This window comes from Electrona antarctica (genome assembly GCF_951216825.1).
Source record: "Electrona antarctica genome assembly, chromosome: 2".
NCBI classification, from domain to species: domain Eukaryota; kingdom Metazoa; phylum Chordata; class Actinopteri; order Myctophiformes; family Myctophidae; genus Electrona; species Electrona antarctica.
In genome coordinates, this window is record NC_136807.1 from 20,083,314 (window position 1) to 20,140,273 (window position 56,960).

Genomic DNA, 56,960 nt, shown 5'->3' on the forward strand with positions numbered 1-56,960 from the left:
TTTATAAATAAGTTAAGAAGTTCATAATGTTTTTTGTTTCATGTCAATTTCATGTTTCTATGTTTCTCTACTTTGTTTCAATGTGTATTGAGGTGATTTTATGTTGATTGATTGATTAAGGTCACAGTAACCTCTGAACAGCTGAAGCCTGATCTGTTGATGAGCAAGGGTGGTTTCGATCACTGTTAATTAGCAGAGCAGGGCAGAGCCAGTTCATTCTGAGAAGAGAGCTTCAGCGTGCAACAGCTAAAGTGCATTGCTGCTGCCTGTAGATCGGCTGTTTTAAGAGTCCAGCTCAAATTATATCAGTTAAAAGTCAAGATACTGATACTGAGAAGATTTCCCCCGTTTATTCCCCCAAAGTGGATGCGGCCAATGAGGTATATATTGTTACATTTGTTTGTTTATTGTAACTTGTGTTTGTTCATCATTATTGTTCTCTATGAGAATATTGTACTGAATGTATATTGTCTTTTATGTTTATTCAGTTCTCACGGCATTTGACGTGGCATTTGGCATACGCTAATAAATGTCTGTACAACAAAAGAACGCCTTGTGATCGTATCTATCTACCGGAGGGGGCTACACAAATAATATTTGCATTTTGAACAGCTTGAACTGCTCTGACTGATTAGGAGCAGTGATGGTGGACAGAAGGTCAGGGAATGGTACAGCAGGAACCATAGAGTAGTAATTTCAAGCTTGTCGTGGAATAAACCTATTTTAATTTATATAAAAACTTTGGAAAAGGAGGGGCATGGTGGCACAGTCGCCTCACAGCTAGAAGGTCCCGGGTTCGATTCCCGCTGTGGGCCCCGGTGGGCGTGTTCTCTCCTCCGCGTCATCAGTGCCCATACCCGAGGCGGGGTTGGCGAAAGGGCCTTTCTGTGTGGAGTTTGCATGTTCTCCCCGTGTCCCCTATGGTAGGTAGTCCCTCACAAAAAACATGCAGTAATCCTGGTCTCTAAACTACCTCCCCCTGGCCCGCCGGGGCGCCTGATGGAGGGGAAAGGAATAACGTGTTTCTTCCACGCACTACATCCGGCTGGAGAAACTCCCCTGTCGGGTGAAAAGAAGCAGCTTGGACTCCTCATGCATAGAAAGAAGCATGAGGTCAGTCCGCTGCCCCCCCAGGTTGGCAGAGGAAGCATAGCGCTCCAAAAAAACAAAAACAGTAACTTTGGAACAAGTTACTTTACGAAAAAATAAAGGCTACAGATGTTTTCACTACGCTCATCTGTGTTCATTTTTATATTTGCCTTTACAGGGGTTGACACTAACGGTTGCCCGATTGCCCAAGCAACACTATGTGGCGATGCTCCGTCGTACGGCGGTGTCGCGCCTCGAATGTTGCGAGGCGCGACGCTTGGGATGCGATGCGCCGTGAGCTTGTGTGTGGATCAGCTGTTTTCGGCACACCACACCGTTGTACCACAAAGTAAATCTCGCAGAACGTGCACCATCAGAGGGTTCTGAAAAGGATTGATCTCGCAGCATAAAACATTATTGATAAATTCAAGGATGTGGCTATTTATTCTTGCTATTTGTTTTATCAGAAGATGATAAATGTGTTTTATCACTGCAGTTATGCTCTTCTAATAAGGGGTGCTTCAATTGCAGTTGATTTAGGATTTTTTTATTTAATTTTTTACAAGCATTTACTGTAGGCCTACTTGTACTTATTCTGTAAAAGGCCTCCTCAATTACGTTGTCCCTGGCACATTAATGCTGTGTGGCAGCCATGGGGGCTTGTATTCAACAGTCAGGTTAATTGCCTGATAAGACCAGATGCTGATACAGGTCTATTGTAGCCAATGGCATCCTCCTGGGAGCCTAACCGTTGCCTTGTGAATGACCAGAAAATTAAGGTGCAATTAACCACCTGAACCTAGGTTCGCAGTAGCTCTGGTCCATAGGTTCGCAGTATAACAAAATCTATTGACTTTGATAATTAGATTAATTTGTTTTACTTTAATGGGTAGTTGTTTATGTAGCAGAGTAGCGCTGCCTCAAAGGTAATTGAAGTGTGTAAGAGAGAAACAGGAGAATGCATTTTGATTAAAGGATGCAATAAAGCTCTCTGAGTTTCTCTTGGATCGACGTATTGAACATGAGTGTTTGTGCATTGTGTAAAGCATTAACAAGCTGAACTTATTATACCTTGCAAGACACTGAGATTATCAGTTGGAGAGAGACATGCTGATATAAAACTTACTTACTTTAAAGGTATATTCAGTGATTTCACTTCATTCAAATATCTTTTTTTTTCCTTTTTTTTTTTTTTGTTGATAATCCTCCCTACTATAGAGTGTGCTGACCATATAAGGAGTTCCTCCCTGTCCCCAGTGAGCCCCTGGGGTAAAAAACCCCTAGTTTCAGTTTAGGTGGCGGGTGGCAAAGCCTTCATCCAATCAGGATGAGAGGAGCCTTCCTCCAATCATGATCGAGTGGGGGCGGGCCTTGGTGCACATGCTGTTGGCCTGTTGCACTTCCCCCCCACTGTAGAGCATGTGCATGTGCACATTTTGTTACCGTGGCGGACTGGGTGGTTTTCCAAATCGCCCAAATCACTGAATGCTCCTTTAACTAAAATGTCCAAAAATCTCACCCATATGGTTCGAGATGACTTAGTATGAGGCATTGGTGAAGCTTGTGCACAACAAACAAATTTCACCCACTCTTTTACTTCTAAAACTGTGATGTGACAATAAAGTTGATTCTGATTCGTGTATGCATGATAGCTAAAGGCCAATCACACAGTAAGAACTGACTCAGAGTGGGATATTTAGAAACTTATGTAATATGACTGCAGTTCCCTTTAACAGGTTGAATGCAGACAATGTACGGCCGTCTTTCAGGCTAGAATGTTTAAAGTTACCTTTGAACAGCCAGTGCACCGACCGCTGAGTTGCTTGTCATGAAAATCCACTTTATAACGGTGTAATTGCTTGTTGTAGTGTTGAAAAATATTCTAAAGTGCCGACCACAACAACAGACCGGACGGGGCAGCCACGCACTGCTAGGCAGGTTTCCCATTGTAAACAATGGGGGACTCAATTTCCCATAACCCTTTGCACACCGGAGCGAAGGACCTTTTTGCGATGACGTCATCAAAACGCGTATCATATCCCCCATTCTGTCCACTGGATTGCCCGTATGACTTAAAACTGATTAAAAACGTGGATTAAACAATGAAAACATAACTCGGGCAACTCTCGAATCGCAGGAAAGTGTTCTACAATAATGAACTCGAGCAACTCGTGAATAGAAGTTAAAGTGTTAAAAATAACCCACTCTATTAGGCAGTGGCAATAATGAAGTTGGAAATGATCTGTCTTTTATATCTGTCGTCTAACATTAAAAAGGGAATCTCTCAGTCAATTAGGTTACTCAATCACCTAACCTAACCAATGATAATTCATATTCTTTGCATGTATAAGTGCTTTTGGTGTGTGAAATATGTGGGTCTAGTACAAGGTGGGGCCCGGGTAACTTAGGAGTAGCCTGGCGCGGCCAGACTCATAGCGAGGGTTCACTGATGTTTCCTCCCCGCATATGAGTCTGGACTCGGGCTCATTGACAGAGTGTATGCGGAAGCTGGAGAAATCAGAAAATGACCGGGGCCAATCGGGCCAATCAGTGACTGCGTTTCAACGGCTGTCCGTACAACAGTGAAAAGCAGCCTCTGATTGGTTCATGTGTATATGGTGACGTAACATTCATGCTGCAGGACTTTCAAAACAACAATGGCTGCCCTCAACGCAACAAGTTTAAAAGTTTACACAGAAACGATAAGAACAGCAGTTATTTCAGATATAGACTCTGACATATATCCGACATATCTCGCTCACGTATAAAGTAGAAACTATTAAACAGACCTTGTTGTTTTTAGCGTGGTTGCCGTGGTATGAGGAGCGGACCAGCGCACTGTGTGGTGACGTCAGCTTTTTGTTACGCTGATTGGCTAGATGGATCTGTCTGTCAAGGCAACTACTAACGCCCACTTTTCAAGCTGCCTATGGCCGAAGTCCAGACTCATATGCGGGGAAGAATCTTCAGTGAATCTCCGCTATGAGGCTGGCCAAGCCAGGCTAACTTAGGAGTCCCTTGCATACACTAGAAATTTTAATTGAGCTGCTGTGACAATTTTTTTCGAAAAACACATTTTTTGATCTTACTCCTCCAGATCCTGTCAAAAAATCGTTACACACTATCGCTATATCATGTGTTCATAACGGATCTGTCCGATTATTTCATATTCCATCCTAATTGGCTAACATTGGCTTTCAAAGTTTGCAGGATTGGCCCGTTTTGAACAAAAAGCCTCAAATCATGAACGCAGTGTGCAATTTACAGTACTAGGCTGAGGAATATATCCCACCCTTTTCACATTGGCCTGTTATAGTGCCACCATCAGGTGGATTTTTGCAAAACACATTTTTGGAACAAAATGCCTCAAATCATCCAATTGCCATCCAAGGCGTAAGAAGAAATGGCACCCTTTTCACATTGGCCTATTATAGCGCCACCAGGAGGCCACAACCTGACCTGCCCTGCATGGTGGAGATCTGTGCGGGGGGCACTTTTTCTAGTTGGGTACTGTACATTAAAGGGCAGTTTTTAAATTTTCAATATTTATGAAAGGCTCAAACGATGAGATATACAGCATAGGAAACATCTATAGAGTCCACAAGTTTGGATCAGCCAATGTTGTGTGAATATCCAGTAGCTTTTAACACTAAATGCTGTTAGAGCACTAGCCATGGAGGCTACAGTAGATGAAACGATATATTATGGAACCTTGCAAAGTTGGCTCGCAACACTTTACCACATACGCATATGACATTTGCTATTTTAAGCCTTGAATTGGCGGCAGTGTGTAATAAACGAAGAAATGGGTATCACTGAGGATAATTATTATGACATGCTTTAGTGGCCATAATCACACTTACTGCATGAAGTAAGCGCAAAATGGCTCCTATGTGCATATGGTCAATAAGTGGAAATTATCTCTTAATCATCAAAGACGTTCATCCTTCTTCCATCCTGTGGGATGTGAACATGGAGGCTATACGTTTCCCATGAGCAGAAAGTCCTCTTCACACCTCTGGTTCATCTGTAGGGGTCTAAACTCCTCTTCCTGGCATGCAGAGGGGATTTGTGGATCTGTAGGATTATAGGGATTTACAGAATGCTCTGAGAAAGAAGCCATGGGATACAGCAATCTAAAAATGGCTGAGGTGCCCACATCAAGATTAGAGAACATTCATCCCCTCCCCTAAAGAAGGTGGAAAAGCTATTATATTGACAGCCCACTTTAGTGTCTGAAAAACATTACACAAGGAGGTTGCATGCAGTGGATGGCAAAGCCTATGTTTGGTTAAAGATGTTTGTAGCATATAGTTTATATGTATAGTGTCATTATATGTTCTAGTTACGTTCTCAGCTTACGCATGTTTCGCGATAAATGCATTTTACATATGTGATGTATTCCCATGCTTTTTGTTCTTGCTTAATGTAAATCGCTCTGGATTAAGAGCGTCTGCTAAATGCCTACATTGTAAATTGTAAATTGTAAATTGGAGCATAGACACAATTTCACAGATAATTGAATATTGGGTCTTATGTAAGAATTTAAAGCATGAGTTGTAAGATCAGTGTGCCATTGGTAAAGTTATTTACCTTTTTTAAAGCCTCCAATAATGCTGTTCTAAAACCTCCAATAATGTTTTTAAAGCCTCCAATAATACTGTTATGTATGTTATACTTGTACTTGTATAATATACGCTGGAGTACAGTACAGTGTAGCATTTGTATAGGCTAGTGTTGCATTTGCAATACAAATTTCACATGAAATTCAAAGTGTTATAACACACGGATGGAAAAACATCACAGGATCAAATCCATGTCTTCTAACTTCCTGAGCAGAGAGGGATAAGATGCCATGGATACAGTATGCCATGGAGATACAAACCAAATGGACCCAGGGGTCACACATTTGGAGTTAACCCATTAAAACCGGGAAAGCATCTGTGCCATTTTACATTTTAGCTTTGGCTATTCAAAAATAGCAGATATTCAAGCTAACAGCGGGTCACTTTGTGCTGCACTTTCAAGCTTGTACATCTGCTATTTCTAAACATTTTTGAAAAATCTTGAAAGTTTGAGAACCACTGGTTTGGCCACAGGTCGTAATGGATTATATTAAAGCTCAGGATTTGACTGTGTGTCTCATAACGACAGGGATTCAACCCCTACCCTCTGTGGCAACATGACTTTTGGCCACTTGACTCTAGTGCCACGCCTCACATGCTGCTCCCCCAGAGATACCAGCTGTCAAGACAATGTGCTAGAGGCACAGAAGCTGAGTAATTGTGCGGCACAGGACAAAGATAGCACCAACACTCTCCACCATCTGAGGAGAATGCCCTTTGGGTAAATGAGGCTAGCAATACCAGTCAATCACCATTATGATCACTTTGTGCAATTATAAGGCACTTTAAAGATGTAAATCAGTGGCTTGAATTTAGTCTGCCATTGTACTCTCACGCGTGTTCCATCGTCATCCAATAACATGGGCACAGGTGGCTTTTGTTCAGCAAGTGTAACATGTGCATTGTGTGCATCTTCAGTGGTAAAGGTGGTCTTTGTTTTCGCCGCTGGAGATGACGTGATTCATGACACCAAAATCCGAGTCCATATTCCTTCTAATGGTATAGGTTTCTATGGGAACCAGGTTTCCTCAGGCATCACTTTGCGCTCTGACTCAGCTTCAAAACAATCCTTAATTAAATTTTGGTGCCCTCTCAAATACCTTATATTCCCCAGCCAAGACCCATTTGGGCACGTCTTACCGTCGGATTGAAATTGAATGGAGAGCTCAGACACTCCCATTCGCCTTGCCTCTATGACTGAATCAAAGACGGTTATGAAACAGGGAGAAATGACCAGTTATCTCATGTAGTGCTGTGGTGATTTTGCATGCAGCTTTCTGAGTACGATGGAGTTCTTATGGCACTCACTATAAGTCCCCAGTCCCCAAGCTGAAAGCTGATGTCTGCTGTCTCAAGTTTCCATTTTTCTTGTACAGCAGTTTGTCCCACCCTGCTGTTTCTGACCTTCTTTCATCTGCCCTCATGCTTAATCCTCACCTAAGAGAGATTTACAATTGGACTGAGGCTTCCAAGATATTGATTGAGTAAGCTGTTTCTGCACTGAAAAGACATGAAAAGCCCTTTTGATTGACTGCAGGGCTGTGACTGTCCACTCCCCTGTCTTTTGGGTGTGATCATTAGTTGCGTGCTAAAACCAGAGGTCAACCCCAGTCTCACACTGTCGGCATGAGTGGTTGTATCAAGAGAGTAACAGCTTCTCACCCACACTCGCCTGTCTCTCACTTTCACATGTCACACATCTGTCTCACTAGTTTCACTAGACAATTACTGCATTAGCCTATGTCGTTTTTGAAAGCAATAAGAAGCCCTAAACCAGTGGTTTCCAAATGGTGTGCCATGGCACTCTGGTGTGCTGTGCAACAAGTCCAGGTGTGGCTTTTGTGACAGCCACACATTATTGTTGCAATAATACAACTATACAAGTCAATACTATACGACTATACATGAATTATCTTTGAATTTACTCTAATATAGTAAAATAAAGTCCAATACATAGGCAAATTATATACCGTAAAAAGGTAAATTCAAATAAATTCAACCTGGCAACATGTCCTTATGCAGAAATAATACATCTAGATTGAGATAACTGTAGACTAGATACCAACCTACTGTATAACTGCTCTGATACAGGTAGGAACAACGTTTCCATATAATCGAAATAAGGTTGCCATTGCCAAATATTCAAAACTTTCGTCAAACCCATTTATCAGAAGATAAGTAATCTTCTCAAGAGGAACACAACTATTCATTTCTGAGAATCATCTCGCAATGAGGAGGGGGGAGTCAGACCTCCATGTTATTGCAATACATTTCAGCAACTGTCAGCATGTGCCAGCTCTATAAATGTAATTTAGTTTTTTCTTAAATTTGTACTGATAGTAGTGAAATTGGCTGAGAGGCAAACGTCATGGTCTAATGGATTGTAATTTTAGCAGTAAATCACAGATATCATACCAGAATGTTTTAACTTTTATACATTGCTATGTACAACGCAAAAAGGAGCCTTTGTCTGTACCACACCTAAAACATAAGTCTGATATCTCAGATTTGTATCTATGCACCTTTTGAGTTGTATAATAAAGTTGGTGGAGAAAATGATAATGAGTCTGTCTATATCTGGAAGTATTAGTAGCAGAGAGGCTATCTCAACACGAAGTATCTGTCCTTTTTCTAAGGAAATATTGTAAAAAAATATAGTAGATTATCACATACTGCCTTTATTTGGCAGAGGGGGAAAGGGACAGAGAGGGTGATTACCTTGTGCAGATTGGTATCTTTGCTGGGGATAGCATAGCAGTAGACTAATCAGCGCATGAAGCTAAGGCTGTATATTGCCCGCTCAGCTTCCCTCCCATGAGCACGGGGCAATTGTGTTTGTATAGACGCTCGGTAAAGCCGGATGCACCATGGTGGATTCAAACCGACAATCTCTGTGATGGTGGGCAGATACTTTACCACTGTACCACCCGAGCGCCCTTTTTGGAAGTATACTAATCCTACTACTTTTGGAATCATGTTGCTCTACGCGGGTAAATGCACTGTGGCTGTTGCACGTCCCAATATGGACAATGGTGCGAGGGCCCAAGTTTTGTTTTGAATCGTTAACCGTTTGTTACTTACCATGTTATGCAGCGAGGAGCAGTGCAGTAAAGTGCCTTTTTGTGTAGTTATATGTTTGGATGACTGAGTCGTTATGCTTTATATTGCTTCACTGGACACACATGGCCATTTGCAATGTTTCAGTGGTTATTGTTGCGACCATACTGTAGGTCGCATTCACTATGAAAACCTGCATTACCGTGTGTCACGTCACACCTCCATATATGGTCACGCCTCGTAACATCATGCCTCCATATATGGTCATGCCTTGTGACATCTCCATATATGAAGCTGCACCTGTTCTGTTCTCTACCCCACCCATCCTCTTTGTTGTCTCCCTTTTGACTGATACAGTACGTGTCCAAACTCTAGACGGGCCCGCCCCAAAGTTATTAATTAGTGCAGCCGCACCCGGCAGCCGGCGAAAACAAGAGTTCTCAACGGGCACGAAACTTAAGCCCCAGCCCTACCTGGGCCCTCCTCAAACCCTGTGCACTCAAGAAACTGCCCCCGCTGCCACCCTTAGATCTCCATATATGGAGCTGACCTGTTCTGACATTCCTTATGTTGATCTGACCTCATCAAACCCTGTGCACTCAAGACACGCTCCATATATGTCCAGTACAGAATTCATTCCATATGTTGATGTGACCCCTCATGCCAAAGCGCCAGCGCTTTCAGCAGTCTGCCGTCACCCAGGCGGATGCATGCACGCAACCTCGCCCTTTAGGGTGAAGTCGCTTCTCGCCCTCAGGGCGTCTTACTAGTATATTCTTTACTTTGTGATGCGTGCTGGATTAAATGAAGAGTGTCTGATATAGAGTGTCTGCATTCTCTAAATCTCTTAAAGGACCACTTCATCACTTTTCAACAAATCTTCATATAATAGGTCCTCACTAATAATCATGATAAAACGGCACCATTTTTTTCCTACTCAGTCTGTGCCTCATAGGAGGGCTGTGGGCAGTTCAGAAACAACATTTTTATTATCATGCGAACGATGGCTTCCATTTTTGCATTGCAACTTTTTAGCACTAGAAAGCCTGCAGTTTCTATTAGCTTGGATTCCCCATCGTCACTGGTGGACGGGTTTCTGAACTGCCCACAGCCCTCCTATGAGACACAGACTCAAAAAATGGTGCCATTTTATCATGATTATTAGTGAGGACCTATGAAGATAAGTTGAAAAGTGGTGAAGTGGTCCTTTAACAAACTCTTGACCTTGACATTTGTTGACAGTATTTCAATGTGCAACGGAAGGTCTACTTGAATCTACTATGACGGTGGGTGAAGACTGTGCCAGTGACAGGTCAGTCACATTTGTGCTTTGTAGAGAACTGTGCAAAATTCCAGATGACACAGAGTAGCAATGGCTGGATAAAAAAATCCCCCATGTGGCACAAATCCTCCAGACCTGGAAATCCTGTCCACAGCAAATTCGTCTCAGTGGACTCTCAATTTACACTCCACTCTTTGGTGAGGAGTTTTAGGAACACAAAATCTCTTAATTTAAAATGTGGAGAAAGACGCTCAAAGTCTCTGAGGGTATTCATTGTGTTACATCAGGACTGCATGGTGAACCCATGGTCAGGGGCTCAGGAGTTAGAGCGGCTGTCTGGGAACCAGAAGGTTTCCAGACACCCAGATACCAAGCTCCTACTGGCTTTGCGTCAAAGTGTCCTTGAGCAAGACGCTGAACCGCTAACTTTGTTTTGCCTTAGTAATCCCTCAGTGGCTCCTCCAACAGTTAAGAAGGGTCAAATGCAGAGAATGTCCTTGTGGGGATCGTTACAAGTTACCAAAGAAATAAGTGCAGAACAGGGACAGGATTTGAATTATAAAAGGGTATTAACAAGGGAGACGGGAAAAGAGAATGACAGGGCAGGAGGGCAAGCAGGGGAGGCCAGACTGGGCAGGTAGACACAGGGGAGGCAGGTAGGGCAGTTAGACACAGGGGAGGCAGGTAGGGCAGGTAGACACAGGGGAGGCAGGTAGGGCAGGTAGACACAGGGGAGGCAGGTAGGGCAGGTAGACACAGGGGCAGCAGGTAGGGCAGGTAGACACAGGGGAGGCAGGTAGGGCAGGTAGACACAGGGGAGGCAGGTAGGGCAGGTAGACACAGGGGAGGCAGGTAGGGCAGGTAGACACAGGGGAGGCAGGTAGGGCAGGTAGACACAGGGGAGGCAGGTAGACACAGGGGAGGCAGGTAGGGCAGGTAGACAAAGGGGAGGCAGGTAGGGCAGGTAGACACAGGGGAGGCAGGTAGGGCAGGTAGACACAGGGGAGGCAGGTAGGGCAGGTAGACACAGGGGAGGCAGGTAGGGCAGGTAGACACAGGGGAGGCAGGTAGGGCAGGTAGACACAGGTAGGGCAGGTAGACACAGGGGAGGCAGGTAGGGCAGGTAGACACAGGGGAGGCAGGTAGACACAGGAGCAGCAGGTAGGGCAGGTAGACACAGGGGAAGCAGGTAGACACAGGGGAGGCAGGTAGACACAGGGGAGGCAGGTAGGGCAGGTAGACACAGGGGAGGCAGGTAGGGCAGGTAGACACAGGGGAGGCAGGTAGACACAGGGGAGGCAGGTAGGGCAGGTAGACACAGGGGAGGCAGGTAGGGCAGGTAGACACAGGGGAGGCAGGTAGACACAGGAGCAGCAGGTAGGGCAGGTAGACACAGGGGAAGCAGGTAGACACAGGGGAGGAAGGTAGACACAGGGGAGGCAGGTAGACACAGGAGCAGCAGGTATAGGGCAGACAGGCTAGGCTGGGCAGTCAGGACGGTAAGGCAGTGCAGGTGGGTATAGGAAGGCAGATGGCCAGGAACCAGAGAGTGTGAACTGGAAACAGGAGAAAGCTATTTACATCGACAAGTAGATCACCAGGAACACTCTGAGTATGCGATGCTGCAAAGTAGCCAAGAGCAAGACTAACGTGGCAGAACAAACCACAATCTGGCAATGAGTGGAGCGAAAGCTGGGGTTTGAATACCGAATGGTGATGATGAGATGATGAACCACAGTAGATGGAGCAGGAGAAGTGGATGATGCAATAGCAAAATCACATGTTTGTTGTCTGTAGAGCAATTCATATTGGTATGATTCACAAATCCCATTTCCCACACTTGGAATTACAGACCTCTAGTTTCACGGTTTTCTGTATAAATAATTAATCATATTGATGTTCTAAAAATGTAACGCACTGAAAGAGCAGAATCCTGCTTATATAGATAGGCTCATATCTGTCCACTGCAACGAGAAAGGTTTGAACCTCCTGCATAATTTAATGGATTCCCCCTCCCCCTAAGATCCTTTTTTTTGCATTTCTGCTTTAATTCTGACAGTGACAGTGATAGTGTGACATGCAAAGAGCCTGTGGTCGGATTCAAACCCCAGGCAGGCGCAGGAAGGGCTATAACCTTATTTATGTGGTATGCACTCTTACCAGGTGAGCCACGGGGCGCCCCCTTAATGGAACAAATTGAATGTGCCATGGAGCCTGTTTCTCCTATCTCTTCAGCACTGCCTGCAAATTCATGTCAGGGATACTCATGAGACCTCCCCCCCCCCCCCCCCCCAACCCCCTCCAAGATGCTCCTCAACATGAGTTATTGAAGATAAACCTGAGGCATCAGTGGCCATGAGGAGAGGAACACTGCAGTGACATTTAAAACAATTGAATTCAATCCCCGCTGCAAAGCATGGAGATGAATGCAAATATCAGGTGGAGGAATATCATTACTTCAGAACAATAATTGCAGAGTGATGATGTGTTGTTTCTTTTTTTTTTTTTTTTTTTTAGGGTGGGGGGGACTGGGTCTCACTCTCCAGTCATTAATGCATATGCATGACGCTTGTCAGCAGTTTTTGGTGCCTCTTAATGTCTATGTCTATATGCAACCTGTCCCCCAGGAGAGATATTCGGAATGTAGGAAAATAAATTAGTTTGAGCAGCCCACCCCCTCTTTCAGATTCCCTCTCACACCTACACAATACAAATACGCAACACCACCGCCACCACCATTCACCCAAAATATAAAAGGCTAGTACAAGAGAAGGCTCTATTTGCAGTGTTGTATGCCATATTTCAGACACATAATATAGTGTATACAATTTGCCGTTATACCATTTGATCACACTTAATTGTACTGTACATTTGCAAGTGCATGATAATGGAAAATGATGTGCATCTGCGAGTGTGTGCATGCGTGCGTGCGTGCGTGCGTGCGTGCGTGCGTGCGTGCGTCAATTAATGTGCTTGTGTACTGGCTATGTGCCACAAGACCACAAATGCATATTAACTGTATTTATACTCTCATAACCAGACACATACGCTCTTTCCATAGCTAGAGACTTAGTCAGTCAGCTGTACTGTAATATTTATGAAGTCCGTCTCCCAGTAATACTTGGCTCCAGTTCTGCAGACCTTATACAACCACACCACTGACACAGTAAGAGGGGGGGGAGGGGATCCTATTCTGGGTTTCTAATTGACTCTGTTTATCTCTCTCTCTCTCTCTCTCTCTCTCTCTCCCCCCCCCCCCCCCCCCCCTCTCTCTCTCTCTCTCCCTGTTGTCCCTTGTAATCACCATCTGCTTGTCCATATTGTGTGATGCTGCTTCTTTGGGTACCTGCGGCTCTCCCCGGCAGACGTGACGTTTGGCGTCCTCCTCTGTGTGTTTGTGCTCTGCGGCCTGGCCCTGCTGGGCCTTGTTGCCTTCGCCTCCTGGAAGCTGTGCTGGGTGCCGTGGCGGAATAAGGCGTCCTTCTCCAGTGGTGGAAAGTAACTAAGTACATTTACTTATGTGCTGTGCTTATAAGTACAGTTTTGAGCTATTTGTACTTTACTTGAGTATTTCCAAAGAACAATACTTTTACCTCTACCCCACTACATCTCAGATCCAAATATTGTACTTTTACTCCACTACAATTATTTGACAGCTTCAGTTACTAGTTACATTGTAGATTTTGATTATTATTACAAAACAAAAACATGCATTAACCACTTCAGCCCATATACATTTTGACCATTTGAAAATAGCTGATCTAAGAGCTTGTAGCTATTTTCAAAAGATTTTTATACATTTTGAAAACTTGAAATTCTGCATATAATGAGTACTTTCTACTTTTGGTACTTTAAGTACATTTTGATATCAATACTTTTGTACAAAATGTGAGCACTTTTTCCCACCACTGCATGTCCTTCTCCAGCAGCTCGGCAGCTCCTCTCGCCCCATCAGCCTGCAGCCCAGAAGATCACGGCCCCCTGCGATCCTCCTCCCCCCTCCTGCTCCTCCCTCCTTCGCCCAGTCCCCAGCAGCCACCGCCCGTCGCCATGGCAACGGACAGGATGAAGGAACGCATGGAGTCCATGGGTTTCCTGGAGGCGGCGGTGAAGATAAGCCACACGTCGCCCGACATCCCCACGGACGTGCAGCTCTCCATGAAGGAGCATTTCCTGCGTCGCACGCAACGCATGCAGAGGCAGGCCACGGAGCCTGCCTCCTCCACGAGGTCAGCCCCCCCTCACCCCCACCCCCCACACACAACGCATGCAGAGGCAGGCCACGGAGCCTGCCTCCTCCACGAGGTCAGCCCCCCCCACCCCCACCCCCCACACACAATGCATGCAGAGGCAGGCCATGGAGCCTGCCTCCTCCACGAGGTCAGCCCCCCTCACCCCCACCCCCCCACACACAACGCATGCAGAGGCAGGCCACGGAGCCTGCCTCCTCCACGAGGTCAGCCCCCCTCACCCCCACCCCCCACACACAACGCATGCAGAGGCAGGCCACGGAGCCTGCCTCCTCCACGAGGTCAGCCCCCCTCACCCCCACCCCCCACACACAACGCATGCAGAGGCAGGCCACGGAGCCTGCCTCCTCCACGTGGTCAGCACCCCCTCACCCCCACACGCAATGCATGCAGAGGCAGACCACATAGCCTGCCTCCTCCACGAGGTCAGCCCCCCCTCACCCCCACCCCCCACACGCAACACATGCAGAGGCAGACCACAGAGCCTGCCTCCTCCACGAGGTCAGCCCCCCCTAACCCCCACCCCCCACACACAACGCATGGAGAGGCAGACCATGAGTTGTGTGTGGTCATCCCCCACCCTCCCCTCCCCCTCACCCCAAGCACTTATCACTTCTTTGGCTGGAAAGTGCAATCACATATATGCACGACTTGCTTACACACAGTGTCGGGCAGATGTGTTTGCCCATGCATGATATATTGCATTATATATACTAGACCGGTGCCCGGCTGTAGAGCACCGAGTCGGTAATGATGGAAGTTGGAGATCCATGCCCCACCCGGCTATGCAATACCCGTTGTACCCGTGTCAGAGTACTGTGTCAGGCATGCCCAAATATGTGATGTCAGAACAGTCAGGTCCAGAGCACGGGCAGAGGCTTTTGTGCTGGTTCTGGACAACCGGCTATCCGATGGACTCGACACCGGGCACTGCACTCCCTGTAGGAGTGTGGAACACGTGTTGTGTTGTCGATTACAGCTGTACACACGTACATACAGAGACTTGGTGCATTTATAGATAAGATTTACACACACACGCGTGCGTACTCACTACACACACAGTATCGTATATGTATATAGTAACGCACGCATACACTTCCTTTAGAGTTCAATATTGTAATAATACAGTATACTGTATAATAAATAATGTATTAAAATTGTATGTGGTGTCCATTTCAGAAATCCAGGAATATATGGCAAAGAAAACCATTTCTTATAGCAATGATAGTATGCTTCCAAAATAAAACCGCTATTCACACAGTCTTTCTCTTTCCCTGTCTCATAATTGTCCCTGACCCAACCCCCACCCCTGTGCAGGCACAGTTCATTCAAAAGGCATCTGCAGAGGGAGATGCAGGTGGGCAGCCTTGACCTGGGAAATGACTATGAGGTTGAAAGAGACGAGAAGCCCACCGGCATTGGGCGCATTCAGCCAGAGCTGTACACACAGAAGAACCTGGAGATGGAGGCTTCGTCCAAGAACAGCGCTATAAACTGCGGGAAGATCAACTTTTCCCTCAAGTACGACTATGAGAACGAGTGCCTCCTGGTGAACATCCTCAAGGCCTTTGATCTGCCGGCTAAGGACTTGTGCGGCAGCTCTGACCCTTATGTCAAGGTCTACCTGCTGCCGGACCGAAAGAAGTTCCAGACACGCGTCCACCGAAAGACACTCAACCCCACGTTCAACGAGAGCTTCCAGTTCCCTGTGCCTTATGACGAGCTGGCTGTCAGGAAGCTCCATATGAGTGTCTTTGACTTTGACAGGTTTTCACGGCATGACATGATCGGGGAAGTGGTGTTGGATAACTTGTTTGAGACATCTGACCTGTCCAGAGAGACAAACATCTGGAGGGACATTGACTACGCCACCAGTGTAAGAATCTTGGCTTCTTACTAATATGAAAAAAAAGTGCTGATTTGGAGGTTACTGTACACAATGTATATGACATCACTGGCGGTATGACGGGCTGCATCGATGTGTCAAATAACATTAATGTTTTATTATTGTCAAAGTGATATGAATGAATGAATGAATGAATTAATGAATTTTATTTGTATAGCACCTTTCCAAACATATAGTTACAAAGTGCTTTACAGACAGGTTATAAAACAGGAATCATAAAAACATCAAAACAACAAAACATCAAGACATCAGAAACAATAAAATATGAAGAAAATAACAGGTCAATAAAACAATTAAAAACAATATTAGGAAAAACACTTGGCATATAGATGTGTTTTTAAAAGCGTTTTAAAAGAAGACTAAGAAGACTTCTGCTAACCTAAGAGCCAGTGACAAGGAGTTCCAAAGCAAAGGTGCCCGAGCCGCATTATATATACCGATATACAGGTATACGGTATATATAATGTTTAATATAGTGTGAATCTAATTACTGTCAAGCACAGTAACAGTTACAGCATAAAGGACCAAATACCAGTCAGTTTTCACATTGTAGCCTAACCTTATTTCCACCATTGTAATGTGTATGGGGCCTACCAGCAATCAAAGTAAAGGTTAGAGACCTCAAGCCAGAGTCAGACTGACTACAGCACTAATGGCCTCTTCTAAAAGTTATTCTTCTCATTCTTTTTTGATGATGTCCAGGAGCCAACTTGGTGAACTAAATAATCCTCCTGGGCTTGGGGCATCAGTGTACTAGGCGCTTTTATCACTTCAACGAGTTCATCAAACACTTAAAATTTTCCCCTCTGGCTGCTGAACTTCACTTCGCTTGGAGGGTTGTTCAGTAAGCCCTACCTTATTGCTCAGGAGACAGAAAAGCAGTTAACTTATTCTAGTAGGGCCCACAGTCTTTATTGATCTAAGATCTATGCCAAATAAAAGCTAAAAGAACGGGATAAAGAAATGTGTTTGGTGTTCAAACAAAACAACCAAATAAAAACAAGATAAAAAGGGGCTCTCCACGTAGCACTTATCTCCATGGTTGCCAAACCAGGGCTGTGTAAAGCTCCCTACACACTAACACTTTGTTGTCTAGACTATAAGTCGATATTAAGTCAGGAGATCAGTCAGTTGAAAGATAAAGGTATCAAAAACTCTCTCCACACACACCGCATCGACAGTCGGCTACTAGTATGATGTTATGTTTATCAAATCTGTTTGTGGCGCCGGTAAGCCAATTGCAATATAAAGATAGGCCCATCCCACAAACTTTCAAAGTCAATTATAGCCAATCGGAAACACATTTGTGTATCACATGACTCCACACACGCACGTGCACACACACACACACACACACACACACACACACACACACGTGAAAACATAATCTCTGCCTCCCAGCATACAGGATAGGCCTTGCCGAGCCATGAGCCTCCTGTTTCTGTAGAGTACCGCTACAGAAAGTACAGAAGCACATGCCCTTGACATTACACTAGTATGTCGGAGGGATTTACCCCCAATCCAGCCCTTGATGATGAGTGCCAAGCAGGGAGGCATTTATTCTAGAGCCCCAGCTGTCCCTGACGGGGATTGAATGAACCACCTCCCAATCTCAGGGCAGACACTCTAATCGCAATTCCACTCTGCCATTTCAACGTGTGAAAAAGAACCTTAAAGTCTACATCATTTCTCTCTAGACTCCAGGAGCTTCCCCTTGTTAATAGGTCAAGGAGGGATATTCATCAATAACACTGACCCAGAGACATTAGCACGATAAAGAGTCTAGAGGGGAAGAAGCACATTATTGATGTCTGCGCCGTCGCAGACATGTTCGATCTAGGAAACTATTTTGGGAATCTTTATTCATGCTGGCATGTATGGCAAGAGATTTCTCATAAACCACCATATTAGCTTGATAATCTATTTTATATACTACACGTACGTACAGTGACTGTTTATATTGACATGTGGAATTTACCTCCTGCAAAGATAATGTCAGGGCCTTGTTAAGTAAGTCACTTGACTTTATCTTTTATTTAAATTCATTATGAAGTTAGAATAGATCAGAATAGATCAGTCTGGCACCAACACTGTTGTATACCCTAACCCTAGGGCAAAGCAGGTCTAATTTTCTGTGGACTTTGAATAAATATTTTGACATTTACTGTGCCCCCACATCATGATACATTCCAAATTCACCTCCTTAAAAATAAACCCCTAGTTTCAGTTGCAGCTGCAGCCTATACTCAGCGGTGGTCTGGATTCACGCCTTGCATAATTATATAGGTTCTGGCATTACATGATACTTATGATTAATTTCCATCATTTTGTACCAGGTACCAAAAACACAGTTGTTTATGACAGGCCATGAGTATTTAAATGAATGAATGGACTGACCAACTCACAATAAATACCACCACACAAAATACCATACTGCCCAAACATCTTGATGATTGATTTTTCTTTATTAAAGTGTCATGCCTATATCGAATTATACACTTTTACATTTCATTTGACATGATAATTCACAAACAATGATACAACAAATAACCAACTAAAACACCCAAGCTTCATACATGGCAGATTACATAATTATAATAATACAATATAATTACAATATAATACAACAAATAAAAAAATGGAGAAAATAACAAAAACAAAAACGTGCAACCTTAAGAACCCATGGAAGAAAATGCACAAAGGGCGGTATCAAACAATGCTAGCACAGTGAAAAGGTCATGTAGTGCTCTGCATTTATTTACGTTACGTACCTGGACATACCACTGCAATACCATTTTAGTACAGTATCTGCTCAATTCATCAGAGTTCCACCCCATGCAGGGCTATGAAAACATCTAAAACCTGTTCAGCATTTCAAACATACCATTTCTCCTGCAAGCAAAACTCATTAAATTGCTGCGGTAATGGAAATGGCACAGTGAGCGGATGTTGTCAGGCTGAAATGATGACCCTGAGAATTCATTTTATCAACCTCAGAGACCATTATATTTGTGTTTCTCAACTTCTCTGTCTCTCTACACTATGTCAGGTGGGTAATCTGGGGGGAGGGAAAAAAGCAAAAAAATAAATGTGGTTCTCGAAGTGGGGTCTACGGTAGCTTGGTCCATCGTGTTACTGTCGACTTCCGGGGCTCGCATAAATGCAGACCAGCCTCTCCTCTGTAGCGAAAATAAATACAAATACAAACGCACTTTGAGCCCCCCACCACACGTATAAATGCACTTTTTGTCCAGAAAGGGACGAAAGTAGGCTAACCCGTCTTTGTATTGGTGAGTAGGTAAAACATTATTTTTATTTTCGCTACAGAGGAGAGGCTGGTCTGCATTTCATGCGAGGCAGAAAGCCAATCAGTTCCATAGCCTACAACGGCAGCAAGAGCAGTAGCAGGCTATGGACCAGAGCTAGGTCTACGGGAACTCCCAGGGGTCCTTGAGAGGGTTCCAGGGTGTCCAAAGCAAAATTAGTTATATATAGTAGCATCAGTTAAACCACGTTAACCCAATTTTATGCTATTCAAAATGTGCCGATCTACAAGCTTAAACTTGTCTCGTGTGAGCTTGTAGATCAGTTGTTTTATCTACAAAAATGTTTGAACATTTGTGAAAATCAAATCTTCTCTAAAGGAAGTCCCTGACACAAAATATATTCAGATGGGGGTCGGCTGCCAAATACACATTAATCCTTGACATCAAAATGTTTGAGAACCACTGCTCTACACAGGTGGAATGTAAGAGGTTTGCGCCTCACAAGAGCAAACAAATTTGAGTAGTTGAACTGCTAGCTGTTTAGTGATGTAATTAGCCAATTGTAAACATCAAAATTGTGTGTGTGTGTGTGTGTGTGTGTGTGTGTGTGTGTGTGTGTGTGTGTGTGTGTGTGTGTGTGTGTGTGTGTGTGTGTGTGTGTGTGTGTGTGTGTGTGTGTGTGTGTGTGTGTGTGTGTGTGTGTGTGTGTGTGTGTGTGTGTGTGTGTGTGTGTGTGTGTGTGTGTGTGTGTGTGTGTGTGTGTGTGTGTGTGAATAATTTGTGTGTGTGTGTGAATAATTTGTGTGTGTGTGTGAATAATTTGTGTGTGTGCGTGCGCCCCCACAGGAGAGTGTAGACCTTGGTGAGATCATGTTCTCGCTATGCTACCTTCCCACCGCAGGGAGACTTACACTCACAGTCATCAAATGCAGGAACCTCAAGGCTATGGACATCACTGGATATTCAGGTAGAGAGAGAGTGCGTGCGTGTGTGCGTGCGTGAGTGCGTGCGTGCGTCTGTCCGTTCACGGATGATGATGATGTACTGTTTGCAATAAGGGCTCAGAGAGGATATCCAATTCTAAATAGAAATACTCCCTGTCAAAAACAATAAGCAAACGGTGGAAAGCTCTTACCACTAGTCTCCTACATTCTATTGCTCACAATATTAAGATGTTTAAAGCAGATGGTTGCAGGGGTTCTTTAATAGACCGCTGGTCCATAACCCCCATTACATTCCACATCTCCAATACTGATATCACTTGTGAAATTGAAGTATTTATTGTACATTGATTTAATGCAAGGAATCCAAGTGTAATTCAGAATGAATGCAGCACTTTCACTCTCAGATACAACTTTGATCTCCTTCAGTTTGGTTGTTTTAGACGTCTACCACTATAGGTCAATCTGTGTCATAAACCACGGATATCAAATTGTGCCATCCAGCAGATTGGGTTGCAAGGCAAGCACTCTTGTTTGTTGTTTATTGGATGCAGGTCAGCTCACTAAATGCTACCATAATGGATGATATGAGGCTGCCCCTGATGGAGTAAGATTGAAATCAGCATCCACCAGGAAGTTATGTCAATGATCCCATTTAAGTTCACTATTAATGCAGGCCTCACATCCCATTTGGAGGTGTTGACTCACCAACATTCCTGCAAAGACTGATGACAGGCCATCCAGGGTTTGCTTTATTGCTTCAGTAGAATGTGTCCCAATTCACCATATTCACACAGCGGTCATCTTGCCATGAAATGCCACCCTGCTTTTTGTCTATTGGTGGGTGAGGATGCCCTTTGCATCATACTTTGTCGTGTGTGTGTGTGTGTGTGTGTGTGTGTGTGTGTGTGTGTGTGTGTGTGTGTGTGTGTGTGTGTGTGTGTGTGTGTGTGTGTGTGTGTGTGTGTGTGTGTGTGTGTGTGTGTGTGTGTGTGTGTGTGTGTGTGTGTGTGTGTGTGTGTGTGTGTGTGTGTGTGTGTGTGTGTGTGTGTGTGTGTGTGTGTGTGTGTGTGTGTGTGTGTGTGTGTGTGTGTGGTATTTGAACGAGATCATCAGCCAGGTTTTTTTTCTTTTCTTGGTTTCCTCTAAACAAAAACAGATCCCTATGTCAAAGTGTCGCTCAATTGTGATGGGAGACGTTTGAAAAAGAAGAAGACGACCATAAAAAAGAACACTCTGAATCCAACATACAATGAAGCCATCATTTTTGACATCCCTCCAGACAGCATGGACCACGTCAGCCTACACATCTCTGTCATGGACTACGACTTGTATGTAAAGCATTCATATACCTATACAGTAGATACTGTAGCTTCTCATTGATTTGAGCCTAACCTATCTTCCACATAAACCATTAATTTATCTTAAAGGATCATTATCATTTCACCTTTTCTCCACATCATCTCCATATACAGTACAGGACAGGTATATACTGTATGGGTCCTAACATGCTCGCTATATGGGACTGTGCCAGTAGATAGTTTCTAAAATGTGCCTACCGATTACATTTTATTTTGATATTTCACTGGGGGATAAGTCCCTTGAGTTGCAGCAACTCATTTTAATCATTTTTTATCATTATCAGTGGTCATTGCAAACAAGATTTCAATTTGTTTTTAAATTGATGCACAAACAATGGCTTCAGTTTCATCAGCTACCTTTCCAGGAAGAGAAAGGCATGTAGTTTCCATTAGCTTGAAATCCCCAGAGATGATGTCATCGGTAGGCAGGTTTCTGAACTGGAGTTCGGACCAGTTACTGTATATGAACATGAGGTTGAAAGTTCTGTTGGTAAAGTGTTCCTTTAATGGACCATTAATCCACCAACACACTAAATATGTTTGTACAGTTTATTTTGACAAAACAATATTACTGCATTTGAACACATTTAAAGCATGGATTGATGTGAAAAGTCTAGCTGAAAATAGCCGCTGGATAAAGGATTGATTTCTGCACGAAATTCAAACGTCCATGACCATGACTCATTAACTGCAAAATGATGTTTAGCCAACATTAACTTAGTTATTCAAGTATGTCGCTAACGTTTTAATGACTTTGGGCAACACATTAAAACACAGGAAAATGGTCTGTTTATGTACAATATAGCTGAAGCTGACAGACATACAGCATATGATAGCCCTGTAACTTAGCGACTGACAAAAAAATAAAACAAATAAAACCATCAGTCAGAGCAACAAAACAAAGTAGGCCTATTTGTCTTTAACAAGAGACAATGGTTCACACAGAGAAAGTGTAACCTGCTGCCTCTTTGGTAGAGTATGTGGAGATATAATAAACCAGTAGCAGCAGGCAGGCAGGATACGTCCAAGTGACACAATGGGATCACATCACATTCACAATCATTAAAGGTCAGAAGTCATGGTGTGTCATGTAAGAGAGGAAGGAAGGATGCGCTAAGGATTACACTGTAAAATCCTTTGTATTGATTTAACTCTGATAGAGTTACCAATGCAATGAATATATTAACACCGGGCACGGGTCCATTTGGTTACATGTGCACACTCTCAGAGTTAACAATGGATACACTGCGCATGGGTCCATTTGGTTACCTTTGTACACTCTCAAAGTTACCAATGGATATATTAACGCTGTGCAGCCTTGCCAGCCCACATAATTTTGTTTACTCTCTGTCATGTTTCAGACAGTAGGATGAAACCATACTGTGTTGATGATCCAGGGGTTAGGTTATGTGCAACAACAAACACTGCCCTTGGCCCTGGACAATTTAGAGAGAAAGGCCTGTGTTACTTTCATTTACACAGTACACTCAGGCATTATTATAGGCGCACACTCTCAAAGGGATACTAGTTTCTTTTTTCACAAATGGCTTTGATGGCTCCATGTAAACAGTGAGATGAGTCACTTCTATTGTCTGATAGCTCAAGCTCAGCTCAGCTGCAGTATCATTGTGCCTCCTGGAGCACAGTGCAAAATAATAAATACAAATCTATTTGCCTTGAAAACAACCTGCAATTATAAGCAACACTCGGTGGATGTCATGTGTATTTGTCCCTGCAGGGTAGGTCATAATGAGATCATTGGTGTGATCCGTGTTGGGTGCAGCGCTGAGGGACTCGGCAGGGACCACTGGAACGAAATGCTGGCGTATCCACGGAAGCCAATTGCCCACTGGCACCACCTGCTGGAGTCAAAAAAATCTGAAAAAGAGGTGAGTTGTGGTATACTTTGGGGGGAAAAAGAACAAACTAAATAAATAAATGATGTCACATTTTTTTACATCTGGCATAAGTGTTTGACAGTACAGAACACTAGTATGTGGTCAATCTTCTATGTGTTCTACCAAAAAGCTCTGCCTTGTGTTTGTGTGTGTGCTCCAGTGGAAAGCGAGGACAGCCAGCTTTGACAGCCAAGGCTCTTGCCCTTCCCCCAGACCCCCTGCTAGCCCCTGAGCAGAACCACCTGTGACCCCGCGGCCCAGGAAGGCTTCTATCTCCTCCCACTCGCCAATTCTCTTCCTGTCTGTCTGTATGAGAGGGGAAACGCAATCCCCATCTCTCTCTCCCCTCCCTGTTGTTTACTGTTCTGGGGTGATCTGATTCTTGGGTTAAATGTTTAGCTACAAGCTTCCCTAGCTGACCTGGAGAGAGATTGGTCTTTGAGCAGACCAGACAGACATACCGTCTACAGACACTTGACATCAAGCTTAACTTTTCCAGATTGAGGCAAATGGGACACGCTCCCAGTGCTTTTAAGGGGGTGGGCGGGCTGAATCCGCAGCTTTGTGTTACACAGACTCTTCAATAAGGCTTCAGTCGGAAATTGCTCTCTGAGCGCAAAGAGGGGAGATAAGGACACAGCCAGAATGCGGATGAGGTTGAGGAATAGGTTGTTGTTTTAAACCCTTCAGCTTTTCTCTCACATAAACATTTTAAGATAGTGTTTGTCGTACTGTCATCAAGTGTAAAACTATTCCATCAAGCTTTATTGCTTTTAAGGGTAATAGAACGCAGCAAATGACTTTCAAATCCCCAGCTGAATACTGTATATCGCACCACCACAGTGAAAGAACAAATTACTTGATCATTGGCTTAATGAAGAGCAGAGGCTGCCTGGGACTGAGGAGCCCCAAATATACTCACAGCAGCTTCAATGCATCTTTACAGACAGCTGAGACAAGAAGTACGAAGTGTTTCGTGTGGCGTAAATGGTGGACAAACAGGAGGGAGACAAAAGGTCATTCCTGAGCAAACTGGCTGCACCTTAACTGATTTCATTTGTAGCTGATTTCATTTGTACTAGTTGTAACTTCTATTATGGAACTATTCCCAATTTCCCATGTGATAAGTGCAAGATGAGTGCAACGTCAAGAAATACCTAGAAGTTGAACCTGAAAGATCTGCACACCACATTAAATGGATTTTAACTGATTTTAAATGACATTGAAAACACATTCATTGTAACTGTATTGCCATAAAACAAAGCATATTGGCAAGGGCTTTATAAATCCTTTGTAGGGTCCTCCTACTACATCAACCCAAACAGTACATCCTTCTATGTTTGATGTTTGTTATGAAGGGCATTTGCACTTGTTTAATGTCAGTCAAAACAAAAATAATTAGCACTTGTTTGCTAATTATTATTATTTTTGTACAAGGTTAGGTGGGTGTGTGTAATTTTATGTGCAGGTGTGTATTTTACTATTATGCATAGTTGAAAAGAAAGGCATTTATATTGGTTTCATTTATTTATTTGTTGCTGGCGATGACTGCAGAAAGCAGATAAATAAAATAAAGTTTATGTGAATTCTGGAGTGGTGATGAGGTGAATCTGAAATCTATACTGTAAAATCCTGTGTTAGTTTAAAATGTAGGCCTACCAATAAGGGTCTACACACCACACTAGCAATAGCATTCACAATTTTTGCAACAATAACTGGGGAGAAAATAGAATTAATTGTTCTTGGTCTTGGTTCTGAAGAAATACTGCAGGATCTATATATTTGACAATAAAACCATCTATGTTAATGTATCCATTGTTAAATTAACAATGAGGATTTTATTGTGTATCAGAAAGACTTATCATTCACATTAAGTTAATTTAATACATGTTTTCTGACTTGTTTGTGTGGGCTGTCTCTACCACTTATATTTATATTGATGTACATTACATTTATCTGGTCTGTTGTGGCTAAGAAAGACTGCAAAGTGTTACACTTTCAAATAATTTTAAACCCTTAATGGCGCCATGTGTTTCAAATACAAAGGTGCCAAATGTCACATGTGATTACACAAAGATTTCTTCATTTCATACCAGCTTTTCAAAGTCTATCTTTAGGGGCTGTATTGTACATTTTATTTGTTTCATTTTGTAAGCACAAATAGCATTTTTTTTGCGGTATGGAATTTGCAGGCATAATGCTAATGTGATACTTGGCAAGAAAACGGAGAAAAACAAAACAAAAACCAAAACAATCATTGATTGATTATATTGTGAGTGGAGGGGTAGAGATAATTATTTTTGAATATGAGGAGATTTTTAGAATAGCATCCAACGTGAGTGATATGAACAACAGTCCATGAGACCTTAAAACCCTAATCTGATACTACATCTGTTTTTGGCGATGCCCTAAAGTTCATTCAAAGACATTAAATACTGTAGTATCCACCAGAGTGTATTCTGGAATACTAATACTGTAGCACTGAACTCTGAACTCAACTTCAGACAAAGAAAGCATATCATAAATCACAGTCTTGGAAAAAGATGAATATGGCAGAGCATGAAGTAAGCAGATGCGGTAAGCAGACCCAGCAGGCTCTGTTTTAGCTATTTCCAGCTTCCTTAAGTGTACCCAGAGCGAGCTGCTTACCTCAGCGTGTCTGAGAGTCAGAGACGACAAGACCAAGAGGCCAGCTGTTGATACAGACAAGCATAGGTATAGGCGTGATGTTTCTCTACAGTAACTGCCACTTGTTGTTAGCTATAGAATGAGGTCACACAATGTGGTTCTTGGTTGACTCGTACCATTAATGCCCATCTCCACAGATGGGATTTTGCGGGGATTTTCTCACATTCACACTTGGGTTTAGTCCTGAAACTCCCTTTCAGGATATTTCTATTGTCTAATTTGAGTGAAATATTTGAAACTAGTTGCTCTTCTAAAATGTGATTTATGTTTGTTTTTCACCCTGACATTGTGGTGTGTTATCCATTATAGATCATACCTGTTACATCAGTTGCCTCAGTTTATGGACTGTTTTAAGACCTCCTAGCTTTGGCTAATATTGTGTTGTTCCTTGATATTTGATCTTGTATCCCTTCCAACTGTCATGGGTATCACTGACTTTCCAATTTTGTATTTGTAAAAAATTGTATTTGTAATATAAATGTTTGAGGAATAAAATGTTCTGGTAAGTTGATAGTTAGACGAGGTCTTTCATGAGTTCCTTTAAGATCCTGGGTCATTGTAAAACACATTCAATGACGGACAATAATGTAATAAACTAAACTCAGATATATTTTCTTTCACATTGCCAGTCTTTTTGTAATGATGAAAATGATCAGTGATCAATGAGATTTGGAGATTTAAATGGGCAAATCAATTGATCAGACAGTATAGTAATGCAGCTTAACTACTTAAGGAGAGGTTTATCTGTCGACCTGTGTCCCTTTTATGCACATATATGGAGATCCCTGATGCCATTAGTATATATGCCCATACCCTGTATATTGACATGGCCATTTATGGGCCTAGTAGTTGGATCAGCGTTCTGAACAACTGGATATACTGTACATATTTGCCCATGATACATGGACATATCGATTGGATCGGTGGTTCTGGACAACTACATATCTGAACAACTCGAACTCGGTAGTGTGCACCTGCACCACACTCCCTCGAGTCCATACCATAGACTGTAAAGGTCCATACCAATGCGTGCGCCGGGTTGGAAGCCAGTCTGTCCCATACATGTATAACTGTATGCACATGACCATAGTATGTGCATAGCGGTCGGATCTGTGGCAAGTTGGGAATGCATGCCCCATGCCCAGTTTTGCGTGATCTGCGCAAAAGGACAGTTAACCCATTTTGGGCGGGAACCCCTTTTGGTGTTTTAAACATTATGTTATAATTTAGCTATTGAAAAATAGCAGATCTACAAGCTCATAGCGCGCCACCGAGTGGCGCGCTACGAGCTTGTAGGTCTGCTATTTTTGAAAAATCGTGAAAATATTTATTTCAGAAAACTGGAGGATTTAGAAGGATTTTTTAAAATGTTGAGGTCAGGCCTAAATGAGTCAAACGATAAGGGACAATATCGGTGGCACCCAACTGTACAATACACGTGTAATCAGAGTAGCTGTTGTATCTGTCTGTTTCTGTCTTTGTACCTTTTATGCAGATACTGTATATGGAGATCTCTTGAAGTTGGGTGGGTCAGACGGTTCTCGAGATACGTAATTAACAGACGGACATACAGTCCTACCTACAGAGATTTTGTGCATTTATTGTTAGATGTATAGCATTTTGATCAACAGGACATGACATGTGTGAAATTATTGTATGCTGCAAAATCCGGTGTGTCATTTTATTATAACTCTCAAAGTGTAAAAAAAAAACGCATATGGGGTCCCATTTTTTCAAAGTTAGATTTACACTGGATTTTACACTTTTACACTCAAATCTTGTCATACTTGGCGTAAACATTCATTACGCCAAGTATGATAAGATTTGAGTGTAAAAGAGTATACTGTATGAATTTAATAGCAGACATTTTGACAGGTAAACTAGCTGACGCTAGTAGGTACCTGTAATGACATTCATTGCGGATGTGTTCCTGTGTTCCAGCAGCATGGACAGCTCCTGCATACTGTCACTTTATGCTGGCACACAGAAACACCTCAAAGAAAGAAACCTAACATCGTTAACCCCAGCTGTGTTTATCCGTCATCAAAATGTCTGCTGTGAAAAGTGACCCATTTATACTTCTTCGTACGACTAAGCTGTGTGCCGGAAATAGTATAAATTAATCATTAGAAGGAAATGTTCTTGACCGTTGAACATCCATCACTCTCCATAGGTCAAACGAGGAGTTTCCTTTTCATGGTTAGTCTGTATAAGATCTGGTAGCCATCGTCCCAGCCATAGAGCTGTTTCTCATCAGGGTTGTACTTCAGGCTTGCATGGGCTCCGTACCTCCTGGGGAAGTAGAGGAGCGGAGCCTCCTCGCTGAGCATCACGTTGTTGACGTCGAACACGCACTCAATGCGTGATCGGCTGGCCAGGCGGGTGTTGTACACCACGTACACGGTACCGCAGGCGATGAAGGCCACCTCTGCATTCTCCCGTGGGCAACGGGTGTCCCACATTTCTTCTATGTCAAGAGTGGCAGGGTCCATCTTAGCGAGGTGGATGTTGGGCTCATCCTCGCCGATGGCGTACAAGAGCCAGAGGCCCTCATCATCGGCTGCCAGGTCTGCGGTGGTCTCTGGGTTGAGGCTGTAAACAGGAGCACTGCTGTCCACGGGTAGAATGGCGCTGTCTGTCACCATACCGCTCCGAAGGTCATATTTGACCACCTGGATCTCAGAGTCGGCCTCTTGCTGTATGTAGTACAGATAGCTGTTGTAAACAGCACTACCAGGGCCGCGCCACACAGAGGGAAGCCTGATCTGTCTGCTGTGGTTGACCCCCAGAGAGCTTGAGAAGTCCAGCACGGAGCTGAACTGGTATAAAGTGTCTTCCGCGGTGCCATTGAAGACGTACACCTTGGAGGACCTGGCGTCTCTGATCCACAGTCCCTTGGGGCTGCCCACTCGCTTCAGGATCTTCACTGATCTAATGCTGGAGACGATGTCCTCGCAGTCTGAAAGAGAAAACAATACACAGGCCACATGACACATGATGTTACCACCTCAGCGTGTTTATAAACAGACAGGATATAAACATGCAAGAAAACTGTCAGGGAAACTCAAATAGCTGAACCTGTGGGCCACATTATAAAATGGTAAGGGGCCGGGGCCAGTTCATAAAATTATACTTCTGTTTTTCATTGGCGCCTTATATTGTCGATCTTAACATCTGAGATTTTGTGGCAAATTAAACATATATTGTGTGTGTGTGTGTGTGTGTGTGTGTGTGTATATATATATATATATATATATATATATATATATATATAAACTAGTGGTAAAGCGTTTTTCTCTGTATCAATGGAGATAGTTTGCAAAACGTACTACTGTATGCAAAAGAGTATGCCTAATGAATTATTAGCAGTTGGGGATGATGCTTTTTCAAAAGCCTTAAGCAGCCCTGGCTAGGCAACCCAGCCTGGCAGAGATATGTGCTCTGCAGACCACCCTTTCCTAGTTCAAACTTATTTGTAACAGCCTGCCTGGCCTGGGGACCACAAGGCTATAAACCTAAAGACGATTGTGTGCTCAAACTGCACAAACAGGAGAGCAGAGCAGCTTCTAATATAAATCAAACCTGAGTTTCCTGGAAAACATGGGCAATTGACTCGGAATAGCCTACGTCTCCACAAAACAACTTGTAAAAACAATGTGATTGGTCCCATTTTTCACGCACGACACTGCGAGAGGATGACAGATCTCAGTGAAACACTAAATATAGAACATGCTCTGTGACTCTGCCAGCGCTCTCTGCAGGGGTGGACTGGGAGCAAAAATCAGCCTGTGAATTTACATGACAACACCCCCTCATATCTGTCAAAATTCATATAATAAAGTAGAACGTGCTGCCAAAGCGTGTCAACCGGTTGACAGAAATACAAACTATAGAGACCAGTCCTTAGCAGCTGTTCTGCACTCCATACAATAGTGTAGAGCCTACTGCACAGATTTATGAAAATGTTATAACAACACAAAACGTGGGTGGCGGTGGCTCAGGGGTAGAGTGGCTGGATGGCAACCGCAAGGTTGCCGGGCTCCCCCAGAGTGTTGACTGTTGAAGCATCCTTGAGCAAGACACTGAACCCCGAATTGCTCCTGATTTGCTGGTTGGTGCGTGTGAATGTGTGCGTGAATGGGTGAATGTAATGCACAATCTATGTAAAGCGCCTTGGATAAAGGCGCTATATAAATGCACCATTTACCATTTATATAAAAGTGTACAGCAACATAAGTTACAGCAACAGTCAACTTGTGTTGTCCAGCAGACCATCAATCAAATGGAAAGAAATATGGTATCCTCATCCAAAGTCGTATTGCAAAGGGGTAGGCTATGTGACTAAACTGCAGTGTCATACCCGCTGCATTAAACGGGTGATGAGTTGCGATGGATTTGACCATATATGCATCAGATGTTTGGAGCAATGGGACACCCTGTCTCGTTGCATGTCGATGAGGACATGATGATTTACGATGCTATGCCTATCGGTATGCAACTGAACCGCCGCTGAGTTGGCAGAAGCAAATTTCACTCTGCTCAGCACGGTCACTCGCTCGCCTGACAGGCGACCCCTGTCGACCTATATCATGCGGCCCCTGCACTCCAGGTGCCTCACAGGGCACAAGTCCCCTTCTGATGGGTGAAGCATGATTGAGAGTCACGTGTAGGACTAAACTGCAATAACTGCTATAATATGATTGGAAAACTAAAAGGATTATGGGATCTAGTCTACAGAAGTTGATGGCACTGGGGTTTTAGTAGTGTAAGCCATTTGATTTAATTAGTACACAGCTACACGCTAGTAGGCCTAGTCCATACCCGTTAGGGGATTTGACAACCAATCCCTACCCCCCCCCCCCCCCCCCACCCCCTCTCTCTTTCTCTCTCCCTTCTCCCAAACCTCTCTAAAATAAAAACGCCTTTCATTAAACAACGCAGAATGCAGCAATGCTAATCGCTGTATCAGCACATTTCTAACACCCGTGACCCACATGGTGAGTACTTTATATTTTAAATCTGAATGTTTATGTACACATTTTCACTGTAAATGTATCGATCGCGTAAAACAGGCGGAAGTTAAGCCATGACGCTCGTGAAGTACGAGCGTCATGTGAACCATGGCTAAAAAAACACGGTCATAGAAGGTCCCTCTACCACTCAGGGAATGCTGAAAACAGAAACATCACCCCAGCAAATTTGAGATGATGTGGACACTGGGCATGGTATTGGCACATGTGGTCTATTCTATTCATGTCAGTGGAAGTTGCTCAGTGGCGTTTTGAAGCACCCGGAAGAACCGTCTACTTCCGCATTTGACCACCAAATTTTGGTGGTCAAATGCGGAAGTGCAAACGAGCGATCAATGTTAAAGCCCAGCTGTACGGGGTTTCCTGGCCATGAATCCACGGGTCCGTCTGCAGTTCACGCTCCAACCACTAGGGCCGAGTGCTTCAATGCTGGAGAGCCTCACTGGGTGCTTGCCTTATGCACACGGCTGCCATCTTGCCAGAAAGCCGGCAAGGTGCTAACTAGGTACAATTTCTTTTTTTAACAGAAAAGTCCTGCATTAAAAAAACAACAACATCAAACTCACCAACATTGCAGCTGTATATAAAGCTTGGATTATCCTCTTTCAATCTGTAAAGTTTTTGTTTCATAAAAATCCACAGTAGACATTATGAGCTAATTCCAGTCAAGGAATTCCTTGCATGTGATTTTTTTCCTCCAAAATGTTGGAGTTTGGAAGTGCTCGTTGTATATCACTCAATGCCCCATGCGTACCACCTGTTTTAAATACGCACATAATATCACCTGCAAGGTATCTTTTGACAGGAAGTAGCTCATAACATGTCTACGGTGGATTTTTATGAAATAAACACTTAATTTGCAGTTAGAAAGAGGATAATTCAATTTCAAGCTTTTCATACAGCTGCAATGTTGGTGAGTTTGAGTAACGTTGTTTAATACAATTAGATAGGACTTAATGAATGGGCTGTCAATGGGAAGTTGCACCTAGCACCTAAGCTTGCTGGCAAGATGGCATATGGTCAATTATGTCTGGATCCAAGTGTGTGTGTGTGTGTGTGTGTGTGTGTGTGTGTGTGTGTGTGTGTGTGTGTGTGTGTGTGTGTGTGTGCGTGCGTGTCAAAATGTTTCTTTACTGTTTATCTTTTTTGCACATCTGCTGTTTGTCTGCTTCTAATAACAAAAATTAAAGTGTTATTTCCCGTATAGCTATAAAGTATTATTCCCCCCTTTTCATATGTTGGCATATTTCTGGGGACAATCATTTTAACCCGTACGTGCTCTATCACTACCACTACTCAATTTGGAGAGCTACCTGTGCAAAATAAATAAAATAAAAATATCATGAGTTCATGATTTAATAGGACAAAATAATGCTAGTAAATGGTTCATTTATATAGCGCCTTTATCCAAGGCGCTTTACATACTGTAGATGTCTAGGGGTAACATCACTTTTGCGTGTCTGTTTCATTGAGGTATATACGTGTAGGACCATGTGTATACGAGAGAGATGCAAGGCAAGTCGTCCTGTAGTGGACATTTATGCATCCCTCCAATTTTCAGCAAGCGACGTGGTTACGACAAAGCATAAATGATTAGTTTCACTCATTGGTTTCACTGCTCACCAGAGACACTGGAGTGCACCTCCCCCCACTCGTCCTCATCCTCCTCATCCCCCACACTTTCTTCCTCACTCCAGGCCCCCAGCTCCAGAACCATGTCCGCCTGGTTGGCGCAGGCCCTCGGGGAGGTGTGGGTCTCCAGGTAGTCCATTTCACTCTCCACGCGATTGACACGGCCTGTGGCACCTTCCAGGTCTAGGCGCAGGGAGCTGTGCCCTTTGCCCAGCCCGTCCATGATGTCGACAGTCAGCTTCTTGAATTCCTGCAGCTCTGCACGGTAACGATGAAACTGATCATTCCACAGCTCCATGCGATCCTATACAGAATAACACACACACAATATCAAGACAGGACAGTGTCTTGGTTACTTCACTGCTGCTCAACATTGGCACTGAGGACCCCTGGGAGACCTTGAGCTAAATGATTGATCGGAACCAAATGAACCCTTATAGGTCAGGTAATTCTGACCCTTTTCCACTATAGTCTAGGACCTGGCTAAGATATGTATGCACTTCATTTAGGAGAGAATATCTCAATTGTTCTTGGCTAATATTACCCCTGCGAACAACTTGGGAACTGTGAAATATTCTCTATCCGGGGCGAAATACCCGAAAATGACCACGCCCTTTTTAAAATGACCACTAGTTCAAACATGGCTCTATTTTCTAAACTGTTGGAGCTACAGATTTTCTGAGGTGCTCAAAATGTTCAGAAAACTCATGTTTGTTGAATCCGTGCCCGAGCCAGCAACCCTCCAGGTCATCATAGTGGCCAAATCCAATATGGCCGCCAGTCCGCCACCTGAAAAAGGTTTTGTCTACAACTTTTGAACCAGATGAGCTATGAATGCAAACTTGGTGTCTAAATCATGTTTTTTGACAATTAGAAACATTTTGGAATGCTTATCAGTATGACTGGGTGTGGCTGAACCTCTATTTTACCAGAGGTGGACAGAGTACTCGACCCCAGTACTTGAGTACAAATACGACCTGTTCAGATTTACTCCACTACAAGTAAAAGTAGTTCAGTTAAAATGTTACTTGAGTAAGAGTGAAAAAGTATGTGCTATTAAATGTACTTAAGTATTCAAGAGTAAAAGTAAATTCAGGCCTGGACTGGCTACTTGACGTACAGGGCATATGCCGGTGGGCCACCCAATGAATGGGCCGCTCCATCCATTCCTTTTCTCCATTCCATTTTCTTTTTTACCCTTTCCAGCCTGCGCATGCACGCACGCACGCACGCACGCACGCACGCACGCACGCATTGTCCTCTCTTTTTTACGTGGTTGCCTAAGTGTGGTTTCATATTATGTGTATTTAGTGATTAGGGATTTAGTGATGAGTGATTTTAGTGATTTAGTGATTTTTAGTGATTTAGTGATTTTAGTGGTTTTAGGGATTTTAGGGATTTTAGGGATTAGTGATTTTAGTGATTTAGTTAATCTGTGATTAGCACTCCTCTACTGTTCTATATGTACCATTTTCTGTCCTCTCTGTTTTACGTGGTTGCCTAAGTGGGGTTTCATATTATGTGTATTTAGTGATTAGTGATTTAGTGATTAGTGATTTTAGTGATTTAGTGATTTTTTTGTGATTTAGTGATTTTAGTGATTCTTAGGGATTTAGTGATTTTAGTGATTTTAGTGATTTTAGTGATTTAGTTAATCTGTGATTAGCGCTCCTCTACTGTTCTATATGTACCATTTTCTGTCCTCTTTTTTTACGTGGTTGCCTAAGTGGGGTTTCATATTATGGGTGTATTTAGTGATTAGTGATTTAGTGATTAGTGATTTTAGTGATTTTTAGTGATTCTAGTGATTCTTAGTGATTTAGTGATTTTAGTGATTTTAGTGATTTTAGTGATTTAGTGATTAGTGATTTAGTTAATCTGTGATTAGCGCTCCTCTACTGTTCTATATGTACCATTTTCTGTCCTCTTTTTTTACGTGGTTGCCTAAGTGGGGTTTCATATTATGTGTATTTAGTGATTAGTGATTTAGTGATTAGTGATTTTAGTGATTTAGTGATTTTTGTGATTTATTTTTGTGATTTATTTTTGTGATTTAGTGGGGTTTTTTTTTGTGATTTTAGTGATTTTAGTGATTAGTGATTTTAGTGATTTAGTTAATCTGTGATTAGCGCTCCTCTACTGTTCTATATGTACCATTTTCTGTCCTCTATTTTTTACGTGGTTGCCTAAGTGTGGTTTCATATTATGTGTATTTAGTGATTAGTGATTTTAGTGATTTTTGTGATTTTTTTTGTGATTTAGTGATTTTATTTTAGTGATTTAGTGATTTAGTGATTTAGTGATTTAGTGATTAGTGATTTTGTTAATCTGTGATTAGCGCTCCTCTACTGTTCCATATGTACCATTTTTTTACGTGGTTGCCTAAGTGTGGTTTCATATTATGTGTATTTAGTGATTAGTGATTTTAGTGATTTAGTGATTTTTTTTAGTGATTTTTAGTGATTTAGTGATTTTTTTTTTAGTGATTTTCTTTTGATTTGTTTTAGTGATTTTTTTAGTGATTTTAGTGATTTTAGTGATTAGTGATTTAGTGATTTAGTTAATCTGTGATTAGCGCTCCTCTACTGTTCTATATGTATAATTTTCTGTCCTCTCTTTTTTACGTGGTTGCCTAAGTGGGGTTTCATATTATGTGTATTTAGTGATTTAGTGATTTTTTGTGACTTTTAGTGATTTAGTGATTTTTTGTGATTTTTAGTGATTTTTAGTGATTTAGTGATTTAGTGATTTTTAGTGATTTTAGTGATTTTAGTGATTAGTGATTTTAGTGATTTAGTTAATCTGTGATTAGCGCTACTCTACTGTTCTATATGTACCATTTTCTGTCCTCTCTTTTTTACGTGGTTGCCTAAGTGGGGTTTCATATTATGTGTATTTAGTGATTAGTGATTTAGTGATTTTAGTGATTTAGTGATTTTTAGTGATTTTAGTGATTTTAGTGATTTAGTTAATCTGTGATTAGCGCTCCTCTACTGTTCTATATGTAACATTTTCTATCCTCTCTTTTTTACGTGGTTGCCTAAGTGGGGTTTCATATTATGTGTATTTAGTGATTAGTGATTAGTGATTTAGTGATTTTTTTTGTGTGATTTTTAGTGATTTAGTGATTTCTAGTGATTTCTTTTAGTGATTTAGTGATTTTTAGTGATTTAGTGATTTTTAGTGATTTTAGTGATTTAGTGATTAGTGATTTTAGTGATTTAGTTAATCTGTGATTAGCGCTCCTCTACTGTTCTATATGTACCATTTTCTGTCCTCTCTTTTTTACGTGGTTGCCTAAGTGGGGTTTCATATTATGTGTATTTAGTGATTAGTGATTTTAGTGATTTAGTGATGTTTAGTGATTTAGTGATTTTAGTGATTTAGTGATTAGTGATTTTAGTGATTTAGTTAATCTGTGATTAGTGCTCCTCTACTGTTCTATATGTACCATTTTCTGTCCTCTCTTTTTTACGTGTTTGCCTCAGTATCTCCATCCAGATGCAGCGTCCAGCAGAGCATCTCTCACACCGTGGGTCAGTTCGGCTTTAATTAACACAGCTACCTATGCAACAGAATGCAGTACTTCTGCTGCGCTCGCCCGTCACTTATTGGTTCAGTGGTGCAAATGTCACGCAAAGCTTTGACCAATCGGCAGGGTCGATGAGTCGGGTCGACCAATCTTTAGGAAGCCGGTGACCGTTGATCTCCTAATATGGCAAATTGATCGGGAAATTGACAGGTTGTGAAAATCCACAATTCTACACAGTTGTCTAACTCTCCATTATTGATTATAATGAAGCACATCATAAGACCTTGTGCTCTTATAAGCCGGATGCTTAGGGGGAAGAAAGGGAAAAAAATACCATTCCTTAATACGAACATGTAAGCACTTCACCATGCTAGTCGGCCTCCAATATTTCAATTCAATTCAATTCAATTCAATTCAATTCAATTCAATTCAATTCAATTCAATTCAATTCAATTCAATTCAAAGGGCTTTATTGAAAGAGCTCTTTCACTACATCCATAAATCTTCTCTTTGGTCTTCCTGCCTGGCAGTTCCAACCTCAGCGTCCTTCTACCGATATACTTACTATCCCTCCTCTGTATGTGTCCAAACCATCTCAGTCTGGCCTCTCTGGCTTTATCTCCAAAACATCTGACATGTGCTGTCCCTCTGATGTACTCATTCATGATCCTATCCATCCTTGTTACTCCCAGAGAGAACCTCAACATTTTAGTCTCTGCTACCTCCAGCTCTGCTTCCTGTCTTTCTGACTATGTCTAAAACATAAATGTGTAAACTACAGATGTAATTTTATTGAAACAAGAGAATAATAGCATAAGAGCTAAGAGCATAGCTTAATAATGTATGCTGAGCATTAGTCAAAGGTATCGGGCGACTGTGGCTCAAGAGGTAGAGCAGGTTGTCCAATGATCCATGGGTCGGTGGTTCGAATCCCGGCTCCTCCTGTCTACATGTCGAAGTGTCCTTGGGCAAGACATTGAACCCCAAATTGCTCCCGATGTGCTGGTTGGTACCTTGCATGGCTTCCACCGCAATCGGTGTATGAATGGGTGAATGTAATGCAAACTATGTAAAGCGCCTTGGATAAAGGCGCTATATAAATTCACCATTTACCATTTACCATTTATCAAATTGTAACAGTATGTTTAAATTGGAAACACGCGCGAGCAAACACACACACACACACACACACACGCACACACGCACACACGCACACACACGCTCCATCCTTTAAATTCCAAACGGAGAAGCCCTTTTTTTGTCCTGACCAACTTCTATATATATCGAGGTGCAAAGGATTCCAGCTTTGCATTATTCCAATGTGTTTCTAATGCTCAAAAAGCACAAAATATAGGCACCAAGTTTGCAAAAAAGGACAAAGTTAAAGTAAGTAAAACAAATTGTCAGATAGTCGCCATCTTTGATGCAAAATAGAGGTTCAGCCACACCCAGTCATAAAGATGATGTTTCTAATTGTCAAAAAACATGATTTAGAGTTTAGACACCAAGTTTGCATTCATAGCTCATGTCCGCCACCTTTTTCAGGTGGCGGACTGGTGGCCATATTGGATCTGGCCACTATGATAACCTGGAGGGTTGCTGGCTTGGGCATGGATTCAACATTTTGAGCTCCTCAGAAAATCTGTAGCTCCAATGGTTTAGAAGATAGAGTAATGTTTGAAGTAGTGGTCATTTTTTAAAGGGCGTGGTCAGTTTCGGGTATTTCGCCCCGGATAGAGAATTTTTCACAGTTCCCAAGTTGTTCACGGGGGTCATATTAGCCAAGAACAGTTGAGATATTCTCTCCTAAATGAAGTGCACACATATCTTAGCCAGGTCCTCTACTACTAGGGTTGAACCGGTTCCGTTCTTTTTGTCTCCACCAGGCCGAAGGCATGGGGAGAGAGTATGTTTTGCACTCCGTCCGTGTGTGTGTGCGTCCGTCCTTCCTTCCGTCCGTCTGTGTACAGCTAATCTCCGGCACCGTTAACCCGGTCGATGCCAAACTTTGCACACACACTCCCTGGATGCCAACGATGAACCTCTGCCCCACATTTTCCAGAACGGCCTGTTATAGCGCCACCATGAGGCAGCTTTTCAAATTTTTTACCTAAAACTGCACCGATCTGTGTGAAACGTTGCATGCACACTCCCTAGAGGCCAAGGACAAATCTTTGACCTGCATTTTCCGCATCTGCCTTTTATAGCGCCACCAGGAGGCCGACTTTTGTCAAACACAATTTTTGATATTACTCCTCCAGATTCTGTCCAAAAAAACTCACAAATCGTTACACAGTATCTCTATGGTCATGTGCTCAAGTCGGATCTGTCCGATATTTCATATTCCATCCTAATTGGCTATAATTGGCTTTCACAGTTTGCAAGATTGCCCTGTTTTGAACAAAAGCCTCAAATCATGAACGCAGCATGCAATTTACGAGAAATCTTTCACACATTTTCTTACTAGGCTGAGGAACCCTTTTCACATTGGCCTGTTATAGCGCCACCAACAGGTTGATTTTTGCAAAACACATTTTTGGAACAAAATGCCTCAAATCATCCAATTGCCATTAAACCCTTTTCACATTGGCCTATTATAGTGCCACCAGGCACTCTGCATTTCCTCAACAAAATGAAAAAAATTGTTGCAAAAAACTAACAAACAAAAAAACCTGTTTATATTACTCCTAAACATTTTGCCAAACATCTCACACAGTCCTATCCTCCTGGTGGAGACCTGTGCCCAGAAGGGCACTTTTTCTAGTTTCCTGTCTAATTATTTTGTTTCTACTGAAGATAAATTGATTCAGAACCCTAAAAGTTGGTTTGGAACCAGAAACAAAAAAGACTTCTTCTTTGTTTGGCCCTGACCTGGGAACCAAATTGGGCGCATCACTATTCTACAGGTTGTAACATAAAAACAGTGGCAAATTAAGCAAGCAAAAAATGCGTCATATTCAACACATTGCTGGCCAGGCCTGAAATTGAACCTGGGGCAACCGGGGACTATGCCGTTATATACAGTTTCATCATGAGCACAAATCGAGGTTTACTCACATCATCTCATAATATAAAACAGAAGCGATGTGTTTGTCAGCGCAGTGACTGACAGAGTGAAACTGACAGGTGAATTATTTAGGAAGAGAGCGGTGATAAATGATTTCCTCTCCTCTGTTTCACTTTAATTTACTTCTTTCTTTGCTTGCTGTAGGTCTGAATATATTAAGGACTGTGAAAAACTTTTGATGGATTGTCCTACTCTCATACTGAAGCAATGCAGAAGTCAATTCAGCGTCATGGGAATGAGACTGGTAAGAGACCACATTGGATGAAGTAAGAAGGGTTACAGCTGTAAATAGAATATTCATTCATTTGAATAATTGTTTCAAGATTTCTTATTTCTGGAGTACACCCAAGTGTACGGTACATCAAGAAGGCTTCAAAGCAAAATAATTATTCTGAATAGTAAGTATTTGTACATTATGAATATGTAGCAGATTCAGATTCAGATACCTTTATTTGCCATGTGTGTATACAACTATACACACATAGGAATTGGTCTTGACGTTATCGTGTGTGCGTTCAATTCTTTTTTCACATAAAAACCAAGACAAGACAACACCGTGAAGGGAAAAACATAAATATAAATTGCAGTTAAGAGCACGAGTGCTCTTCTCTAGTAATGCCCTGAACAATCTCACAGACACACATGAATAGATATATTTTGTAGAGTAAAAACTCAAAATTTCTGCTTCTGTCTTTCTTTCTTTTAAATGTCTTTCTTTAGAAGCAAATAGATCCTTTCAATACAAATTAATGCATTCTCCATTCCATGAAAGGATGTCATGTGATGTCTCATAATGTTCCCACTTACTGTCATAAAAATACAAACAAAAACTGGTCATTTGTCCCCTCCCTAAGGCACTCTTTTTTAATAGGTTTTCATGCAGACCATGCATAGAACCTTTTGATTTGTGTGACATTATTGTCAGTGCTGTGAAGGATCAGAGTTTCAACGTCATGGTATGCTGGTAACAACTGTAATGTTGGATGCCTGGTGGAAATAGTGTGATATGAGAAGGGGAATGCAGACAAACAGTCTGCAAGCATCTGACTGATGTTCTCCCTCTTATTCTCCCAGAGGCCCTGGTGAATTTGATGAGATGGCCAAATTGGATTGCTTTGGTCAAGACAGGCAGGATGTACTGAAATTTAAGTCTGAAGAGATCTTTTTTTTTCTTTTCTCGGCTGTTCTGTGTCATTGTTCAAACATCATTACACTTAATCTCAGTACAATGGCTCTATTATTTCTCAGATCCGTGACAGAATTTTCAAGCATGGAAATGATTCTCTTCCATTCTCACAAATGACGTGAAATAAAGTAGAATTGAATTGAATGGAGCCCGACGGTCGACCGATATATCGGTCAGGCCGATACTTGGCCAATATTTAACTTTTTGATGACATAGCAATTCTTCTGCAGATTTTTATCCACTGGTGTGCAGGCAAATTTGTGACCATATTTTAAAACAAGACATGCGTTCTGAGCTTGTATATTGACTAATTTGAACATGTTTGAATAGGGTGGTAGTAGTAGTGGTTAAATAAAATAAAAGTTAATTTTGTTTATTTTATATTTTCTTGTTTGTTGTTCATTGTATAAAGGATAATTAAAGTTAAATGTTAATTTCATATGTTGAAGTATGAAGTAATACTTCATCTACTACATCTATTATTTGTGTTTATTTGTATTTGTTTGCTTATAATTTAAATCTTCTCAAAGAGACACTCTAATCAAGTTTTGCAAATAGATTTAGAAAATATTGTACTTCTTGACAAAATATCGGTCAAAACATCGGTGGTCTAGGTCTAGGACTCTCCAAAATCGGGATTGGCATCCGACCCAAAAATCTGGCATCGGTCGGGCTCTACAATAATTGAGGCTGGGGGACTCTGTCTTACCTCGATGGCCAGCATTCGGTTCTCCAGGTAATCCATTAGTCCTTGGTAGTAATGCTGTGCCTCGGTGAGAGCCCAGACCGAAGACATGAGGAGGACAATGAGCAGCCTCATGGTAGACAGAAGTTATTGGACAGCTAAAGCTGTTCTATCTGTCCAGCTCTGAGTCCTCTCCGCAATGACTTGGTCTCCTTACAGCTGTTGCTCCAGCTTTGAGCGTTTGTGTACAGCACGGTGTGGCCAGAGTGCTGCTCTCTGTAGTGTGTATACACAAAGAGGTGAGTGGGACAGAGGGAGTGAGAGGCCACTTCTGGCCTGTTCCTAATTCTTTTGGCTGCGCTCACTTTGCTGGAATGTTTTCACAAACTCCCAGGGAGGAGCCTTTGAGTGCCTCTCACTGCTCTCTGTCCTCAATGAATAAATGTGCTCTTTTTAGTACTATATAGTCCTAGTGGTGTGACAGAGAGGGTGTGTGATGTGCATCTGTGTTTTACACAATATAATGTACTGTTATTCAGTGGAAATGGGGAATAATGCAGACTGAACACTAAATTCCGTGTGAATGATGCTCATCCATGCAACATCACACTTATTGTTCAGTTGAGATGATGGGTGAGAGAGGTGACTGGTGGCTCAGCCAGTTAGTGCACAGACCGCAGGCTCCTTGTGAGTCACAAGGACCCGTCCCGAGTTTGGGTCTGACTTCCATCATGTTTTGGCATTGTCTCCTTCTCATTAAAAATGCCTCGGTTTCCATGTCTACACTCTACTATCTAATTCTTAAAGAAATAGGAAATGTGATGTAATGTCAGGTTAGCCTCATCACTGGAAAGAAAACCAAAAATTAAACATAATAAACAACTTATTTTAGTTTGAAAAGGATTTTTTTTAGCCTACCATAATGCTACGGTATGCGCCACTAAACAACAGCTGATCATTTTTCGGTTCACTGGTGCCCACACTCATACAGTACCTGTTTTATTAGATGACAGCATATTGCTTCCCTCCTACACTGACAACAGAATCTCCTTCTGCTGCGCTCTGCTTCAAGTCTACTGTGACTGCAGAGCCAATGCAGCTGACTGTGTTATTTTAAGTCTGATAGTCTACTTCAGGTCCATTTGTACTTTCTAGACTATCAGACACTTAAATTACTTCTGTGATTACACCAACACCACATTTAGTAAGTTAATTTGTTCCAGGAGGCTCAACTTTAACCCAACACATCAAACTCACTATTTATTAAATTGTTTCATCACTATACGATTGGATGTACATGAAATGTGTCCTCTGCTTTTCCAATTGTAGCTATTAGCCGCAGTGAGCACTACAGGCAGCACCCAGGGAGCTGTTGTGGGGTTAAGTATCTTACTCAGGGACACTTCAACTGATGGAGCTTCTGTTTCCCACTGCCTCTCTATGTGAGGGGTGATTTCACCCTCTTGCTATACGCATTCAGCTTTGGCCGCCATTTGATTGGACTTTGTACAGCAATTTCAGAAACGGACCTCAGGGAATAAGCAGACATCAAGTGTATATAGTAGGACAGTTGTGTCACTCAGTACCCAGCAAGCCAAATGACGTCATGATGACGCTATGATGACGTCCCCCGGTGACTCTGGTGACGTTCAGGACTAGGCCAGACACAGCCGATATGGTGATGATCTTTACGTCATTTCCAGGACGTCTTCACCAGTTGAAATAATATAGTTTATTCTGGGTCAGATCTGACTAGTTATGATATGACCTTATCTGGCCCCAAAAGAGACGTCACTAATTTGTCCAGTTCCTGACCGTGCATGCTGGGTAGGCCATGATATGTTCTGAATGTGAGTCAGTTCTCATTTCACCCAAACTCCCACACACACCTGCTGCTTAATTTTAGAGAAGGGCAGAAAAAAATGCGAAATTGTCTGCAGTGTTGGAATTATTGGACAGCAGTGTTGGAATTATTGGACAGCAAATTGTATCAATATATCGCAGACTGTATATAATTTCCGCATCAGAGAATAGATCAATCTGTGGTTCAGTTTCGGCATAGCAAGGTATCAGCATTGATGAAAAGGCATAAATGGAAAACTGAATTTAAACTCACAGGAGCTACTCCGTCCACCACACCAGAAAACAACTGAATTTCAACCAAAAGTTTTTCACTTTAAAATCAGCTATTTTCACTGAGTGTAAAGTGCAAATTGGACTATAAATTTGGCCTAGCTGCTCCGTGGTTGTGTGCTTCCCACAATCACCTCAACGACGTGAACCCAACCACATATCCGTCATCTATTTTTACATGCAGACACTGGAGAAGACAGAGGGAGTCGTCATGGTAACAAAGTGCCATGCGGCCACGTGAAAGAATTTAAGTGTGTAGCAACCTGAAGTGTGATCTAATCTAGACTGAACAGTCTTTGTCTGCCTGGCAAAAGCATAGACAGGCCAGTTTTTGCTTGTGTGTAAGATTAGACAGGTGTTACAGTAAGATTTGGGGGGGTGGAGTGAAATGTGTGTGTGACATGCTCTGCAGATAATAAAGTAATGGTATGATACAAGTAAAAAAGTAATTGTGTTTAGGGTTGCTTAGGTTTAGGATAAGCCATCAGGTTAAGTAAAAACTGACATTTCTAATGAAAAAGTGGTTTTGATGTCGTCACAAAGATGTAGCGTGTGTGCGTGCGTGCGTGCGTGCGTGCGTGCGTGCGTGCGTGCATGCGTGCGTGCGTGCGTGCGTGCGTGCGTGCGTGCGTGCATGCAAGGGATGGATGGATGGATTCTGAATCACAGAAGCCACAGGGCCAATTTTAGCGGCTCCCTATGCGCTACCCAGAGCAGGCAGTGTCCACACAAACACACTTCTCATAGGGCATGGATGAGTCAAGATGAAAGACATTTCATTATACAGGATTTACAGTCTGCACAGCCACAGTATAAGCCAGTGATTCTCAAACTTCTTTGGTCTCAGCAGGGCACCCCTGCAAATAACTTTTCCTGAATGACATTGTTAGTAACATTATAGAACCTTATATTTATGTCATATTTGACGCTAATTATGTAAATCTTTCCCCCTAAGATGCAGTAATATGTCATGAGGACAACTTAGAGAATATCCTTTTCCATTAAAACAGAATAAATGCGTCCCTACAGCATCCCTATTCTGGGATACAAGCTCACAATGCTTCGCAATGCATTGAGCTTGTAGATCTGCGATTTGGTGTCTGTAGTTCAAATAAGAACACAATGCAACATGATATATATTTACATTATGTAAAAATATTTAACATCTTTGGCAGCGCTGACATTTTTCTTGTTAGACGGCTATATAGTCTAGGGGCCTTGTACTGCAGGCTGATAGGCCCACATATTTGAGAGCTAACCTATATACATTTTAGAAGATTTTCGATTGGCCTCGCAGAGAGTGAGAATGTAGCCCCTGGTGCTGGTAGTCGAGGGCCCCTGGGCACTGTCCCCATTGGCCCTGTTCACGTGCGTGCGTGCGTGCGTGCGTGTGTATGCGCACGTGTGTATGTGCGGGTGCGTGCGCATGCAATCATTTTAGTCCCCAAGACATTTTCTTCGATCTCCTTTTTTTTTTTTTTTTTTTATATGAGGCTTGTGAGTCAAAAGCCTCATATCAATTATAAACCTCCTGGCAGTCTTTAGGAGATTACTTTAATCTATTAATTACTTGCTGAATTGTGTCACTGACTGGTCAGTGACACAATAGCCATTATCCTCCATTTAGCAATGGCGTGTCACAGACTCATACCATTTTAGCTTGCAGTTGATGCTCTATGTTATTTATTTAGCCTATTAACTCATGGGGAAGAATAGAAAATAGGATGGAAGGTAAAAATGTAGATGTCCTTGGACCTTTAGCAAAGCTCTCACCAACTCCGTGACATTGTGGTTAGAAATTCTAACCACAATGTTCTAACTTAGAATGTCTTCCCTGAGATCGGGAGGTCAAGTCAATTTTTATTAATAAAGCACGTTTTAAAACAACCAAGGTTGAACAAAGTGCTACACAGCATACAGAAACAAAAACAAAATACAAGGCCAGGGTTAGATCGCCGGCTGGGTCATATAAGACTATAAACATGGGGCACAATGTCTCCATGCTTTCAGCAAAGCATCAATGTCCAGGGAGTGTACTTATACATGGCTGGGGGATGTGCCTGTACATCAAGCCGTCAGAAACATCAGAGGCTCCTGCCCTATGAGCACACTGCTTACTTAAATACTGGCCAACCTCTGCAGTGTAAACCAGTGCTCATTGATGCTCACCTGCTCACCATGCATTGAGTGAATATTCCACAAGATGGCAGCATTTATCTTCATCTGAAGATTATTCTTTTATTTTTTTTAAAGTCATGGAGGTTCTGTGGTTTCATGTTAGCTCATATAAATAATAGCTGTGCTGAGGTAATGAAATTTAGAAGAAAGTCTTTGAAGCCGTGATATTAGCTGACTGCTTAATGAAAACTCATGAGAAGTGAGTGATGGCATTTTAATAAGGAATCAGTAAATGTACTTTATGGTTGTCATGTTCTATGCGAAGGGAATCATGTTATTTTTGGCTGATCACATAATGGTCTATGCAGTCAGTGTACGATGAATCAAAAGCTTAGATGTTTGCAGTCGTATTGCACTTTTCACTACATGTGTACAGTATAAGCCTACTGTATGTGCATATGCGTGCATATGCGTGTGTGTGTGTGTGTGTGTGTGTGTGTGTGTGTGTGTGTGTGCGCGCGCGCGCACTGTGCACACGTGTATGCATGGTTGTGTGTGTGTGTGCAGTGTGTGTGTGTGTGTGTGTGTGTGTGTGTGTGTGTGTGTGTCTGTGTGTCTGTGTGTGTGTCTGTCTGTCTGTCTGTCTGTGTGTGTGTGTGTGTGTGTGTGTGTGTGTGTGTGTGTGTGCGCGTGCGTGCGTGCGTGTGAGAGAGAGTGTGCGTGCGTCAGACTGTGGATCTCATGTAATCTCATGTCTCTCTGTGTACTTGCCCTCACACCAGGCGTCGGGAGCCACCCATAAAAAAGCCCTTTCCTCTGCAACAAAACAAAAACCCAAACACGCCCATAAAGGCTGCATTCTTTATTAGCCTTTCGTATTGATTGAGGGGGTCAGAAAAAAAAACTTGACTACCTACTGCCAGGTCGTATAAAACAGCAGACCATATAGTGAAGCAACATAAATCCTTTAGGCTCTTGTAAATAGCTTTAATACACCCGAGGCGCCAAATCACTTGACCTGTGTTAGCCCTGCCGTTTGTGGGCTTTCTGGCTGACTGAGCAGCGTGGAGCCAGCCCCTCTCCTCCCATTCTCTGGCTGTCAGTCCAGGTAATAGTCAAGGCCTTATTAGTAACACGCTCGGTCTAGGCCAGTGGTTCTCAAACTTTTTAATTTCAAGGACCCCTGGTTTGATGTGTGTTTTAGGCCATGGACCCCCATTTGATGCAGTGCTTAACTTATATCTGGTACCCCAATCTACGCTGTAAAATCCTCTGTGTTAATTTAACTCTGAGGGTTTAGTACAAATGGAACCAAATGGACTCTTATGGGTATTTGTAAAGTCTCTGCGTTACAGATCCATAAGGGTCCATTTGATCATTTTAGTCACACACACACACACACACACACACACAAACAAGAGTTTTTCTTTTTTTCCTTCTTTTCTTTTTCTTTTTTAACTTTTCTTTTCTTTTTTTCCCCAGCCACTGTTCGGCTAATAGCCAAAGACACTAAAATGGTAATCAGAATTACACACACCACACCTCACTCATACATAGGAAAACAAAAGAAATGGATGAACTCACTATTTATAGATAGGCCTTTACAGACTACAGACTTAAAAAAAAAACTGCAATAGGCTTGAACTTGAACTGAATTGTATTTGTTTGCATGCTTATATAGATAACAGAGCTTTTTTACAGCTTTTCCTTTTTTATTATTATTATTATTTAATATTATTATTTAATATTATTATTATTATTATTATTATTATTATTATTATTATTATTATAGTAGTAGTAGTAGTAGTAGTAGTAGTAGTAGTAGTAGTAGTATGCCTATTTGCATTGTATAGGGTGTATGCTATCTCTTTTTAAAGCTGACTCTGGGAGCTATGCTCAAAGAATTCCTGTGCATGTGCAAATGGCAAATAAAGTCTTTTGATGGTTAGCTGTGGACCCCCTGGAACACCATCCCAAGACTCCACTTTGAGAACCACTGCTCTGGGCAGACTCTGCTCCACTCTGGCTCCAACTTTCATGGCACTCGCACATTTAACCACTTTCAACTCATGGTGTCCCTATTTTTATCAAGATTGTTCAAAAGTTGTTGTTTTCACAACTTTTTCCAAACTGTTCAATATCTTTCAAAAATAGCAGATCTAGCATAGCATATGAGCTTGTAGATCGAATAACCGAAATATATAATAAGGTTTAAGTGTTTAGTCAGCTACTAAAGGCCACTGCTTGTGGGGTTTCGTTGCTTGGGGTTCGGCTAGGTTAGGTTAGGTTTGGCTTCATTTATGCTCAATTAAATACTGATGTACGACTGTATCCCTTGCTCTTGTTGAATGAAAATAACTGCTTATCGTCAAGTGACACAGTCATGACAAGGTGTTCAATTAGGCCGAGCAGCAGAGCGAAGGAGGGGGTCCTTCGCTCTCTCCGTCTCTTGGCTAATTTGTCAACTTCACAATATACTGTACATTCTCTGAGCCAGGACTATTATCTAGTCATGTTTTCCTTCTTTTTTTGTATTGCTGCATGCATAGTTGTGGTATGTACATCCTCCCTATCAGCTATCACTCCTCCCTGTCTCTTCTCCCCGATTGGCATTACCTCAGTAGCTACAGCCCTGGCTATCAAGCACACAGTATAATAATGTTTGGAAGAATACTTTTTAATACTTTTGTTGGCCACCAAATCAGGAACTCAGTGTTGGCAGCTTGACTACGAAGACCTTCCAGGAATATCCACAGCGGTTAATAAACTCACGTAACTGCCGCAATTGTGAAATTCCTTTTTGCTGTGGAGTTTTATCAAGTTCTATCTGTGTGTGTGCTTTACGTGGACACATCGTGACCATTGGGGTGACTGACTGTAGCTGAATGTGTAGGGTCCGTCTGTGAATCAGCCGGACGTCTGTTCAACCCTCTGCTCGTCCATGTCAAAGTTTCTCAGAACAAAAACAGCTCCCAACCCATACACTCATCTGAGTTGGGTAACGTTAAGCAATTTCCCTTCCCCCGGGGACCGGAAAATACAAATTTTCCCATTGATTTAGCCGTAGCAGATTACAAAATGAGAATAATTGTATTTTCTATGTAAGATCTAAAATAGGCTACGAAGCGTGACGACGAGAATCGTCCATCCACCTCCATGTTCAGTTGTCGCCGTCTCGACAGCCGCCATGCACTTGTTTAGTTTGCTGAGGAGAAGAACGCCTAAGGGGCTGTAGACAGCTGCTCAGAGGGGGGGAAAACTCTGACAAAAGCAGCATTTATCCACGGTGGGCACTGTGCGGGGATCCAGTGTGGCAGCTTGACCACTGGAAATAAAGACACAGTATGTGAGAACGTCCAAGGAAATGCCGTCAGCGCCAGTTGTCCCTGGACAGAAGCACACAGCTGTCAGACATACAGTAGGCCTACATACGTCTGCACAGAAAAAGCCTCAAACTTGTAACTCAGACAGTATACATAATATGTAACCAAATGGACCCTTACGCCTCTGGTCCATTTGGGTACATTTGTACACTCTAAGTTAAATGAAAGCAGTGTAGAAGCACTGCCACATTCTGCTGGACTGCATAACTGCTGCACGCGTGGCTGAGAACTTTCAAGCAGTGTATGTTTTCTTGCTGAAGCCAGCCTGACTGTGGAGTCTGAGATGTGGTGCCAGGGCCGTCTGTTACTGTGACCTGCTGCTGTGTGTGACCAAGTATTTAAGTCAAAACATAAATTTGGAGAACCCTGGCTTGTGGATGCTCTTGAAGTTTACACTGTGCGACACAATCCTCATAATAAATGCACAACAATTTCAGAAAACAGAGTTGATGGCGATACACCTCCTCTGCAAACCACTCCCCGGCTCAGGTAGCGTACAGTATGTGTTCTGAAACTCGTATTTGTGACATGTTCCGGCATTGTTCTTGTTGCCATTCCTGGAGCCGAGTGAGGAAACATAGCAGGAGGCGGACCTGTGCATACCATTATCTCACAAAGCACTCATTACTGGGAGTATCTCCCATCTCCTCTGTACCAGCAAAACATGTCACCTCATGCTCTCTGCCTCGTTCCTGAGCGCTGCCGCGCTCGGGCCCATCGCCTCTTTGGCACGGCGCTCCGCTCATGACTCACTTGAGTGAAATGCCTCATGCTCTGATTAATGACGGCTTTATGGTTGCCAGGCAGTGAAGTGAACGGGGATGTATGCATGGCCAAGGCCTCCTCTTCCTGTAAGTGAAGGCATTGGAGACGTCAACTTGACACGACCACCTGTAGCCCCTTCGCCCCACACTTTTTTTTTGTCAAAACATGCAGTTGTGTTATGCCACCATACATACAGTACATCTCATGAGAACATATATCATTTACTGTAAACACCAGCGCTATAAAAGTGAGGTAATAGTCTGCAGATGAGTATGTTAAATTACTGTTGTCAGTGGTGTTAGAGTTCATTACTGAGGCTCTGCACAATATGCTTTAACACCGACTGGAGCGTAAACACATGACCGCAGCAGATATAGGTATAGACTGCATTGTCTACTTTAACATTTGAGCACCCAACAGTGGTGAAGGCGCATGTAAATCGGGCATACTTCTTTTATAAGGTAATTACATGTTTAGCGACACCATGTCTGGAAGAGTGAAAGTATGAACATATCCACCCCCCTGAGATAAAGCCACAGTTGCTCTGTAATTATCACAGGTCTCATAAAAAAGGAAGAAAAAAAAGAAGAACTCCAATACATCTGTCGTGGCACCCATTGCATCATAGTGAGGTGAAAACCTGCGATTGCACCCAACACCTACAACAGGCCCGGGTGGCAGAGGCTTGTAACCATTTAACCAATTTCAACCCGCCATCACTATTTTGTGCATGTCATTACAGGTGAACAATAACATTTTCAAGCATTTCCACAATTAATGTTCATTGTCGATCATCAAACCCTCTACACTCAAGACATGCTATGACCATGAACTAGATCTGCATATATGGAGCCAGCCAGCAACTCTAGATCTGACCTCACTGAATTGCGACCACAGGTCGCATTTACTATGGAATCGTGCATTTCCTGTCAGTGTGTTGGTTGGTCACCCCAGGCAAGCCCCCATATATGGTGCCCAGGTCTCGTGACATCATGTGACATCATTAGGGATGGAGATGTGGAGACCCTGATGTCATAGTAAATGCGACCTGCTGTCACAGTTAAGCCCATATATGGAGATCCCTGATGTCATCAATATTGGCCAGCAACTCTACATCTGACCTCAAACCCTTAGACCCTTAGACATTCCATATGTTGATCCTTCCCCATCCATCCTTCCTCTTCGATATCTCCCTTTTGACTTATACCTGTCCATTCAAATTTCAAACTCTAGACGGGAATACCCCAAAGTTAGTAGTGGAGCCGCGCCCGGCATCTGGCGGAAACTCTCAACAGGCCTGAAAATTAAGGCCCGGCCCTACCTGGGCCCTCATCAAACCCTGTACACTCAAGAGAATGTCCCCGCTACCACCCTTAGATCTCCATATACTGTACTGTATGGAGCTGACCTGTTCTGACATTCCATATGTTGATCTGACCTCATCAAACCCTGTACACTCAAGACATGCTCCATATATGGCCAGTACATAATTCATTCCATGTTGATCTGACCCTCGCCCCATGCCAAAGCGCCAGCGCTCGCCCAGCAGTCTGCTGTCAACGAGGCGGATGCGTGCACGTTTAGGGTGAGGTCGCTTCTCGCCCTCAGGCGTCTTACTGGTATATAAGGTTTAAGTGGTTAAGACTCAATTGGTGCTCTTTATTAAAACATGCATGATATGTAGTAGAGACCCAGTCGGTTGACCTCATCAGGTCAACCTACCATGCAACCTAGGTCAGGCTGTCGGGAGAAAGACTTCCTCTTGGGAAGACCATTCCGGAACACCGATGTCACATGGAGAGCATCTCGGCAGACTGCAGGAGAAAGAGGGACTTGTCAGCAGCTGTTCCAGTCTGTTGCATGGTGTGGAAAAGGCCTGTCATGGCCTAACTAATGGTAATTGTTTGGAGCACTAAGAGCCGTCTTGTCTGCAAGCTGGTATCTCAAGGTTTGGAGTGGAGGGTGACAGTGCTGGTGGTTGTGGGGGGTAAGCGGAGTGGAAGGGGGTAGGGGTGAAGGTGGAGGGGTCGGGGGGGGGGGGGGGGGGGGGGGAGTTGTGTTGGTTGCGGACGACAAGATCCTCTCGTAACATTTCTCCCCATTGTTTCATAGGGGTAGGGGGATGTTCAGGAGTGACATTCCAAAAAGAGAGCGCGTGAGATGGGTGAAACAGTGGAGGCAGTGAGTGGGAATAAGGAAGAGAAAGAGTGGGAGACAAGAGGGAGAGCGGGAGGGAGAGAAAGTGTTGGGGAGAGAGAGATGGCGTCTCAGGCAGACTGGCTGGCTGCACCAGGATCTCCAGCACTCAGCGTCATATGATTCTAGGGTCAGAGGTTATCCCCACTGATGAATATCGGGCTGAGGCCAGTCTCCCTCACAAAAGAGAGGGAGTTGTTTTCACTCCCAAGGTCTGGAAAGTTTATTTCAGGAATTCATTCTGCCAGCACGAGACTGTAAACCTGTCTCAAGCTACAAGAGTTATTTCCTCAAATATTACATTTTCTTTTTTAATGGTTCTATTGTCCGGCCAAAATATCAAGGGATGCTCTTTTTCATTGAAATATATCTTGCGTTACATTTGTGTCATTGTGTGCAGTGGGAGGTGAATGAGTATATTAGCTAGTGAAATGTACGTCCTATACAGCATACATCCGTGGGATTTTGGCTGGATTTGGAAGATTACAGTTTGTAGTCTGTGAACTGTGTGAAAACACACTGAACATGTCATCTCAGAGGGGTGGTCATACACAAAGCAGTTATTTGGCAATGTAATGTAGGCTGGCAACATTCCCAGCAACAGGCGATCGAGTGAGAGCCAGGGGTTAAATAGCTATCCAATATACTTGCTGGCAACATAATTTGCTTTTTAATTAAGTAGGTAGTCAACCACACCAAGGCAGCTGGTTGAACATTGCTGCCCGTCATATATTTGCGTAATAGCTGCACTTCTAGAAAGCATCTCACAGATGTGTAAACTCTGAAGGGAAAAATTACAGGGGGATTTCAAATAACACTGTCAGCAGGATTTCTCCTAAAAGCTTCTGAGAGATTACAGCCGTCCAGGAAGGACAGGTGTGATATATGATATTACACATCAGAACAAATGGATGGCAGAGGCCGGGGCATTCATGAGCCTGCACAATCAGTCTCCTGCCTGGATATATACACATTTTGACAGTTTTGATTTGGTACTGCAAAGTCAAGTTCTTTCTCACTGCAGAGTGATAGGAGCTGTCCCGCCACTGACTGACGTGACTCACTGTGAAAAGAAAGAGGGGGTTGGCTGGAGTCACCCCTCGAGACAGAAACCCCCGTCATCACTTAACACTGAATTGCCGTTCGAGTCCACACGAGAACGGAGGTCGCTCACACATTTTCACAAGGCAGGTTGTTGCCAGGTTTGTGGTTTGCACTTCATTAACACGGTAACAAGGAGAGGAGAGAGTGATGGCATTTGCGAGAATGGGGATGTGGGAAGGAGCGTTAGAAAGGGTTTGGGATGAGAGGAGATGACACGAGGGCTGTGAGAAGCCCAGTCGCGTCCACACGCTACATTCCATTGCCGGCATAAAAATGAGAGTGCCATTGGTTTGTTTAAAAGCTGTTATCTTTGAAGCTGTCGGCAGCAGCAATACTTAGTATTGCCTTTCGGTTATGCAGCTCTTTATCTACTAACTAGAGAGTTGAAGTCAATTATTTATTCAACACCACAATTACATTTTGAAACATTCTCTTTTCAAAGTGAGATTTTCATGTTACCGGTATATACGGTATATACATTGCCTTATAGGAGTGAGTCTGTGAAGCCATCTCATCCAAAAACTCCTCTGTGTGGCCCTGGCGTCAGTGTCACCTGCACATAAGCACATTCAGTACTGCAGATGGCTCACTGATCCAGCACGTCCAGAGATAACCAACACCAACAATTCTAACTTGAATGATCACATAAGTTGTATTCTAAAGGTTGGGCTCGACATAGCCATCGATCCACCTCATCATCACCCTCGGGTCGAACCTTAAATCCCCGGTCCCTGGTCCTCCCGCTGATCACTGGTCTCAGACCAGACGAGTACACCTATCCACACCCTGTTCTTTATCGTCCTTATTCCCAGCAGACCTCTCTCCCTTCACCCCCTCCCTGCTTCTCTTATCACTCAGGGAACAGATAATGGGAGATATTTTCTCTTATTACTGCCATTAGTGTGATTCTGTGTCTAATCATCAGTCCTATGAAGAGGCCCATATTATGCTGGATGTTTGACATGTTTTTCATAACAACCAAAGCTCCGTGGCGCTGTCGCACGAGGTAACCTGGTGCCTGAGAACCATCGCTTGACTGCTCCCCAAGTCACGTCTAGACAGGGAGTTGAAGTTTAAGGCCATCATCGGTCCATAGTGAACTTTAACTTGGAAACACATGCATGCACGCACACACCAGTACATAAAGACCCAATACATCAAATCAGATCAGACGAACCAGGTTCCAAATGAACACAATAGGTCTGAAAGTCTCAGGACTGTGTGTGCGCAATTGTCCCTAATTATGACAATGATTCATGAGCGCTCCACATTCCAGGGTCTCCTGGTTTTGCTGCTATGCATCTCGGAGCCTGAGGAGCTATTAACACGATACCAATCTCACCAATGGCTCCAGATTGGGCCTCTCGTGGGCTCCCGAAGGCAACCTGTCCAAACTCTGGGAATCCAAACATCCATCCCCGCCCCTGCTTTCCCCTCAAGGAGGTGGGCATCAGGACAAACAATCAATGCCAATGACAGATCTGTGTCAGACACTGGATAATTACAGCACTATGAAAGATACTGTGTCATTTTAACCCACCGTCTCCAACTGCAAGGGATTCTCTCCCACTGTCTGTGTCTGTGTGTCTGTGTGTCTGTGTGTCTGTGTGTCTGTGTGTGTGCGTGCGTGCGTGCGTGCGTGCGTGCGTGCGTGCGTGCGTGCGTGCGTGCGTGCGTGCGTGCGTGCGTGCGTGCGTGCGTTAGCGCCTTTCAGTTTACAATGCGGACATGTATGTGTGTGAGACTTTGAGTGCATGTGAGTGTGTGGATAATGAGGAAATTCAGATTTGTGGGATTCTTGGTTGTGTCACTTTTGACATAGGATCTTTTAATGAATCCTGTCCTCCCACTGCTTTTATGTAATTGCACCATAAGTTGCAGAGTGGTTTTCTAAGCACTGAGATTAAGAGATGTAGAAATGACAGAGGCATGAATCATGACGCGGTGAGCTACCATACATGAATAACAGCATATTCAAATGCACTGGGAGGCGGTGCAATTTGAGAAGAAAATTACTGCAAATGCTCTCATTATCACCGTCTGATCCTGAAACCACACACTGGTCCTGGCACTGTGAAATACAAGATGTGACATATTAAATTTGTGTTGGTCACAGGAAAGTGGTCCTGAGTCTGACTCCTGACACACTGCACCATTTCTACTGATATATAACGAAGTTTATTTCAGGTCAGGTTTCAGGTAAAAGGGACTACATCTTTATTCCTGCCTACTAATCCAAGCAACGAATCCTCCTTGTTTGTACCTCTGTGCAGGAGAAAATAGATAAGAATGGAATGAAACCTGCCATCTGTCAAGTCGATAATGTAGGTAAACAAAACAAAGAAAAGGAGCTGAGCAATAAATAGTCTGTGTGAATCACCAACCAGTACCTCAACTGGGATATGGCCAGCAGACAGACAGACAGACAGCTGGAGGACAGATAAGTCAATCAGATACAGACGTTCTGTTGGGGCAAATGCCTGATTCTGGGCAGGCCGAGCCTGTACTGTACTTGGAGTACCATGGTACTCACAGGGAAACAGCAGCTTCTTTTGTGTTACCGCAGGGCAGAATTTATAGGAAAATCAATTAGTGTACACCAAAGCACAGACAGACAAAACACTTACCAAATCTCCACGGACTCACAGAGGTACAAAGGGTAAATTTTTACACGTTCAGAGTTCAATTAACAGATTGTACTGTCTAATAGAAATGAACATGAAAAGCAATAACAAATGAGGTCATGCGTGACCCTCCATCTCATTACTCTCCCTGTTCCAGTCCTCCTGCCTGACTAAGGGAGAGACTCGGATGACTGGGATGGTATCCTGGCAACAGGTCTGTTTAGGGGTGTCCTGGTATCAGCAGGACTTGGGCCGTGTGTGGATCTGTCTGGAGTAACTTAGGTTGCTGTGAAAAAATGTAAAGCATGCTGAAAACATAATACACAGGAGCTTGGCATCTCTAAAGGCTGCGAGCCGCTCTGTCTGTTCTCCCCTGCAGGTGGCCATGTTTGGAAATGCTGACAAATAGAGAGGAAAGACAGAATGCATGAGGAATGGCCCGGGTGGTCCGGCGCTCATACAAAATGTTTTGTGCTGCTCACCCTTGAGATGTAACTACTCTACATTATTTTGTGTGTGGCTGATAATATGAAGCACTGCCCCTTTAAGGGTATAGTGCATAAAGGGGTGACCAGGTTTGAGGCCTCATGTTTGGCCAGAAGCCTGATTTGAGTGTTTGTTGGGGACCTGGAGGCATGAGGTGTATTTTGTAAGAAAACCTCAAACAAATATTGATGCTTTGATAATTTATTTTGATTATATGGGGATAAATTAGTAACATTTTATATTCTGTTTACAGAGTTCAGCAGGTGTGATGTTTTGTGACGGGGAGCTGGGACGGGGACGGCCCATAGATCCGAAGTCCCGTTAGTCCGAACATGCATTAAGGTTGGCGAACATGCATTGCTCCCGTGCTTGCGGTTATGTTTAGGTTAGGGTTAGAGATAGGGATAGTAATTTCGGAACAATGAACCTTCTGACTAATGACACGGCAGGGCTGGGACGCTGCCACAGTCAGTAAAGGGTAGGAGAATGGGTTTTCAGAGGGTTTTTGACATGGGGACAATGTTAGTTAAACTAATTTATTCTCTGTACTTCGAGCCTCCAGGCAGGTCCTTTCCTGGTTTAACCACTAGCCCCTTTTGGGACCCTCGGTTACCTTTTCTGTATTTTGGACGGCGGTACCCTAGGGTCCCTTCCCA

At 43.0% G+C, this 56,960-nt stretch overlaps 2 protein-coding genes across 5 annotated transcripts; one reads left to right on the forward strand and one right to left on the reverse strand.

Moving 5' to 3' along the window:
- The first annotated feature begins 230 nt into the window (after positions 1–230).
- syt6a (synaptotagmin VIa) lies at positions 231–25,266 on the forward strand. Of its 4 annotated transcripts, XM_079513378.1 has the most exons (8): positions 231–380; positions 13,419–13,551; positions 13,980–14,282; positions 15,621–16,179; positions 20,322–20,442; positions 21,576–21,747; positions 23,516–23,666; positions 23,836–25,266. In XM_079513378.1, exons 3-8 carry the CDS (start codon positions 14,104–14,106, stop codon positions 23,905–23,907), a joined length of 1,254 nt encoding a protein of 417 aa, XP_079369504.1. In that variant the 5' UTR covers positions 231–380; positions 13,419–13,551; positions 13,980–14,103; the 3' UTR covers positions 23,908–25,266. The 4 variants fall into 4 exon arrangements, with proteins under 4 accessions (XP_079369504.1, XP_079369507.1, XP_079369505.1 ...); XM_079513381.1 differs by lacking the exon at positions 231–380 and having other exon boundaries at positions 13,423–13,551; positions 13,983–14,282; XM_079513379.1 differs by lacking the exons at positions 231–380; positions 13,419–13,551; positions 13,980–14,282 and adding an exon at positions 14,466–14,584.
- Positions 25,267–28,491: 3,225 nt separating this feature from the next.
- On the reverse strand, positions 28,492–41,732 carry olfml3a (olfactomedin-like 3a). The gene is made up of 3 exons (XM_079522141.1): positions 41,520–41,732; positions 33,017–33,329; positions 28,492–29,322 (listed from the first exon to the last, which is right to left on the reverse strand). Exons 1-3 carry the CDS (start codon positions 41,628–41,630, stop codon positions 28,538–28,540), a joined length of 1,209 nt encoding a protein of 402 aa, XP_079378267.1. The 5' UTR covers positions 41,631–41,732; the 3' UTR covers positions 28,492–28,537.
- Between the last annotated feature and the right edge of the window lie 15,228 nt (positions 41,733–56,960).

Coding starts and splice junctions, on each gene's coding strand:
- syt6a (XM_079513378.1), top strand. CDS start 14,104: ATGGCAACGGACAGGATGAAGGAACGCATGGAGTCCATGGGTTTCCTG. Junction 20,443..21,575: donor GGACATCACTGGATATTCAG/GTAGAGAGAGAG, acceptor AAACAAAAACAG/ATCCCTATGTCAAAGTGTCG. Junction 23,667..23,835: donor CAAAAAAATCTGAAAAAGAG/GTGAGTTGTGGT, acceptor TGTGTGCTCCAG/TGGAAAGCGAGGACAGCCAG.
- olfml3a (XM_079522141.1), bottom strand. CDS start 41,630: ATGAGGCTGCTCATTGTCCTCCTCATGTCTTCGGTCTGGGCTCTCACC. Junction 33,330..41,519: donor ACCGAATGCTGGCCATCGAG/GTAAGACAGAGT, acceptor TATTCTGTATAG/GATCGCATGGAGCTGTGGAA. Junction 29,323..33,016: donor GGTGCACTCCAGTGTCTCTG/GTGAGCAGTGAA, acceptor TTTCTCTTTCAG/ACTGCGAGGACATCGTCTCC.